Here is a 72,089-nt window from a genome sequence, read left to right as displayed (position 1 = left end):
GCGAAGAAGAAGGACTCAACGCGACCCGCGGCCCCAGTGGGCGGCCGCGCTGCCACCCCGCAGTGGGCGAGACAGGCGGGACCGCGTGGCATGCGGGGCATTACGGCGTGGCATTCGGGATGGCAGCGCCGGAGGAATACGTGCCCCTCATGATGGACCAAGGACACCCCCACGAGAACGGACAAGGCTCGCTCCTCAGCCCAAGCTGGGGGGACGAGGCCCTAGAAGTCGAGCCTTTCCAGGAGCCCCGGAACAGTCCCACTGGCCACGGTGGAGGCAACGATTACCGGGCACCGCTAATTCTTCAGGAGCAGGTATACGCTAACCATGGATCGCAGGAGGTGTAGGTCGCCGCAGCAAGCAGCTGCCCCGCTCCCATGGTCTCCTACCCCTCGGGAGGAGGGCGCAGGGGGCTGCAGGAGAGGGGCCGAGATCCGACATCACCACCGCGGTGTTCGGAGCAAGGTGTTCTCAGGAGGTAGGCCCTCTGCTTGGGAGGTGCCTCAGGGCCTGCCCCTGGCGGAGGACCCGTGGTCATCGGGGGAACCGCTGGCGACCGCTCTACCCCATCGGGCGGCGTCTTGGGTTCCGGTCATTGCTGATGGCACTAGAGTGTGGCGCAAGGCGGGGCCCTCATCTGGCGATATGAAGCAAGGCCAGTACCTGTGAAGAAGGCCCGGTGCCTATGAAGCTCGCCGCCCCGTGACACTCTCACGTAATAATGAGTGGGGCTGTACACGCCCCGAAGTCTCAGGGGTACCGGCCTCAGGCCTTGGGGCTCCCTCCCACGCCCAGTGGACAGCACTTAGCTCCGCGCTGGTGAGAAAACGTCCAAGACTAGATTAGGTGCCGGACGCGGCCTTTTGTCTGCTTTCATTGCCTTTCCCTTTGGCTGTATCTTTTCCCCCACTGGATTTAAGTTGGATTCGAATTTGAGATTTGCGTGTGTTCGGGGAAGGGGTGATTATTCTCGTTCGAGCCATTTCTCGCGTTCTGGTTACTGCTTCGCCACAGCTGCCTCCCCTCGTGAGCCCCTCGCGAGTCGGGTCAGGCCTGGCTCGTGCGCAACCCAAACTGCCGCTGTTGCTCCCCCTCGGGAGGATTTTCGGGTGCCTGCGGAGGTTGTCCTGTTGGGAAAAGGCCCAGAGCCTGTGAAGCAAGGCGAGTGCCTGTGAAGCTATCGCGTTTGGAAAAGGCCCAGAGCCTGTGAAGCAAGGCGAGTGCCTGTGAAGCTATCGCGTTTGGAAAAGGCCCAGAGCCTGTGAAGCAAGGCGACTGCTTGTGAAGCTATCGCGTTTGGAAAAGGCCCAGAGCCTGTGAAGCAAGGCGAGTGCCTGTGAAGCTATCGTGTTTGGAAAAGGCCAGAGCCTGTGAAGCAAGGCGAGTGCCTGTGAAGCTATTGCGTTTTGGAAAAGGCCCAGAGCCTGTGAAGCAAGGCGAGTGCCTATGAAGCTATTCCGTTTTGGAAAAGGCCTAGAGCCTGTGAAGCAAGGCGAGTGCCTGTGAAGCTATTGCGTTTTGGAAAAGGCCCAGAGCCTGTGAAGCAAGGCGAGTGCCTGTGAAGCTATTACGTTTTGGAAAAGGCCCAGAGCCTGTGAAGAAGGCAAATGCCTGTGAAGCTGTCGCGTTCAGGAAAAGGCCAAGAGCCTGTGAAGAAGGCAAATGCCTGTGAAGCCGTTGCATTTGGGAAAAGGCCCGGAGCCTGTGAAAAAGGCCAACGCCTGTGAAGCTCCCCGCCGGCAACACTCTCATATCCTACGGATTCAAGTAAAGAACACCCAAGACGTCACGCCCTTCCACAGGCTGCTTCGGGGCTTGCGCGAAACAAAGGTAAACCAGCCAACCACCAGGCGCGGGCGCTCGTGCAATATGACAACTACCAATACGATGAACACAGGTTTTACATGAGGGGATTCCCCTCCCAAAATGCTCTCATGGCCATCAGGTCAAAAACCTGAGTTCTATTCATGCAGGGTAAAAAAGACAGGAGCGAAACACACTCAGTCGGACCAATCCCCCAATGCGTCCTCGGAAGCACCTCCCGAGCCGTCGCTGGCGCCGCCGAACTCGCCATCGTTGTCTGCGTCGCCACCAGCGGCGTCAGGGCCGTTCACCGCACCGCCCTCATCAGCAGCCACGATCACGTCGTCATCGTCCGAAGCGAAGGCCCTAACAAGGGCGTCCACGTTGTCTTCCACCCAGTGCACCAGATCGCCTCGGACGGCCTAGGGAACTGGGGCGATGACGGCGTCAAAATCAAAGTGGGAATCCATGTTCAGGAGATGACTGAAGGCACGGGAAAAGGCGCGCCCGAGCAGGGCGCGGCTCCTCTCTTCCACCAACCTGTCGGCCCTGGCTGACCGCGCCTCCAGCTGCGTCACCACGGCGGTGAAGAACTGAAGGTTTCCAGCATAGTTGGCTGTCTGCGGCTCGCCAACCACCGCCTCACAGATGTTGCCCAAGGCTGCGCTAGCTCTCTCCCGGAGCGCGGCGAGCATGGGGCCATGCACGTGCTCCAGGACCTGCCGCTGACATATCTCATCCGCGTTCTGGCACGCGACGCCCTCAGCCTCCTCCACCCGCTGGCGAAGACGGAGCATCTCGGCCTGGGAGGCGGCTAACTCCCCTTGCGCTACCTCAAGGGCGGCCCGGGAGGCGTCGGCCAGCCGCGTCGCCTCCTCCCGCTTGACCGTCAAGGCTGCGGTCCTCCCTTCAACTTCGACCCGGATCAACTCCAGCCTCCCCTCGAACTCGCGCTCGAGGTCTTGGCGCGCCATCGCCACCCGACGGCCGACCTCTTCCAGGACACGAGCTTCCCGTGAGGCGACATCGTCCTCCGCCTGCGTCACCAAGCGCTCTCTCGTCTCCAGCCGCTCGTACTCGCGGGTGCGTTCGGCAGCTTCCAGTGCCAACGCTTCTTCACGCTTCTGGAGCTCAGCTGGGTCGCCAGAGGCCACCCGCATCGACGCAAGGGCCGACTCGCGCAGCTCCACTTGCTCCTCCAGTGAGTGGCACCAGGCCAGGAGCTCCCGAGCCCGCTCCTCCGCCGCCTCTCACCGTCGGTCAGCTCTCCGGGCCTCCTCGGCAGCCTGGGATCGGGCCACCCGAGAGGCCTCTAGCGACGCCTTCGCCTCTTCATCATCAAGATCACGCTGACGGCGCGCGAGGGCAATGGCGGCCTCCAGCTCGCGTCTCCCTGCAGCCAGGCGCAGGCCCTCGGCCTCCAGGCGCGCGTCTTCGTCAGCAAGTTCCTCCCCAAGCAGGTTCACCGCGTCAGTCGCCCTTCAAAGGAACCCTTGGCGGCGAGCGCGGCGCTCCTGGGCGCGCTTGAGCACATCTTCCACACCATCATCTTCCCCAAGCACGTGCCGGGGGCCACGAATCATCGTTCCACCTCCGGGAAGGGGGCTGGGGGCAGCCACCCTCGCGACGGTCGGGCGCGCCGCACCAGAAGCCCAGCCTGGAGCCAGCCCGTCTCCAGATGAAGGGCGCAGGGCGCCTCAACCAGTCGCAGCCCACGACCAGACGAGAAGCCCACGGCAGGCTGGCTATGCCCCGAGAGGGCCCGTGAAGGAAAATCGGGGGGAATGAAGGGCCGCGGTGCACCTCGGGATGGTCCACCCCTTCAATCGCCATCACCACAAGGGCAGAGCTGCTAGGAGCACTTGAGGACGGTAGAGGGGGCGAAGCCAAAGGAGGTGGCACCTCGGCTACTTCCGCGAGCTCGGCCAGAAGGGGCCTGCGAAGCAAGGATCAGTGAAAGCAACAAGAGGATCAGGAGCCAGAAAGGGAGAAGACTCACTCATTAGTGGCGAAGTACTTCCTGCGCTTCAGCACGCGACAAGGGAAGTCATCACCCAGGGCCTCCCTTTTCCTCCGGAGGGCCTCAAAGTCCACGCGGAAGTGGCCCAAGAGAAGAGCGCAAGGATCAACCTACGACGAAGATGGAGCATCGGAGCGATCCGCGTCAGGGGCGCCTGCCTGGCGCGTGCCGCCCATCACCTCGCCAGAAGACGCGGCTGGGGCCTGGCCTCAGCCCCGGGCGCTGGGAGCGGCTACTTGCCACCCTCAGCCTCAGCGGCACGGGTCCCAGGAGCTGTCCCCTCGAGAGCATCACCCGGCGCTATCACCTCATCGGCAGCCCCCTCAGCCTCCGGCGCCTCCTGCCTCCCTGCTCCGCCACTTGAGGAGGAGTCGCCTTGGCCGATTGGAAGGGCAGTCACCACCACTGGATTCTCACGAGGTCCCTGGAAGCCGGCGGGGCGCAGCCCCCACTCGTCAAAGACGGGCATCTGCTTCACGAAGTCGACCCTGCTCTGGCAGAGATACAGCAAGGCCCCTCCCTGCCGGACGCTGCCGGGGTTGGGGTCCCTGGCCAAGGTCAAGAGCACCGACTTCAGCACCTCAGGAGCCAGGTCCTCTTCCTGGAGCCTCATGCTATCCTCGCACCCATGGAAGGCCCACATCCGGCGAGAGTGGCGTTGAAGGGGAGCAACACGGCATAACAGAAACTCCTTCACCACCTTGGGCGCTGTCACGCCGAGCTTCCTCAAGAGCGCGAAGTGGCTCCAGACGAAGACGAGCCGGGGGCTCTCAAGCGTCTCCTGGCCCCAACCCAAATTGGGGACAACAGGCGAGGTCGGCTCCGACAGCAGGGGGCTGGGCACCCCTACGTCCACATACAGCCACCGCTCGCGGAACCCAACTGCGGGCAGGGGGAGCTTGAAGTCAATCCCAGAGGCCGCAGTCTCAGGCTCACGCCCAGCATTGGATAGGGTCGACGAGATGCAGCGAGAATAAGTGGCGCAGCAAGGCAACCGAAGGAGGGATGCCCACCATGGCTTCAAAAACGAAGGTGAAGACCGAAAGGAGGGTGATGGACTCAGGACATAGGTGCATCATGTGGATCTGATAATGGGAGAGCACGACATTGAAGAAATCGGAAAAGGGGGGAACCAGACCCGCCCACAGGGCGTCGTTAAAGCATGGGACCTCGGTAGCTATCCTGTCGATGGAGAAGTGGTGCGCGGGCCAGGCCGTCGTCCTCCCGCACTCATTGAAGATGGTGGCCAGAGCCAAGCTGACCTTACCCAGGCACTCTCGATCGAGTATGGTCGACCGGCCGGCGGCGGGGGCCATCGAAGGTGGCACACAAGACGAAGGCATGGGTTTCTTCCCTCTCTCCCTCTTCGTCGGAGCCATGGCGATGGGAAGGAGGGGGAAGATTCGAGATTGGATTGGAAGCAGGAGCTAGCGTTCGAAGGGAGGAAGAACAGGGGACGCTCGAGCATCACGAAGGGGAGCGGCTGTGTACAACTACAAGTCCGCCTAGCAGGGCGCAGAATAAGGGGGCGTGGGGGAACAGTGCTGCCCACGTCCAATCAACCGCCACACGGCGCCCAAGGCCGCAGGCTGTTAGGGCCCGCGGCGCTTCGCCCTTACCCTTTCGCCTCTCGGCACGGCCAAGTCCGGGCGCGCCTTGGGCCCAGGGGCTACTGTCGGCGTTCTGGGAACGGGGGTCCCTAGACTTGCCTGCCTGCGGCCTGCGGCGTGGCTCAAAAGGGGGCCCAGCACGGCCCATCTTCATCAACACAAGACTCAAGACCCTCGCGAGGGGCCAAGCCTCGCGGGGCGCACGACGCGGACCATCCTCCGGCACAGCCTCGTCAGGCTGGCTCACGAGGAGGCGGAGAGATCAAGGCGGGGTACCTCGTGAGGTGCCCATGACGCGAGCCATGACGACTCAGGGCGCCAGGCGGGTGCCAGCCCGCGCAGCGTCCTCCTTTCCTCTTTGGTGCAAAGGGGGCAAGCGCAGCCGCGGAGTACCGAGGCATCAGGAAAAGGTTGCCATTTCGGTGCAACGAGACCAAGACCAGGAGGACTACGAGACGGAGGTCACCGTGGAGCCCAAGACGACGTCTTCACCAGAGCTTTGCGCAGGCGAAGACTGCTTTTGTCAGGATAGTTGATACTTGCTGTCCCCCTTCAAATTAGCCCGCCATTGTTGGCTCCCTTCCCGCTCGATATTTGGGAAGAGGACCAGGGCCTCTATAAATAGAACCAGCCACCCACATAGCAAGGGCGGGCGAGTAAGAGTAAGGCAGTGAGAGAGAGAGAGAGAGAGAGAAAGAGAAAGGAGGCTGAACTCCTCCCAGCAGTTCATCGCCCCATCCAAGAACAGACCCTCGCGAGGCTGTTCTTCTTTGTATTGCTCATCATCATCAGCCCCAAGAGGCAATCCACCCACCACACACTGGAGTAGGTTATTACACCACAACGGTGGCCCGAACCCGTATAAACCTTGTGTCTCTTGTGCAGTTCTTTCAGTAGTCTAGATCTTTGCGAGATGGAGAGGTAGAAGGCGTAATCTCCGCGCGCACCCCAGTGTTCGAACCTTAAGGGTCTTCCGAAACCTGAAATCCGACAGAGCTGCTTCGGGGTCCCCAACTGCATCATCACAGATAACGGTTCGCAGTTTACTAGCAACCTCTTCAAAACCTATTGTGCTACCCTTGGAAAGCAGATCTGCTATGCTTCGGTGGCCCACCCCAGGAGTAACGGTCAGGCCGAGCCTGCTAACGCGGAGGTCCTGACGGGCCTCAAGGCCAGGATCTTCAAGAAGAAGCCGGAGGCCTGCGGCAGGGGCTGGCACGACGAGCTCTAGTCCGGGCTATGGTCCATTTGAACCACCGCCACCAAGCCAACGGGCGAGACTCCATTCTTCCTCGTCTATGGAGCTGAAGCAGTCCTTCCTCACGAGGTCAAGCATCGCTCCGTATGGGTCCTAGTGTTCGATGAAACACAGCAGGACGCCATGAGGGGGATGGATCTTGTGCTGGGGGAGGAACGCCGTCGCAAAGCCGCGTTGAGGGCGACAAGGTACCAACAAGCGCTGCAGAGATACCACTGCCGCAACATCCGCTCCAGGACGCTCGAGGTGGGCGACCTCGTCCTGAGGCGGGTCCTCTCTAGAGAAGGGCTGCACAAGCTTTCGCCCATGTGGGAGGGCCTGTTCAGGGTCGTCCATGTCTCCAGGCCGGGTGCATTGGCCTGGAGATGCAGGACGGGATACCCATCCAGAATGCCTGGAACATCCAGCACCTCCGGAAGTTCTATCCATGAAGAAAGGCCTAGAGCCTGAGAAGAAAGGCCCAGAGCCTGTGAAGAAGGCCCGGTGCCTGTGAAGAATCGCCGCCCGTGACACTCTCACATAATAATGAGTGGGGCTGTACACGCCCCGGAGTCTCAGGAGCGCCGGCCTCAGGCCCTGGGGCTCCCTCCCACGCCTAGTGGATAGCACTTAGCTCCACACTGGTGAGAAGACTTGAAGACTAGATTAGGTACCGGACGCGGCTTTTCATTTTCTTTCCGTAGTTGACTCGCTTTTCCTTAATCAAAGTTTGCCTTTGGCGTTCCTTGCCGATTTGATTCCCTCGCCTCTCACTACATTTTTTCCGGCTCGAATTGCTCGTGTTCTCTCTCTCGCATGCCTCAAGAGGGGGCTAGGCAGGTGCCCTCGCGAGCATTTTTTTCTCCTTTCTGCCTTCTCGCGAGCCACCCTCGTTCGAGCCCAAAAGCTGGCGCACCTCTCGTAGTCCGTGCCCCTCGGGCACCGCGATACAAAGCGCCAGGTCAGGGCCAGGATGAATGGCAAATCTTTTAATGCACTTGCTAACAAGTTTTTCGCAGTACCTGAGTGAATGCGGGCGACCAAGGCAAGATGGATGCGAGGAAATAAACTCTTCGCGAGGAAGAGGGCATCCTGAAGATACTAGGTTAAGTTATCTTCGCTCAAAATAATGACACAGCACGAGAACAACACACATACTGATATAACCAGGGAACCAGAGTTCGATACACGCCCCCCTGGGTCCATGCTGGTTTCATTCTTGATGCAGGAAAAGAGCAAACCAACAGTAGCGTTGCAGCGGTCTGCGAGGACAGGCACCTAGCACTGCCCCGAGCCTAGCCAGATCCTTCCTCACGCTTCACGGAGGAAGACGAGATGACCCACTGCTGCCTTCAAAACAAGCGCGGCGGCTTGTCATAGCCACCACTGCTAGAGCTGTTGCCGGAGGAAGAGCCGCCGTAGCTGGACGAGACACGATCGCCGCCGAGGGCGGGCTCACCCTCGTCCTCGTCGCGACCGTCCCCAAGGCCGAGTACCTCCTCACCATTGTTCGCCTCGGGGCAGCACCCAGCGCGACGACCATCTTCCCCAAACACCCTCACATAAAGGGTCGATCCACCATCATACCTGAAGTGGAGGGTGCACTGCCTGCCTAGGCCGTGCGTGCGGGCGAATGTCTGCCAGCCGCGGGCCAGGGCTTTGTTTCCCGCGGCGGAAGTCTCGACCGCAACCCAAGAGGCCTTGCTGCATTAGCCATCCGCCTGCAGCTAGAGTCCGCCTGGACCAGAGGCCGACAGTTCGCCGGTGGAGAAGCGCGGAAGTTGGAGCAAGTTGCCGGCCGGGTTCTCCGACCAAACGACAAATTCCGGCGACACCTCCGCTGTGTGGAAGCGCGGACGAGGAGGACGCGCCACCATGGCATGCCTACCCTCATCAACTGGACCGCCATGGCTGGGTTGACCCACTCCGCGTGGCGTGGCGCCGTCTCAACAATGGGCCACAGCGGGAGTCGCGGCATGCTTACGCGGGCGGCCGCGGCCGCGCTTGGGTGCCGGGGAGCCGGGTCCCTTGTGAGGGCATGTCACTGCAAGTGATGGAGCAAGGAGAAAGGAGCAAGCAAGGAAGGAAGAGATGGGCAACGGGGGCTCCGCCCCCTCCCCATTTATAGCAAGAGAAGGCCAACCGGTGTCTCCTAGGATTGCAGGTAATGATGGTTTCCTTGCATGTCGCAGGGACTTGTCAAGTCGTGCAGTTGCCGAGGCAACATGGGGAAGCGGAGGCGCCGACGTCCAATCAACCGCCACACGTCAACCGAGGCCGCAGGCTTTTGGGGCCCGCAGTGCTCCGAACTTTACCCTTGGCTTCACCGTGAAGCCAAGCCCGAGCGCACCTTGGGCCCGAGAGCTACTGTCGGTGTTCTGGGAACGGGGGTCCCCAGACTTGCCTGCCTGTGGCCCGCGGCATGGCTGAGCCAGCAGGCCGTACGTCCCATCTTCATCAACAAGGCATCCAACACCCTCGCGAGGGTCCAAGCCTCACGAGGCGGACGACGCAAGACCTTCTTTGGAGTAGCCTAGCCAGGCAGGCTCACGAGGAGTGGAGATATCAAGGCGGGGCAAACCTCACGAAGCCCTCGTGACGTGAGCGATGACGCACAATACCAGGCGGGCGCCAGGCGGGCGCCAGCACGCACAACGTCCTTATTTCCTCTTTGGTGCTAAGGAGGCCAGCGCAGACGAAGAGTACCGAGGCATCAGGAAAAGGTTGCTATATTGGCGAAACAAGACCAAGACCAGGAGGACGGCAAGATGGGGGTCATCATGGAGCCCAAGACTGCGTCACCGCCAGAGCCTTTCATAGGCGAAGACTGCTTTTGTCAGGATAACTTGTACTAGTTGTCCACCTTCAAATTTGCCCGCCGTTGTTGGCTCCCTCCCCGCTCGATATTTGGGAAGAGGACCAGGGCCTATATAAGTAGAGCTAGCTACCATAGTAGGGGCATCTCATCTTAGCTTGATCCAACCCGATCGAGAGCCTACTCACAAGAACACCTCAACCTCAGGAGGCCGTTCTTCCCTTGTACTGTTCATCATCAGCCGTATAGGCAATCCACCACGACCACACTGGAGTAGGGTATTACACCACAACGGTGTGTCTTTCAATGTTGCGAGTTCGTCGAGTTTGTCGGTGAGATCTTAGCGAGCTAGGGCGTAGATCGGTAGGAAGAAAAGACTTCGCGCACACCCCAGTGTTCGAACCTTAAGGCTTTGCCGGAACCCCACATCTGACAGAGATCTATTCGATGTAATACTCTTTGGCGGCGTGTTTGCCGAGATCCGTTGAATTTTGGATTTATGATCAGCTTATCTATGAATATTATTTGAATCTCGTCTGAATTCTTATATGCATGATTTGATATCTTTGCAAGTCTCTTCGAACTATCGATTTGGTTTGGCCTACTAGATTGGTCTTTCTTGCAATGGGAGAAGTTCTGAGCTTTGGGTTCAATCATGCGGTGCTCAATACTAGTGATAGAAGGGGAACCGACACGTATTGTATTATTGCCATCGAGGATAATAAGATGGGGTTTTCATCATATTGCTTGAGTTAAATCCGCTACATCATGTCATCTTACTTAATGCATTACTCTATTTTTATGAACTTAATACTCTAGATGCAGGCAGGAGTCGGTCGATGTGTGGAGTAATAGTAGTAGATGCAGAATTGTTTCGGTCTACTTGACATGGACGTGATGCTGTCGCAGGATATCCGTGGCCACCTATGCGACCGGGCGGCCCCTTGCTGGTTCGGCAGGGGACGTCGCATTGCACGAAGAGCAGACCAGTGCGTGGCAGCACGACAGAGAGCACACAAGCAATTTACCCAGGTTCGGGCCGTCGTGAGGCGTAAGACCCTACTCCTACTTTGGTGGATTGATGGTGGAAATGAACGTGGTGGTGTGTGGTACACTTGCCCGGCAAGGCATGCCTCAAGGCTACGGTGACCACAAGCGTATGGTGGTTTGGGTTTTGTCAAGTTTTCATCCCTCTAACCCCCTCTCACGACTACCATGGGCCTCGTTTTATAGATTAAGGGGTCACCACAGTGGCAAAACAGTCATTACCCACTGATATGATAACAAATAGTGCTATCATACCTAACTCTGTAGGCTGGCAGGGTGCATTAAATGCACCGCTCAGTGTCACATCACTAGCTGCCCAGCAAGGTCGGCTGGGCTTATCTCGCCGGCTCCGCGCCTGTTCTCTTGACACGTCGCTAGACGGGTGTCACCTGTGGGTTTCTTCCGTAGGAGATGGCTGCCATTGGCGAATGCTGCCACATAATCACCTTGCGGACTGACACCGCACTGATTGAAGACATGTGTCATACTTGCATGGTTGATGGGGTGGTTCAGGCCCCGCAAGCCCCGGCAGGTGCTGCCGGGGAATCTTGGCTGCTTGCTTTTGGTGGTGGCCTGGCCCCTTGCCGGGCTCGCCTGCCCGGCGAGGGAGGCCCTTCTCTTGCCGATATTCTGTTCCTTCGGCTCGATCTCGATCCCTTTGAGCTGCATGTTGGTTCTTCAAGCCTCTAGGTTCTTCAACCTCTGACTTAAGCTGGTGCCTCAATCTTCGTCTTGTGCCTGTGCACAGTTGGGCAACATACCCGGGGTCTGTTGCACTGACAGAAGCCCCCGGGCCTGCGCCGATCGTGCTGCTGAGCATCGGCGGGGTACGGCCTAATAAGTGCACAGGCAGGGCTGCCGAAGGGGTTGGCCCTTTTGAAGTTTTCCGTTGCTGCTTCATTAGTTTTGATCTTGGGGGTGGTTTCCGATTTCTCTGCAGGTGGTGTAAAGCCAGCAATGGTGGGGCCGCGGCAGTGATGGCCCGTGAATGACTTCAATGCACGGGGTAGAAACCGCCAAATTACTCTTCCCACAGCGTGCTCTTATCCTCAACCACGTATGCTGCATGCATAGCGCGAAGTAGGTAACGGAGGCGCGTGGTGCGGAAGAGCATCTTGCAGTGGGTCCATCCGTCTTGAATTGGCGGGTGAGGGTGGTGGTCGCTTATTGACGGAGCAACTGCCCTTCCCAGCCCGACCTATAAAAGGAGGAGTGGAGGAGGACGAAGTCACTTATCCCTGCATTCTTCCTCATCTTCTCTTGGTTCTCTGCTACTTCTGGTAATGCTGAAGGGAAGGGCTCGGGGCCAGCCCCCGGGCTTTTGCTCAGGGCAATTGATGCCTCATGTTGGCGCTGACGCTCAGGGAGTGAGCTTGGTCCTTCGCATGGTGAATCTTTTGATCTCCTCGACGCTCGTCCGGGAGGAGGAGCTCGAGATCATTGGTAATCCCAGCATTGCCCCTCTTGGAGACTGTGGAGTCGATGTTGACGGGAGGTGCGCCTTCCTGCCCGCCAAGGTGGGGTGCGGCACACCTCGAGCTTCCTGGTCGTCCTGACGGCTTGCTCTTTCTCCGTTGGAGGCGTCGGACCGGAGTCTTGGCGCCTCCCAGGAGCAGTGGTGGCGAGGAGAAAATGAGGGAAGACGGAGAAGGCGGGTGGCAGGGGGTCAGGTCAGAGTACGATGGCGTGGATGCCTTTGCCTCCGACCGTCAACCTGTCGCCTCGTCTTTCCGCTCTTCCCATCCCTCCCCGGAATCGTTATCTCCAGCCTCTTCGGGTGATAGTCGGGGAGGGATGTTCTCTTGGCGCCTTCTCCTCGCCTCCAGCTGTCTTCCGGTTCCTAAGCCGGTGCTTCTTGTCGGCTCTGGAGGTGGCGACCAGAAGGCGCCGTCCTGTCCCCTGTGCTCCTCCTTCGCAACATTGCCACTCCCGGTTTTGTCAAGCCGTACCCGACGGGCCCTGACGAGACCGGGGTGGGCTCCTGCTTGGGTTCTCCTTTTCTCATCTTTTCCTCCTTCCCCGCAGTGCCTAAAGGAGGGGAAACGAAAAGAGGGGATCACGGGGCACTTATCTTTTCTCGATCTTAAATCTGTAGGCACTTGCCAAATTTTAATTCAAATAATGTAATCTCTCAAGTCCATCTTTCTATTCTGTAATGCTTGTACTTGTAACTGCATATGAATGAAAAGGATGAACCTTGACGGGAACTCGTGCATGTGTATGTCCATGCAGAGGCAAAGTGCCTCTTGAATATAATAAACGAGTTCTCCGTGACAAGATATCCTGTCGGCACCCTCTTTGTCTGCTGGAGAACTTCGTCTGCAGAGGAACAGACAGAGGGGCCAGCCCCCCGCCAACTACTTTTTCCCAAAGGCCACTGCGACCACCCTGACAGAAGCAACGTTCGAGTCATGGATGGGAGCACCTAAGTTTCAAAGAGGGAGATGAGGTTTTCTTATGCAAAGTAGCTTTACAGAATACTAATGGACAAGAGGTGAACTTATTTGTTTGGCTTGCCGGGGATCGTCGTGCCGTGCAATCTTCTCGTCTCTTGTCGAAGCCAAGTTCACGGGAAGAACCTGCAACTCCAGGTAGATGAGAATGAATGTAGGATGCAATCCTATCTATATGCATATGCAAATGCTCATGAAATGCTTATGTAATGATCTGGGTGTGCTCGTGCATGCATGCAATCTTAGTTGGGCCCCCTACAGCGATTCTTTATTTTCTCTTGCACGGAATCATCGCCCCGGCTTGTACAAAGGGTTACATGCAACTTCGGCAATGCCATGTACAATGGGTGGTTGCCGGGCAGGGCCCGACAGCCTTTGCGCCTTACGGGTAGAAGTTACGGATATGCTCAATGTTCCATGAGTTTTGCAATGGTGTGCCATCTCCGGTCTCCAGACGGACTGCAACGGGCCTGGAGACTCGTACTACCCGTTAAGGGCCTTCCCACTTTGGTGATAACTTGAGTATACCCTTGGAGGACTGAACGTGCCTAAGGACAAGGTCACCTTCCTCAAAACACCGGGCACGGACCCTGCGACTGTAATAGCAACGCAGGGCTTGCTGATAGCGTGCAGCACGCGTAGTGGCCCAAAGACGGTTCTCCTCAAGTAGCACAGTGTCGTCACGCCGGTGCTGATCTTGCGCTACTTCATCATAGGCAAGCACCCAAGGAGACCCGTAAACGAGTTCCGTGGGGATAACTGCTTCTGCCCCGTAGACCAGGGAGAAGGGAGTCTGCCCGGTAGCTCAATTAGGTGTCGTTCTAAGGGACTAGAGAACTACCGGCAGCTCCTCGATCCACCGCATGCCGTGCTTCTGAAGCGTATCGAAAGTTCTTGTCTTGAGTCTACGAAGCACTTCAGTGTTCGCCCTCTTAGCTTGTCCATTGCTCCGGGGGTGTGCCACAGAGGCAAACGAGATCTTGCATCCGAGGGTTTGAACATATTGCATGAAGGTGTGGCTCGTGAATTGGGTGCCATTGTTAGTGATGATCCTTGCCGGAACTCCGAAACGACACACCAATTCTTTCAAGAACTTGATAGGTGACTGAGCAGTCACCTTCCGCACGGTAGTCACTTCCGACCACTTTGTAAACTTGTCAATGGCAACTAACAAGAATTCAAATCCCCCGATTGCTCGGGGGAAGGGGCCGAGGATATCGAGCCCCCAAACCGAAAACAGCCATGACAGAGGGATTGTCTGAAGAGCTTGGGCAGACAGGTGTGTTTTCTTGGAATGGAACTGACAGGCTTCACATGTCGTGACGAGCTCAACTGCATCTTGGAGGGCTGTGGGCCAATAGAATCCTTGCCCAAATGCTTTCCCAACTAATACCCTTGATCCAATGTGTGAGTCACACATTCCTCTGTGAATCTCAGCCAACAATTCCTTTCCGTCCTCCTGGCAGACACACTTTAATTTCACAGCGTTGGTCCTCCTTCTATATAGAGTGTCATCGACAAACTGATACATACTTGCCTCTAGGCTAGTTTAACAGCTTCATCTGGGTCACCGGGGAGTTCTTCGGTTTGGAGGAAGAGGACGATATGCCTTGCCCAAGTTGGGGCCTAAGGCTCGACAACGAGGACTAGCGGCACCTCCTCGGCTGTGGGAGCACTAGCCTCGTTCGCGGGGTCCATAGGCCCGGCTGGAGGGGGTGGTCCGGTAGGCTATGAGGAGTTGTTTCCGGCAAGGTCTCTACCAGGAGCGGATGGCTTGATTGGGAGAGGCTTACCGTAGTCCAAATTTCTCCTTTTCCGGGCCATTGTGGTTGGTGATACGGAGGGTTGAGAGAGGTGCAGAACAAAATTTCCTGGTTCCGCAGGAAACTTCTATGCAGCACACTTTGACAAGTGATCAGCTATGCTGTTTTCCGCACGTGGTACGTGCTTGGTTTGCAACCCGTCAAAGCGCTCCTCCAACCTCCCTACTTCCTCAACGTATGCTTCCATCAATGGGCTTTGATAATCCTTATTGATTTATCTCACCACCAACTATGAATCTCCTCAAATGATCAACTTCTTGATTCCCAATTCTGCTGCAATCCTGAGCCCGGCAAGGAGCCCTTCATACTCAGATGTATTGTTGGTGGCTTCTTCCCGGGCAAAGTGCATTTGGATGACATACTTCAAGTGCTCCCGGACGGGGCAAAAAGTAGCACACCAGCTCCTGCTCCTTGTAGGGAAAAAGCACCATCAAAATACATAGTCCATTCTTGGGGTGATTCCTTACCGAGGAGAGTGTTTCCATTGCTTCCTCATTAGGGGTTAGCATCCATTCTTCAATAAACTCTGTTAGCGCCCTGCTTTGAATGGTTGAAGTGCTCCCAAACTTCAAACCAAACCTGGATAACTCCAATGCCCACTCCACTATTCTGCCAGTAGCCTCAGGGTTTTGGAGTATCCTCTGCAATGGAAAAGGAGTAACAACCGTGATCTCATGGGCTTGGAAGTAGTGGCACAGTTTCCTTGAGGCGATGATGAGGCCAAGATCAACTTTTGCATACCAGAGAACCTCGATCTGGTCCCTTGCAACAATGAGCTGACGAAGTACACTGGGCGCTGCACCACTTTCTTTCTTGTCGCGTCCTTGTGGTTGCACTTGTTGCCGTGCTTATTGCTGTTATGTTCCTCTTCTGACTCTGTCGCGGTCTGGCCGCTCTATGCTTCATCCACTTCTCGCTTTGATACCAAGGCTGCACTGACCACTTGGTTGGTTGCTGCCAAGTAAAGCAGTAACGACTCTTGAGGTTTGGGTGCAACCAAGGTAGGTACGGATGACAGGTAAGTCTTCAACTCTTGCAAGGTTGTATCTTCTTCCGGGGTCCACTTCATAGGCCTTGCCTTCTTCCAAATTTTGAAGAACGGCAGGGCATGCTCGGCAGACTTGGAAATGAATCTGCTTAGCGCGGCAACGCATCCCGTCAAGCGCCTCACATCTTTAACTTTCCTTAGTGCTTGGATCTGGTCAATGGCCTTGATCTTGTCGGGGTTGGCTTCAATCCCCCGATGGGACACGAAGAATCGAAGTAGCGTTTCAGAGGGACCACCAAACACACACTTCTTCGGGTTAAGCTTCAAGTTGATCTTACGCAAATTAGCAAAAGTCTCCTCCAAATCCTGGATAAGGGTGGCCTTATCCTTGGTCATGACCACAATGTCATCCATATAGGCTTCTATGTTTCTATGTAGCTGTGGCTGAAAACGAATCTGGATTGCTCTTGCAAAAGTAGACCCGACACTCTTCAATCCGAAAGGCATGCGGAGAAAACAGTATGTACCACATGGAGTGATGAATGATGTTTTCTCCTCATCTTCTTTGGAGATGAAGATCTGGTGATATCCTGAGTATGCATCCAAAAAGGAGAGCAGATCGCACCCTGAAGTAGAATCCACAATCTGATCGATGCGCGGCAAGGGGAATGGGTCCTTCGGCAAGCCTTATTGAGATCTGTGAAATCAATGCAAAGCCCCCATTTCCCATTCGCCTTCCGAACTACCACTGGGTTTGCTAACCATGTAGGGTGTAGTACTCCTCTAACCAATTCAGTTGCCTCTAACTTCTTGATTTCCTCGACAATGAATTGCTGCCGCTCCAAGGCTTGCTTCCTAACTCTCTGCTTGACGGGTCCGGCATGTGGGAAGATAGCAACGTGATGCTCGACTACCTCCCTGGGAACATCGGGGATATCAAATGGTTGCCAGGAAAACACATCGATATTCACCTGCAGGAAGGCAACGACCGCGCTTTACTATTTGTCATCAAGGGTGGCGCTGATGGTGAAAGTACCATCAACACTAGCCAGCCCTGCCAGGACCTTCTTCACTTGGGGCACTGCAACCTCAGATCTCTTGGTGTTGGAAAACTCCGGCACATTGTCAACGGGTGCCGTTCACTCAGAGGGGGCACGCTTCCCAAACTCCTTGCCGGAGATCCTACAATCCCTATTCTTTCCTTTGCTTTCCTTGGCGGGGAGCGTTGCTGCCGCAGCCTCTGCTGTGATGGCATCCTGATACAACCTATCCACTCAGATGATTGCACCCTTCTCATCTGATGGGATGGTGATGACTCCAAACGGCCCAGGCATCTTCAAGGTGTTGTAAGCATAATAGGATGCTGCCATGAACTTGCCCAAAGCTAGACATCCCAGAACCCCATTATACGGAGGGGGAGCTCAACCACATCAAACACAATCTTCTCAGTTGTAGTTCAGCTCTCCTCCAAACGTCACCGGCAACATAATCTTTCCCTTGGGACGGCCCCTGCAGGGATTGACTCCTTGAAACATGCCGGTAACCTCCTACTCTTCCTCTCCTATCTGAAGCTTGTTAATAACTGCAGGGGAAATCAGATTCAACCCGGCCCCGCCATCCACCAACATCTTTGTGACCTTGAGGTCGCGAATTGTTGGGGAGACCAACAACGACAAACACCCTACCGCGGTGGTGCGGCAAGGGTGGTCCTCCTCGTCAAAGATGATGGGCGTGCAGGATCATTTGAGCGGCTTCCAGGCCTCTGGCGCTGGCTCCACAACATTGACCTCTCATGCCCATCGATTGAGCTGGCGATGGGAGGAGTTCAAGGACACACCCCATCAATGCATAGGGCATTAGTGGCCCACTGAAATTCCTGCTCATTGGTTTCCTCTTCATTCCCCCCATCTTTAAAATCCTCACATGCTTCCTTCTCTTGGCCCCTGGTGGGTTTTCCCTGGTTCCAAAAGGGTTTACCGGGGCGGTTTGCTTCACCGCCTCGGCCCTTTCCGCCAGCAGCATTCTGACCTTTCTCCTTATCACGCTTATCATATTCTTCTCTATATCTCTTGACAAGCTGCTCAACTTGATAACATTCATGGAGGTGGTGTCCCTTGGTCCACTGGATATTGTAGTACGACCCTTCACCTTTGCCGTCTTTCTCTGCGGTAGGGGCTTCCCGGCAGGCAGTGCACACGGCAACTTCCTTGCCGGGGGCCTCAGCCTTGGCCTTCTTGCCGGTACTAGGTGTGCCAGAACCTTCCACAGTCATCACTGTCTTATCTCTTGGCTTCTTGTTGCACTTCTTGACCTTTCTTTGACTAGTTGATTCATCTTCTTCTTCCTCTGAATCAACGTTGAGGCAATCCTCCTCTCTGGGCAACTTCCTTCCTTCCTCCATCCGAGCACACTTATCCACTAGTGTGTACAACTCCTTCATAGTCTTGGGCAACCGCACATTCATCTTAGAACAAATGCGACGGTTGCGCACATTGGACTGGAAGGCTGCTATAATAGCTACATGATGGATATTCGAAATATTCCTATGGACTTCACCAAATGTTTGTAAATACTTACGGAGAGTTTCCCCTTCTTTCTTCTAGAGAAGTTGTAGGTCGCTGGGCGTGCGAGGCTCCTGGTGGCCACCGGTGAAGGCACCGATGAACTCGTGGCACAGGTCTGCCCAGGATGAAATGGAGTCCTCCGGCAGGTGCATGAGCCAAGATCTCACGTTGGACTTGAGAGCCAATGGGAAGTAGTTGGCGAACACCTTCTTGTCTCTTCCCCCAGTAGCCTGAACAACAAAGGTGTTTATGCTCAGGAACTCTGTCGGGTTCAGTCTCACGTCGTACTTCTTGGGTATCTTCGGCTTGAACGTTGGGACGGACGACCAACGGACTTGCCACAACTCGCGTGTATAGGCAGGACAGCCGACCTCAAAAGGTAGGCACTCGCCAACACCGAGCGCAGTCTCGTCGACGTTGAGGCCGCCACACCCGTCGGTCTGGCGGGGGTCGTCGAGAGGTCGTCCCATGACGACGCGCGCGTCTCCCCGCCACCTATCCTCCGGAGTTCGCCGTTGGCCCGGACATGCTCGTGTTGGGGAACGTAGTATTTTCAAAAGTTTTCCTACGCACACGCAAGATCATGTGCTGCATAGCAACAAGAGGGGAGAGTGTTGTCTACGTACCCACGCAGATCGACTGCGGAAGCGTTGACGCAACGTAGAGGAAGTAGTCGTACGTCTTCCCGATCCGACCGATCCAAGCACCGTTACTCCGGAACCTCCGAGTTCTTAGCACACGTACAGCTCAATGACGATCCCCGGGCTCCAATCCAGCAAAGCGTCGGGGAGGAGTTCCGTCAGCACGACGGCGTGGTGACGATCTTGATGTTCTACCGTCGCAGGGCTTCGCCTAAGCACCGCTACAATATGATCGAGGTGGAATATGGTGGCAGGGGGCACCGCACACGGCTAAGGAACGATCTCAAGGATCAACTTGTGTATCTAGGGGTTTCCCCTGCCTCCGTATATAAAGGATCCAAGGGGAGGGGCTGGCCGGCCAAGGGGGGCGCGCCAGGAGAGTCCTACTCCCTCTGGGAGTAGGATTCCCCCCCAATCCTAGTTGGAATAGGACTCCTTGAGGGGGGGAAAGAGAGAGAGGGGGGCCGGCCACCTCTCCTAGTCCTAATAGGACTAGGGGAGGGGGAGGCGCGCGGCCACCTTGGGCTGCCCCTTTCTCCTTTCCACTAAAGCCCACTAAGGCCCATATAGCTCCCGGGGGGTTCCGGTAACCTCCCGGTACTCCGGTAAAATCCCGATTTCACCCGGAACACTTCCGATATCCAAACATAGGCTTCCAATATATCAATCTTTATGTCTCAACCATTTCGAGACTCCTCGTCATGTCCGTGATCACATCCGGGAGTCCGAACTAACTTCGGTACATCAAAATGCATAAACTCATAATAACTGTCATCGTAACGTTAAGCGTGCGGACCCTACGGTTCGAGAACAATGTAGACATGACCGAGACACGTCTCCGGTCAATAACCAATAGCGGGACCTGGATGCCCATATTGGCTCCTACATATTCTACGAAGATCTTTATCGGTCAGACCGCATAACAACATACGTTGTTCCCTTTGTCATCGGTATGTTACTTGCCCGAGATTCGATCGTCGGTATCCAATACCTAGTTCAATCTCGTTACCGGCAAGTCTCTTTACTCATTCTGTAATACATCATCTCGCAACTAACTCATTAGTTGCAATGCTTGCAAGGCTTATGTGATGTGCATTACCGAGATGGCCCAGAGATACCTCTCCGACAATCGGAGTGACAAATCCTAATCTCGAAATACGCCAACCCAACATGTACCTTTGGAGACACCTATAGTACTCCTTTATAATCACCCAGTTATGTTGTGACTTTCGGTAGCACCCAAAGTTTTCCTCCGGTAAACGGGAGTTGCATAATCTCATAGTTATAGGAACATGTATAAGTCATGAAGAAAGAAATAGCAACATACTAAACGATCGGGTGCTAAGCTAATGGAATGGGTCATGTAAATCACATCATTCTCCTAATGATGTGATCCCGTTAATCAAATAACAACTCTTTTGTTTTTGTTTAGGAAACATAACCATCTTCGATTAACGAGCTAGTCAAGTAGAGGCATACTAGTGACACTCTGTTTGTCTATGTATTCACACATGTATTATGTTTCCGGTTAATACAATTCTAGCATGAATAATAAACATTTATCATGATATAAGGAAATAAATAATAACTTTAGTATTGCCTCTAGGGCATATTTCCTTCAGTCTCCCACTTGCACTAGAGTCAATAATCTAGATCACATCACCATGTGATTAACATCGATAGTTCACATCATCATGTGATTAACACCCATAGTTCACATCGTCATGTGACCAACACCCAAAGGGTTTACTAGATACGGTAATCTAGTTCACATCGCTATGTGATTAACATCCAAAGAGTACTAAGGTGTGATCATGTTTTGCTTGTGAGAGAATCTTAGTCAACGGGCCTGCCAAATTCAGACCCGTATGTATTTTGCAAAATTCTATGTCTACAATGCTCTGCACGGAGCTACTCTAGCTAATTGCTCCCACTTTCAATATGTATCCAGATTGAGACTTAGAATCATCTGCATCAATGTTAAAAACTTGCATCGACGTAACCGTTTACGACGAACCCTTTTGTCACGTCCATAATCGAGAAACATATCTTATTTTACTAAGGATAATTCTGACCGCTGTCCAGTGATCTACTCCTAGATCACTATTTTACTCCCTTGCCAAATCAGTGCAGGGTATACAATAGATCTGGTACACAGCATGACATACTTTATAGAACCTATGGCCAAGGCATAGGGAATGACTTTCATTCTCTTTCTATCTTCTGCCGTGGTCGGGCTTTGAGTCTTACTCAATTTCATACCTTGTAACACAGCCAAGAACTCTTTCTTTGACTGTTCCATTTTTGAACTACTTCAAAATATTGTCAAGGTATGTACTCATTGAAAAACCTTATCAAGCGTCTTGATCTATCTCTATAGATCTTGATGCTCAATATGTAAGCAGCTTTACCGAGGTCTTTCTTTGAAAAATTCCTTTCAAACACTCCTTTATGCTTTGCAGAATAATTCTACATTATTTCCGATCAACAATATGTCATTCACATATACTTATTAGAAATGTTGTAGTGCTCCCACTCACTTTCTTGTAAATACAGGCTTCATCGCAAGTCTGTATAAAACTATATGCTTTGATCAACTTATCAAAGCGTATATTCCAACTCTGAGATGCTTGCACCAGTCCATAGATGGATCGCTGGAGCTTGCATATTTTGTTAGCACCTTTAGGATTGACAAAACCTTCTGGTTGTATCATATACAACTCTTCTTTAATAAATCTATTAAGGAATGCAGTTTTGTTTATCCATTTGCCAGATTTCATAAAATGCGGGACATGATTCGGACAGACTTAAGCATAGATACGAGTGAGAAACTCTCATCGTAGTCAACACCTTGAACTTGTCGAAAACCTTTTGCGACAATTCTAGCTTTGTAGATAGTAACACTACTATCAGCATCCGTCTTCCTCTTGAAGATCCATTTATTCTCAATTGCTTGCTGATCATCGGGCAAGTCAACCAAATTCCATACTTTGTTCTCATACATGGATCCCATCTCAGATTTCATGGCCTCAAGCCATTTTGTGGAATCTGGGCTCACCATCACTTCTTCATAGTTCGCAAGTTCGTCATGATCTAGTACCATGACTTCCAGAACAGGATTACCGTACCACTCTGGTGCGGATCTCACTCTGGTTTACCTACGAGATTCGGTAGTAACTTGATCTGAAGTTACATGATCATCATCATTAGCTTCCTCACTAATTGGTGTAGTAGTCACAAGAATAGATTTCTGTGATGAACTACTTTCCAATAAGGGAGCAGGTACAGTTACCTCATCAAGTTCTACTTTCCTCCCACTCACTTCTTTCGAGAGAAACTCCTTCTCTAGAAAAACTCCGAATTTAGAAACAAAAGTCTTGCCTTCGGATTTGTGATAGAAGGTGTACCCAATAGTCTCCTTTGGGTATCCTATGAAGACATATTTCTCCAATTTGGGTTGGAGCTTATCAGGATGAAACTTTTTCATATAAGCATCACTATCCCAAACTTTAAGAAACGACAACTTTGGTTTCTTGCCAAACCACAGTTCAGATTGTGTCGTCTCAACGGACTTGGATGGTGCCCTTTTAAACGTGAATGCAGCTGTCTTTAATGCATAACCCCAAAACGATAGTGGTAGATCGGTAGGAGACATCATAGATCGCACCATATCTAATAAAGTACGGTTATGATGTTCGGACACACCATTATGCTATGGTGTTCCAGGTGGCGTGAGTAGTAAAACTATTTCACATTGTTTTAACTGAAGGCCAAACTCGTAACTCAAATATTTTACCTCTGCGATCATATTGTAGAAACTTTTATTTTCTTGTTACGATGATTCTCCACTTCACTCTGAAATTCTTTGAACTTTTCAAATATTTCAGACTTGTGTTTCATTAAGTAGACATACCCATATCTGCTCAAATCATCTGTGAAGGTCAGAAAATAATGATACCCGCCGCGAGCCTTAACACTCATCGGATCTCATACATCAGTATGTATTATTTCCAATAAGTCAGTTGCTCGCTCCATAGTTCCGGAGAACAGCGTTTTAGTCATCTTGCCCATGAGGCATGGTTCACAAGCATCAACTGATTCATAATCAAGTGATTCCAAAAACCCATTAGCATGGAGTTTCTTCATGCGCTTTACACCAATATGACCTAAACGGCAGTGCCACAAATAAGTTGCACTATCATTATTAACTTTGCATCTTTTGGTTTCAATATTATGATTATGTGTATCACTACGATCGAGATCCAACGAACTATTTTCATTGGGTGTGTAACCATATAAGGTTTTATTCATGTAAACAGAACAAAAATTTATTCTCTTACTTAAATGAATAACCGTATTACAATAAACATGATCAAATCATATTCATGCTCAACGCAAACACCAAATAACACTTATTCAGGTTCAACACTAATCCCGAAAGTATAGGGAGTGTGCGATGATGATCATATCAATCTTGGAACCACTTCCAACACACATCGTCACTTCACCCTTAACTAGTCTCTGTTTATTCTGCAACTCCCGTTTCGAGTTACTAATCTTAGCAACTGAACTAGCATCAAATACTGAGGGGTTGCTATAAACACTAGTAAAGTACACATCAATAACATGTATATCAAATATACTTATGTTCACTTTACCATCCTTCTTATCTGCCAATCACTTGGGGTAGTTCCGCTTCCAGTGACCAGTCCCTTTGCAGTAGAAACACTTAGTCTCAGGCTTAGGACCAGACTTGGGCTTCTTCACTTGAGCAGCAACTTGCTTGTTGTTCTTCTTGAAGTTCCCCTTCTTCCCTCTGCCCTTTTCTTGAAACTAGTGGTCTTGTCTATCATCAACACTTGATGTTTTTTCTCGATTTCTACCTTCGTCAATTTCCGCATTACGAAGAGCTTGGGAATCGTTTCCGTTATCCCTTGCATATCATAGTTCATCACGAAGTTCTACTAACTTGGTGATGGTGACTAGAGAATTCTGTCAATCACTTTCTTATCTGGAAAATTAACTCCCACTTGATTCAAGCGATTGTAGTACTCAGACAATCTGGGCACATGCTCACTAGTTGAGCGATTCTCCTCCATCTTTTAGCTATAGAACTTGTTGGAGACTTCATATCTCTCAACTCGGGTATTTGCTTGAAATATTAACTTCAACTCCAGGAACATCTCATATGGTCCATGACGTTCAAAACGTCTTTGAAGTCCCGATTCTAAGCCGTTAAGCATGGTGCACTAAACTATCAAGTAGTCATCATATTGAGCCAGCCAAACGTTCATAATGTCTGCATCTGCTCCTGCAATAGGTCTGTCACCTAGCGGTGCATCAAGGACATAATTCTTCTGTGCAGCAATGAGGATAAACCTCAGATCACGGATCCAATCCGCATCATTGCTACTAACATCTTTCAACACAGTTTTTCTCTAGGAAGATATCAAAATAAACACAGGGAAGCAACAACGTGAGCTATTGATCTACAACATAATTTGCAAAATACTATCAGGACTAAGTTCATGATAAATTAAAGTTCAATCAATCATATTACTTAAAGAACTCCCACTTAGATAGACATCCCTCTAATCCTCTAAGTGATTACGTGATCCAAATCAACTAAACCATGTCCGATCATCACGTGAGATGGAGCAGTTTCATTGGTGAACATCACTATGTTGATCATATCTACTATATGATTCACGCTCGACCTTTCGGTCTCCGTGTTCCGAGGCCATATCTGTATATGCTTGGCTCGTCAAGTATAACCTGAGTATTCCGCATGTGCAACTGTTTTGCACCCGTTGTATTTGAACGTAGAGCCTATCACACCCGATCATCACGTGGTGTCTCAGCACGAAGAACTTTCGCAACGGTGCATACTCAGGGAGAACACTTCTTGATAATTAGTGAGAGATCATCTTAAAATGCTACCGTCAAACTAAGAAAAATAAGATGTATAAAAGATAAACATCATATGCAATCAAAATATGTGACATGATATGGCCATCATCATCTTGCGCCTTTGATCTCCATCTCCAAAGTACTGTCATAATCTCTATTGTCACCGGCATGACACCATGATCTCCATCATCTTGATCTATATCAATGTGTCATCACACGGTCGTCTCGCCAACTATTGCTCTTGCAACTATTGCTATCGCATAGCGATAAAGTAAAGCAATTATTTGGCGCTTGCATCTTATGTAATAGAGAGACAACCATAAGGCTTTTGCCAGTTGCCGATAACTTTAAAAAAACATGATCATCTCATACAACAACTTATATCTCATCACGTTTTGACCATATCACATCACAACATGCCCTGCAAAAACAAGTTAGACGTCCTCTACTTTGTTGTTGCAAGTTTTACGTGGCTGCTACGGGCTTAAGCAAGAACCAATCTTACCTACGCATCAAAAACACAACGATAGTTTGTCAAGTTGGTGCTGTTTTAACCTTCGCAAGGACCGGGCGTAGCCACACTTGGTTCAACTAAAGTTGGAGAAACTGTCACCCGCAAGCCACCTATGTGCAAAGCACGTCGGGAGAACCGGTCTCGCGTAAGCGTACGCGTAATGTCGGTCCGGGCTGCTTCATCCAACAATACCGCCGAACCAAAGTATGACATGCTGGTAAGCAGTATGACTTATATCGCCCACAACTCACTTGTGTTCTACTCGTGCATATAACATCAACATATAAAAGCTAGGCTCGGATGCCACTGTTGGGGAACATAGTATTTTCAAAAAATTTCCTATGCACACACAAGATCATGTGATGCATAGCAACGAGAGGGGAGAGTGTTGTCTATGTACCCACGCAGACCGACTGCGGAAGCATTGACGCAACGTAGAGGAAGTAGTTGTACGTCTTCTCGATCCGACCGATCCAAGCACCGTTACTCCGGCACCTCCGAGTTGTTAGCACACGTACAGCTCGATGACGATCCCCGGGCTCCGATCCAGCAAAGCGTCGAGGAGGAGTTCCGTCAGCACGACGGCGTGGTGACGATCTTGATGTTCTACCGTCGCAGGGCTTCGCCTAAGCACCGCTACAATATGATCGAGGTGGAATATGGTGGCAGGGGGCACCGCACACGGCTAAGGAACGATCTCAAGGATCAACTTGTGTATCTAGGGGTGTCCCCTGCCTCCGTATATAAAGGATCCAAGGGAGGGGCTGGCTGGCCAAGGGGGGCGCGCCAGGAGAGTCCTACTCCCTCTGGTAGTAGGATCCCCCCCCAATAGGACTCCTTGAGGGGGGGAAAGAGAGAGAGGGGGGCCGACCACCTCTCCTAGTCCTAATAGGACTAGGGGAGGGGGGAGGCATGCGGCCACCTTGGGCTGCCCCTTTCTCCTTTCCACTAAAGCCCACTAAGGCCCATATAGCTCCCGGGGGGTTCCGGTAACCTCCCGGTACTCCGGTAAAATCCCGATTTCACCCGGAACACTTCCGATATCCAAACATAGGCTTCCAATATATCAATATTTATGTCTCGACCATTTCGAGACTCCTCGTCATGTCCATGATCACATCCGGGACTCCGAACTAACTTCGGTACATCAAAATGCATAAACTCATAATAACTGTCATCATAACGTTAAGCGTGCGGACCCTACGGTTCGAGAACAATGTAGACATGACCGAGACACGTCTCCGGTCAATAACCAATAGCGGGACCTGGATGCCCATATTGGCTCCTACATATTCTACGAAGATCTTTATCGGTCAGACCGCATAACAACATACGTTGTTCCCTTTGTCATCGGTATGTTACTTGCCCGAGATTCGATCGTTGGTATCCAATACCTAGTTCAATCTCATTACCGGCAAGTCTCTTTACTTGTTCCGTAATACATCATCTCGCAACTAACTCATTAGTTGCAATGCTTGCAAGGCTTATGTGATGTGCATTACCGAGAGGGCCCAGAGATACCTCTCCGACAATCGGAGTGACAAATCCTAATCTCGAAATACGCCAACCCAACATGTACCTTTGGAGACACCTGTCGTACTCCTTTATAATCACCCAGTTACGTTGTGACGTTTGGTAGCACCCAAAGTGTTCCTCCGATAAATGGGAGTTGCATAATCAAATAGTTATAGGAACATGTATAAGTCATGAAGAAAGAAATAGCAACATACTAAACGATCGGGTGCTAAGCTAATGGAATGGGTCATGTCAATCACATCATTCTCCTAATGATGTGATCCCGTTAATCAAATAACAACTCTTTTGTTTATGGTTAGGAAACATAACCATCTTCGATTAACGAGCTAGTGAAGTAGAGGCATACTAGTGACACTCTGTTTGTCTATGTATTCACACATGTATTATGTTTCCGGTTAATACAATTCTAGCATGAATAATAAAATTTATCATGATATAAGGAAATAAATAATAACTTTAGTATTGCCTCTAGGGCATATTTCCTTCAGCTCGAGGGTCGGAAGAGGCCATCGAGATGTCATCGGGGTCTTGTTCTTGCTGCGCCCACGTCTGTTGCTGTGGTGGGGACTGCACGATAGGGACAACCCCCTCCGTTCGGCCAGCTGTACGAGTAGTAGTCGTCACTTGGGGAGGTCGTAGCGGGCCAGTGCGCCGCGAGCCCCCAGCCTCAGTGAAACCGAGCAGACTCTGGATGGTGGCACGCCATTCATCCATTTGCTCAGCAGCTGGCTGGAACCTTAGTAGCAGCTGGGACCGCGACATAGCCTTCGTGGCTATGCTTGGCATGGAAGTTGATGACCTTGACCACACTGTCGCCTGGCTCCTAAAGGTGCCTGCGGCGGCGGCGGCAGTGGCACACCAGCGCTGCGGTGGGGCGGCCACCAGGGCAGCGGGGTCGCGCGGTGATGGCGCTCGAGGGTCTGCGGCTCCGTCGGTGGGAGGAGGGGATGTAAGCAGAGTAGACCTCCCATCCATACCTTGCGGAGCTTTACCATCGACACGCTGCTGAAGCTATTCTCCACCGACGCCTTCAGCCCCCGTGACTGCCGCAGGGGGAGTGGCGACGGCGCCACCTGCTCCTACCACGCCCCCAGCAGTGCTCACGTCCTCACTTGTCCCCGCATCTCCCGCGGCATTTGAGGCCACGGGCGGCGGAGCCTTCGAGGTAGATGGCTAGGCCGAAAGGCCGGACTTCTTCTTGGGTGCCATGGTCGATGGCGTCGTCGAAGACAAAGATGGCGATGAAGATAACGCACTATGCACGCTTTCAGGTTTGCACAAGCGATCCCCCTACCGGGCGCACCAAAGATGTCGCGGGATATCCGCGGCCACCTATGGGACCGGGCGGGCCCTTGCTAGTTCAGTGGGGGACGTCGCGTTGCACAAAGAGCAGACCAACGCGTGGCAGTGATATGTCCATTTTGCATCATGCTTTTATATCAATATTTATTGCATTATGGGTTATTATTACACATTGTGTAACAATACTTATGCCTATTCTCTCTTATTTTACAAGGTTTACATGAAGAGGGAGAATGCCGGCAGCTGGAATTCTAGGCTAGAAAAGGAGCAAATATTATAGACCTATTATGCAGTACTCCAAAAGTCCTGAAACTTCACGGGAGCACGTTTTGGAATATATAAAAAATACTGGCAAAAGAATTTACTAGAGGGTGCCCACACCCAGGCCACGAGGGTGGGGGCGCGCCCCCCTGTCTCGTGGGCCCCCTGGCAGGCCCCCGGTGCCCATCTTCTGCTATATGAAGTCTTTCGTCCGAGAAAAAATCATAAGCAAGCTCACGGGACGAAACTCCGCCGCCACGAGGCAGAACCTTGGTGGAACCAACCTAGGGCTACGGCCGAGCTGTTCTGCCAGGGAAACATCACTCCGCGAGGGGGAAATCATCACTATTGTCATCACCATCAATCCTCTCATCGGGAGGGGGTAAATCTTCATCAACGTCTTCACAAGCACCATCTCATCTCAAACCCTAGTTCATCTCTTCTATCCAATCTTTGTCTCAAAACCTCAAATTGGTACCTGTGGGTTACTAGTAGTGTTGATTACTCCATGTAGTTGATGCTAGTTGGTTTATTCGGTGGAAGATCATATGTCCAGATCCTTTATGCATATCAATACCCCTCTGATTATGAACATGAATATGATTTTTGAGTAGTTACGTTTGTTCCTGAGGACATGAGAGAAGTATTGCTATAAGTAGTCATGTTTTAACGCCTCAAGACCGGAGCTTCAGATGCCTTCCATGTTTTCCGAGTCTCGTTGGGTGATTTCTTTTGTCTGTTGCATTCATCTTTGCATCTTGAGCATTGCATCATGTCATCATGCCATCGTGCTATTTCTTTTTTTAAATAAACTCAACCAAATAAATGCATAGATATTTGATCTATTTAAATTGAGGGAACTCACATGGTGATTTCTCTTGATAACAAGTCCTCCCAATATTTTTAGGGAGCTATAAAAATATATTCCATTAATTCGGAATTTACCGCAACACACATGCATGTTAATCCCTTCCTTTCCTTCTTCAAGTTTTGACTGTCTAACTTTGCCTAATTCTTTTCCCATCTATCGTGGCTCTCTCTTTAATCTCAACATTTTTTAGCACTTCTAAAACCTAGCCCCAATTCAAACCCATTTGAATGATATTCAAATGAGTTTGAATTTAAATCTTGCATTCGCGTCAACTTCTTTCTTATTGGATCAAGCTTAGTTTTGTGGGTCCGGAAATTTATCCGCGTGTCCTACTTCTTCCCCATTACCTCCTTTCTTCTCCTTTTCCTTCTTTGTTTTTTTATGTTTTAGAAATTAAGAGAGGGAGAGAAGGGAGCCCAGCAGGCCATTTAGGACCATCTGCACCTAAACCTAGCCGGCTCCAAGGCCCACTCCCCTGGCCCACCTAACCCTCTAACCTAGCTAGCTCATTCCCCTGCGCCCCTCCTCCTCGTTCCCTCGCGCCGCCAGAGACACCCATCGCCCGATGCCCTCTGCCCCCATCCCATCTCCCTCTCCTCGATCTCCCTCGAACCCCTCCTTCTCCACTCGTTCCTCCTACAGCGCCGCCACTTACGCACGCATCGAGCCAGGAGAGCCCTGCGCAAGATCCTTCTCTCGCTCGCTGCCCACCTCCTTCTCGATCTCCCTCACTCCCTCGTCTCCTTCCCCTGCTCGTGCACCAGAGAGGAGCGACAGCCTCTCGCTCGATCCCGCACGCAGGAGCCGTGCGCCCGATCCCCACCATCGCCAGCGCGCCCGGTCGCTGGACCTCACCTGGCCTTCCTCCACCACCACCGCTGGACTGCTTCCCCTCCTGCAACCTCGTCCCCGATGCCAGCCGGAGCCCCCGCCACCACCTTGCTTCGTCGCCCGTGACCTCCTCCTCCTGGCTCTGCTCCGGCCCGCCTAGACCCATCACCTCCAGTGCCTCAAGTCCCGCGCCCGAGCCCTCTGCTTGAGCAGGAGCTCCGCCTTCCTTGTTCCGCGCCTAGGCCGATGCCATCTGCTTCGTCCTGCTACTGATCTTCCAGTTTACCGCATCGACCTCCCCTGCTCCATTTGGTGGACCACCAGGCTGCCCTCTCCTTCCCCTGCGCAGGAGCTCGCAACCACCAACATGCGCCGCCATGTACCTCGACCGCTGCTGGTTTCGGTGACCCGCCAAGGCCAGATACAACCCGTGTACCACTACTAACACCAAGACTTACGAGAACGTCTTCATGGAACGACGAGTACCAAGACGATCATTGTTCACCAAGCACACCTTCGGATACACCAAGACTCGGACCATCATGTACCCCGACATCGATGACCCTCAAGTCCGTCTACGTGGTGATGCGCCAAGTACCTTTACCGCCATCTTCGGAATCCCAAGAATGCCAAGTACCTCGACGCCCGATGCCTAGAATGACTATCGTCGCCGAGACCCTTGAACCAAAAACTTCAATTTCAACTATGTCACAAGGACGAGACCGGCGGGTCCGAAGACACCAAGTACCATGACAACCCTGAAGGTATTCGAATTCGTCAAGTTCACCTTCGAAATGTGTACCCCTACACCGCAACGAAACGCCGAGTTCCTCTCCGAACGTGTGTGCCCCTAGCGTCGACCCCGTGGATGTTAACTTCCTCGCTGTAACTCCGATCCTCTACGGGGTGTGTACGACTACGACCCGTGTATCACTACTTCCTCTTCGACTTGTGAACCTCTACTTCCACTATGATCCGCGAGTACCACTACTTTCACTACGAACTCGAACCGCCGCAAAACTTCGTGCTTCAAAGGTATAACGCCGAGACAACACCCGTGAAAGAATGCATGTGTGGTGTATGAGATGCACCCTTTGTCTGCACCATGTCCGTAGTGTCTCTCGTGGAACCCGGTTACCGGGATCACCCCATCATCCTTGCCTGACACGCTCCCGTCACTTTTCCTTTTGCATCCGTATCTCCATGAGCTACCGGAACCGAGATGTTGCCGTGGCATCATTTTCGGATTCGTTGCCGTGGCACCCTTCCGTTTCCGCCACTTTGACAAATGCTTCATAATATGCTCATGCCAACATTTTCATAAAGTTGCATAAACTTGTAATGTCATCCGCATCATGATAACAACATCAAGAATGTTTAAATTGTTGTTTGCATTAATTTGCTAAAAGCATATGGGGTTTTACCAGAATTGTTGTTTGGTGTTCCGGCCTCATTAAACTTGGTTAAATAGATAATTTCTGTATGCTTCACCTCTTGCCATGCTAACCAACATTTAATATTGTTGGGTACCTAAATGAGAGAGAACTAAATAAGTCATGTGGTGTTCCGTCAATATGGAACTCGTTGCATATTGAGCTCCACTTAATTTGTAGGATTGCTTGTGCACTCTTGCCATGCCATGCTTCATTAAACCGGACATGCATCATACTTGGTTGTACATCATGCCATGTTGATGTGATGGTTGTTCACTATGTTGTTTGCTTCTTTCCGGTGTTGCTTCTTCGGGATAGTTCCATTAACATCGCGTTTGTTGAGGATTCGTTCGACTATGTTTGTTTGTTTCTTCTTCAAGGACTCGTTCTTCTTCCTTGCGGGATCTCAGGCAAGATGACCATACCCTCGAAATCACTTCTATCTCTGCTTGCTAGTTGCTCGCTCTATTGCTATGCTGAGATACCTACCACTTGCTATAACATGCCTCCCATATTGCCATGTCAAGCCTCTAACCCACCATTCCTAGCAAACCGTTGTTTGGCTATGTTACCGCTTTGCTCAGCCCCTCTTATAGCGTTGCTAGTTGCAGGTGAAGATGGAGTTTGTTCCATGTTGGAACATGGATATGTTGGGATATCACAATATCTCTTATTTAATTAATGCATCTATATATTTGGTAAAGGGTGGAAGGCTCAGCCTTATGCCTGGTGTTTTGTTCCACTCTTGCCACCCTAGTTTCCGTCATACCGGTGTTATGTTCCTTGATTCTGTGTTCCTTACACGGTTGGGTGTTATGGGGACCCCTTGACAGTTCGCTTTGAATAAAACTCCTCCAGCAAGGCCCAACCTTGGTTTTACCATTTGCCTCACCACCACCTACTTTTCCCTTGGGAGTCGCGCTCCCCAGGGTCATCTTTATTTTAAGCCCCCCGGGCCAGTGCTTGTCTAAGTGTTGGTCCGAACTAGAGTCCTTTGCAGCGCCACCTCGGGGAAACTTGAGGGCTGGTTTTAGTTGTACGGAGCGCTCATCCGGTGTTGCACTGAGAATGAGATAGGTGCAGCTCCTATCAGGATGTCGGTGCATCGGGCGGTCTTGCTGGTCTTGTTTTACCATTGTCGAAAAGTCTTGTAACCGGGATTCCGAGCCTGGTCGGGTCTTCCTGGGAGAAGGAATATCCTTCGTTGATCGTGAGAGCTTGTGATGGGCTAAGTTGGGACACCCCTGTAGGGTTTTGAACTTTCGAAAGCCGTGCCCGCGGTTATGGGCAGATGGGAATTTGTTAATATCCGGTTGTAGAAAACATGACACTTAACTTAATTAAAATGCATCAACTACGCGTGTAGCCATGATGGTCCCTTCTCGGCGGAGTCTGGGAAGTGAACATGGTTTTGGAGTTATGTTTGTGCGTGAGTAGTTTCAGGATCACTTCTTGATCACTTCTAGTTCACGACCGTTGCATTGCTTCTCTTCTCGCTCTTATTTGCGTATGTTAGCCACCATATATGCTTAGTGCTTGCTGCAGATCCACCTCACTACCCTTTCCTACCCATAAGCTTAAATAGTCTTAATATCGTGGGTGTGAGATTGCTGAGTCCTCGTGACTCATAGATACTTCCAAACAGTTGCAGGTGCCGATGATACCAGTGCAGATAACGCAACTAAGCTCAAGTCGGAGCTTGATGAAGATCGTGTTCGTTGTGCGGTTTCCTTTTCTAGTTGATTAGTAGTGGAGCCCAGTTGGGACAATTGGGGATGTAGCATTTGGGGTGATCTTTCTTTATTTTGGTTCCGTAGTCAGACCTTGATTGTATTCTTGATGATGTAATTTTATATTTATGTGTTGTGTGAAGTGGCGATTGTAAGCCAACCCTTTATCCCTTCCTTATTCAGCACATGGGATGTGTAAAGATTACCCCTCTTGTGACATGCCTACTATGCGGTTATGCCTCTAGGTCATGCTCTGACATGTGGGAGATATAGCCGCATCGTGGGTGTTACAAGTTGGTATCAGACCCTTCCCCGACTTAGGAGCCGCCCGCTTGATCGAATCGCTGGCGTTGTTGAGTCTAAAAAAATGTTTTGAGTCTTTTAGGATTATATATATATCGGAGAGTAGGATTCTTTTTAATCCTCAGTCCCTTCGTCGATCTGGTGAGGCCTCCTGACGTTGAGTTTTGACTCTTCTCTTCTCAAATTTCACAAAAAAAATTTAGGATCACGCGGGTATCTTGGAATCGTTCCGATGGTTTTGTGACGAGAACATTGTTCTTGGTGCCTCCTGACATTTAGGGGTTGTGGCAGTGTCCCGGGGAGTTGAGCTCCGAGGTGTTGTCGTCACAATTTTATCGTTGCAGTTCTGGAATACCTGAGTTTCGCCGACATCGAAAATCTCTTTTATGCAGTTGTTGGTGAGATAACCTCGACGCCACCCAGTACTGGGGTGGGAGTTCGGGAGTATTGCCATAACTCGTGTAACGAATGCTTTTCAAAGGTTGAGGTAAACGATTTCTGAAGGTTTCTTGGTTATGTGTTGAAGGATGGATACAGCTGGATGTAGGATTTGCTAGTTTTGGGTGAGATATTATGCTTCCCTTGTATCCCCAACACCTGATTGCATAACTAGAAAGTTTCGGGAGTTTATAAGTGGGAATTCAAGTAGCTCTTAGGATATCTTTCCGACAGATGCATGATATGAGATTGGGGTTCGACGTCTAGTGGTCCGCCTATCCACGGTTGGTTTTACAGTGGTCTCATTGTGTCTTGAAGAGTCCTTGGCTATGCTGACTCGGGGACGCTTCGTATGTCATGTGCACTGCCTTGTACATGATGGTGTTGTACGATCGAGCCCGTGTGGGCCCCACCACAAAAACTTCGGACGAAATCTCTATCATATGTTTGTTCCGGCTTATTCTGCAAGCCAATCCTTTGTTTTGTTTTGACTTGTGGTATTCGAGTTGCTTCAAAGTCAAATGTTGATTCCATACCTTTCCTAAATGGTGTTCTCATATTTCCATGGGAATACTAGTCCTTCAGGATAATCCAGATTTTCATGTCAATCCTTTTCAACCGGCGTGTTTCTATTCAAGTGGATCCGATCATTTCAACATCCCCAAGATCACCTCTCGGCTTTCCCAACGTTGTTCATTTCATCTGTCCCCAAGTTTCCTTTGTTTTCCCGCCCACCCACCCCCTTTTTCTTCAAGGACTCAAATTTATTTTTCAAGTACCCTTTTATTCATGGGAAGTCTCTCCATTCTTTTCTTTCGATGGTCATATCCGGTGATTCTCATGAAGATGTTCTTCAAGTTTATCATTCTTTGTTATCATTTTCTTCTCCGGTGGATTCAATTCAAGCTTCGGTGTTGAGCTTATTCCTTTCATTTGTCCAATGTTTCTCCATGCCAGCGCACCTCTTAATCTTTCACTTCTCACTATTCAATTGTTCCGAAGTGCTCAAGGTATCTCAAAGATTCATGTTTCCACTCTGCATTCGTTCAAGTTCTTTCGAGGATGTTTTCTCTTCAAGCCATTTAAATTCAACCGGTGCAATATCTCTTTTCAAGCAATATTTTCAATGGTGTTTTCTTTTGAGTGGGCCCTAACCCACAGGTCTTTTCCCAGGATCTTACCTGACTCTTCTAATTCTTCCCGGAGTTGTCCTCAAATTTTCTCAAAGTTTGTTGTAAGAATGAGTTATTATCAGTCAAATGCCTTTCTCCAAGATCTTTCAATTCTTTTCATCGTTGGTTCAACCTTTCTAATTTCCATTCCGGAGTACCTCAACAATTCAAGGTGGTGGTTCTCTCAAACATTTGAAGACCGAAGAAGAGTTTTTCTCCAAATCTTATCCGTTCTCTGAAAGACTCGTGATTCTAGCCTGATGCCATCCTCTCATAATTGTTTTCGATTGTGAGTATTCTTTTCACCCATCCAGAGTAATTCAAGAGCCTTTTCAGTCTGATTCTCCGAAGACCATCATTTCAGGTTTATTCATTCTCAGCTTTCATCTCTCTTTCTCCAAATCTTACCGGTGCTCCATTCAAGTATTCTCTAATCAGCTCGTGATCTCTTTGTTCTCTTGTATCAAATTCCCTCAAGTATCATCTTTCCTTTTCCAATTCTTCCAGGTGAATTGTGCCTTTGCAACTTTCTTATTCAATTCTTACGGTGGTTCGGTTTAAGATTCTTCTACCTTCGTTTATCATATCAATTTATTCATTGTTTCAACCCTTCCAGTGGTTCGTTGAAGACCTTCCCAAGTTGGCGCTATATCTATCTTCACTGTTCAAGAATTCACCCAATTAATCAGTTAACGGGCCAGTTAATCGGTACTCACAGCATGGCCGAATCGAATAACACCTATTCATCGCGTTAACTTGTCAGGCCGATTAATTGGCCAGTTAGACCAATTAATAAGTTTTCATGCCGATTAATCCCTGTTGTCCCATTAACGAGTGGGCAAACCAAGCCTAAAACTTTGTCCCATAACCCCTTCCGGCCACATGCGGCTCCTTAATAGATAGGATTAATAATTTTACCTCCTCTCTATGATTTTCATATGTGTATGGCAGCATATTTCGGTATACTACTATAACGCCCTCGATGCGGCTATATCTCCCACGTGTCGAAGCACGACTTAGAGGCATAACCGCATTGAAAGCAATGTCGCAAGTGAGGTAATCTTCACACAACCGATGTAATACATAAGGTAAAAGAGATGCATAGTTGGCTTACAATCGCCACTTGACACAATTACATGAATAAAGCATTACATCATCCAAATTCAATCAAGGTCCGACTATGGAACCAAAATAAAAGAAGACTACCCCAAATGCTACACAGATCCTCGATCGACCCCAACTGGGCTCCACTACTGATCAACTAGAATGAAACAACACAAAGGACAAGATCTTCATCGAGCTCCTCCTTGAGCTTGGTTGCGTCATCTGCACGGTAACCTCGGCACCTGCAAGCTGGTTTTGGAAGTATCTGTGAGTCACGGGGACTCAGCAATCTCACACCCTCGCGATTAAGACTATTTAAGCTTATAGGAAGGGTAAAAGGTATGAGGTGGAGCTGCAGCAAGCGACTAGCATATATGGTGGCTAAACATACGCAAATGAGAGCGGGAAGAGAAGGCAAAGAACGGTCGAACAACTATGATCAAGAAGTGATCCTAGAACAACCTACGTCAAGCATAACTCTAACACCGTGTCCACTTCCCGGACTCCGCCGGAAAGAGACCATCACGGTTACACATGCGGTTGATGTATTTTAAATTAAGATCAACTTCGGGTTTTCTACAACCGGACATTAACAAATTCCCATCTGCCCATAACCGCGGGCACGGCTTTCGAAAGTTCAAATCCCTGCAGGGGTGTCCCAACTTAGCCCATCACAAGCTCTCATAGTCAACGAAGGATATTCCTTCTAGCGGGAAGACCCGATCAGACTCGGAATCCCAGTTACAAGACATCCTCGACAATGGTAAAACAAGTCCAGCAACACCGCCCGAATGTGCCGACAAATCCCGATAGGAGCTGCACATATCTCGTTCTCAGGGCACACTCAGATGAGACTAGCTACGAGTAAAACCAACCCTCAAGTTTCCTCGAGGTGGCCCCGCAGGCAGCTCGGTTCGGACCAACACTTAGAGAAGCACTGGCCCGAGGGGGGTTAAAATAAAGATGACCCTTGAGTCTGCAGAACCCAAGGGAAGGTGGTAGGTTGTTAGTGCAAATGGTAAAACCAAGGTTGGGCATTGCTGGAGGAGTTTTATTCAAGGCGAACTGTCAAGGGGTTCCTATTATAACCCAACCGCATAAGGAACGCAAAATTCGGGAACATAACACCGATATGACGGAAACTAGGGCGGCAAGAGTGGAACAAAACGCCAGGCATAAGGCCAAGCCTTCCACCCTTTACCAAGTATATAGATGCATTAATTAAATAAGAGATATTGTGATATCCCAACAAGTAAACATGTTCTGACAAGGAACAAACTTCAACCTTCACCTGCAACTAACAACGCTATAAGAGGGGCTGAGCAAAGTGGTAACATAGCCAAACAACGGTTTGCTAGGACAAGGTGGGTTAGAGGCTTGGTTCAACAATATGGGAGGCATGATAAGCAAGTGGTAGGTATCGTAGCATAGGCATAGCAAAAGAGCGAGCATCTAGCAAGCAAAGATAGAAATGATTTCGAGGGTATGGTCATCTTGCCTGAAATCCCGCAAGGAAGAAGAACGAGTCCATGAAGAAGGCAAACGGATGTAGTCGAACGGGTCCTCACAAACGGGACGTTCTCGGAACCAACCCAAAGAAGCAACACCGGAAAGAAGCACACAACATAGTAAACAACCACCACATAAGCATGGCGTGATGCACAAACAATTATGATGTATGTCCGGTTTAATGAAGCATGGCATGGCAAAGTGCAACAAACAAAACTACAAGTTAAGTGGATCTCAATATGCAACGAGTTGCATATTGACGAAACACCACGTGACTTATTTAGTTCTCTCCCATTTAAACTACTCAACAAAATTAAATGTTGGTTAACATGGCAAGAGGTGAAGCATAACAAAACTATACTATCTAAACAATTTAAATGGGGCCGGATATAACAAATAACGAATCCGGTAAATCCCCATATGCATTAGCAATTTGGTGCAACCACAAAGTTAATATTTAAATGTTATTATCATGATGCGGAGGACATGTGCAAGTTTTATGCAAGTTTTTATGAAAATGTTGATAAGAGCATTATGAAGCATTTGTCACCATGGTGGAAAGAAAAGGGGTGCCACGACAACGATAACGGTAACGGTGCCACGACAACATTCCGGTTCCGGTACTCGATTGAGATGCCGGTGCAAAAGGAAGTGTGACGAGAGCGTGTCATGCAAGATGATGGGGTGATCCCGGTTACCGGGTTCCCACGGGTGGACGGCATGGCAACGAGGAACTCGCAAAGAACAACTCGGACACGGAGCAACACATGGTTCAACTCATACATCGCAAGCATTCGATCCACGGGCGGTCGTCTCGGGGTTATACCATCGAAGCATGCGTTTCGGGCGGAACGAGTTCTATGCGATGTAAGGGAAGTAGACGTTCTCGGGACATTCGGTAGTGGAAGTAGGGGTACATGACGACGGTAGAGGTACTCGTGATCTTGGCGGCGGTAGTCGTTCACGTTCTTAGTTGCACAATTTTCGTAGATGCTCGGGATCACGGCGAGGGACTTGACGTCCACGGAGGCTTCAAGGGTCGACGGTAGTTGTTCTCGTATCGTCGTGGTACTTGGCGATCTCGGAGACGGCGGAAGACGAACTTGGCGGTTTTCATTGACCTAGTACTTGGCGTTATCTCTGGTTTGGTGATCGTTTTAGGCGTCGGACGTCGAGGTCTCCGGCCGTAGTGGTACTTGGTGAATCCCGAAACGGTCTTGGCGTCTTCGCGCGTAGGGGTACTTGTTCGTTTACTCCACGGTCTTGGCGGATCCACGTGATGGTAGTGGTACTCGCGAAGAGGTACTTTGTAGTCTCGACGACGGGCATACACGTTTTCATAGATGAACTTGACTGATCCGAGGGATTTGGGTGTCGCGGTACTTGGCAAAAGAACACGTCGAGGTACTTGGTGATGTTCCCTGTTCAGTGGTCGTTGGACTTGGCATCCTGGCCTGTAGTCGTTCGGGCTTCGTGGAAGAACTTGATGCTCACGGGGTCTCGGTCATGCCTCGGTCTTGCGGGCAACGAGGGAAGGAGCAAGGGCTCACTGGGACTTGGCACAGGCTGCATCCCGCAACGAAGCAGAGAGGAGACGAACGGCGCTGCGGGTCGAAGCAAAGGACGTAGTCGACGCGGCCGGGACGAGCAGCGAGGTAGAAGAAGCAGAACTCCGGCGACGAGGTGCAGCCGCGGAGCATTGAGCTCGGCCGGCAGCGTTCAGAGGAGGCTAGGCAGAGGTGCGGCGACCGTTTGCTGAGGAAGGCCAGCGAGGCATGGAGGTCAAGGTCGCCAAGGAAGGGAGGCAGCAGGGGCATGGCGATGCTGATGGCCTCACGGGCCATGCCGGGCGACGGGCGCGGCTTGGGGAGGCGCAGACGAAGCAAAGTCCAGCGGCGGCGAGGCGTGGACACGGGGAAGCGGATGAGGAGGATGGGACAGGGAGGCTGGCGGCGTTGGAGGATGGGATCGGGGAAGAGGTTCGAGGGGAGAGGGTGAGTGGGATCGAGGGAGATGGAGTGGCTGTGAGGGAGAGATGGGATCGAGGCCCCTGGTGCGACGCGTGCCTCTGGCGGCAGTGGGAACGAGCAGGAGGGATCAAGAGGGAGATGGTGAGAGACAGGCATCGAGGCTAGGGTTTAGAGCGGGGCGTGGCTGGGCCTTAGAGGCCGGCCCGGTAGTGAAGGACGTGGCCAGAGGCCTGGCTGGGCTGCTGGGCTCTCTTCTCCTTCTCTCTTATTTACCCAAATAGTAAAAAAAGGAAGAAAGGAAAGAGAGAAAGGAAAAAGGTTAGAGAAGGGACTTTGGCATGCGGATAGTGTTCCCGGGCTCTCAAAAATGAGCTTGAACCAGGAAAAAAATGGAAGTGGGCATGAACGAAAGTTTAAATTCAAACTCATTTGAATTTAATTCAAATGGGTTTGAACTAGGACTTGGTTTTTGAAGTGTCCAAAAATGTTGAAATTTTTGGAGGAACCTCGGCAAAAGGGAAGAGAGACGCGGGCAAGGTTTTGAAGTCAAACTCGAAGTAGAAAAGACATGGGGAATATTTGCAAGTGTGTTTATGGGTGATTCCAAATTATTGGAATATAATTTTATAGCTCCCTAATATTGGGGTATATGTTGTAAAGAGAATCACCACATGAATTCCCTCGGTTTAAATGGACCGAAGATCCATGCAACTTATTTAGTTGAGGTTTAGAACGGGGTGCATGATGACATGATGCAATGCACATGAAGCAATGATGAATGCAACGAACCAAACAAAACACCAACGAAACTCGGAACCCATGGAAGGTATTTGAAGCTCCGGTCTTGGGGCGTTACAACTACATAGCTGGGAGCATGAGAGTATGGTATAATACATTGAAAAATCTAGATATATATTGGCAAGTTTCTATTCAATCTATCGATTAATGGTCGACCAATTAATCCAGTTAATAGACCAATTCACCGATTAATTGCTACTCCTAAACTGACCGAGCAGCTACCATTTAACGATTTCTTGAACATTGTCTATCTTAATCCTTTCAACGAGAATAAGTAGTATGTCAAATCCGTTGCTTGTCATCAATTTAAATTGGTGAAGGATAAGCATAATGTAATTCTTATTCTTGTTTCATCGAGTAAATTCAACTCCTTATTTCGGAGGCTAATCAAATTCTCGTTTTCAATTGTTCATCTTTCTTTTCCTGAGTTCCAAGTTTTTCTCGGTTATATCGTCGCGAAGATCCATCTAAATCATTGCAAGGATTCACCTTGTGTTTTGAACTTCTCTTTCTTTTTATCATCCTTTTTTTACCGAAGCTCTACATGGTGGTTCATCAAGGATTTAATTCCTTCTCGAAGTGTTCATCGAGTTTCTTTTTAGAGGAGCTCAAGTATCTTCATCTTGCATTCCGAAGTGCAATTCTTTCTACCTTATCTTTTGAGATGGTGTTATGTCATTTTTGAGAATTTGTGTGTGTTTCATGATTCACAAGTTCAGGAATGGGATATTTAAACCCATCACCTTCTTCCTTGGAGTTATCTTGGTATAGATTTGACCTAAAGCCTTCCATTGGGAATGTTGCTATTTATGGTGTTTATCGATGATCCAAGTTTCCTCCTATTCTCGCGGTGAAAGAAGTTTTTCCATCTCTTCGTTCCTCTCACCTAATAAATCTTTTGGTAGTGGCAAAAATTCACCTCAAGTTTTGAATGTTTACATAAGCCCTCGCAAATCAATTCTTTTGGTGTTGATTTTCCAACAACTTCATTCAACCCTTCTTCGCGAGGATGTTTTTCAAACTCAATTGTGGTAGAAGTTGTCATTTTCTCCTCAGTTCTTTTCATTCCATTCTCCCATTTGTACCATAGGTATTGTGTCGTTGCTATCGTAAAGTATCATCCCATTTTGCCAAGTTCATATTCTTACCTTCCATTTGCAACCGGAGTGTTGTCGTAATTGATCCTTATCGTTCCTTATACATCTCATTTCTACCTGAGTGCTTGCATGTACTTCTTGTCCATCGCAACCCTTTTCTTATGTCTTTCAACCTACAAGGTTCTAGTAATGTTCCTTGTTCCTCTTTCCTAATGGAGTGTTTTCAACCTCGTTCATCTTCGTTGTATTCTTTTCTCGAAATTTGTTCAACCTCTCAAGGTTCCTTTGGTTTCACTAATTTGTCAAAGAAGCAACTTTGTTTTACCTCTTCCTCTTCCTTTTCCCTCCGATGCCATCCTAGATCTCGGGACGAGATCCTCTCATAGTGGTGGAGTGTTGTAACGCCCCAAGACCGGAGCTTCAGATGCCTTCCATGTTTTCCGAGTTTCGTCGGGTGATTTCTTTTGTCTGTTGCATTCATCTTTGCATCTTGGTACCTGTGGGTTACTAGTAGTGTTGATTACTCCTTGTAGTTGATGCTAGTTGGTTTATTCGGTGGAAGATCATATGTCTAGATCATTTATGCATATTAATACCCCTCTGATTATGAACATGAATATGATTTTTGAGTAGTTACGTTTGTTCCTGAGGACATGGGAGAAGTATTGCTATAAGTAGTCATGTTGTAACGCCTCAAGACTGGAGCTTCAGATGCCTTCCATGTTTTCCGAGTTTCGTCGGGTGATTTCTTTTGTCTGTTGCATTCATCTTTGCATCTTGAGCATTGCATCATGTCATCATGCCATCGTGCTATTTTTTTTTAAAAAAACTCAACCAAATAAATGCATAGATCTTTGATCTATTTAAATTGAGGGAACTCACATGGTCATTTCTCTTGATAACATATATCCTCCCAATATTTTTAGGGAGCTATAAAAATATATTCCTTTAATTTGGAATTTACCGCAACACACATGCATGTTAATCCCTTCCTTTCCTTCTTCAAGTTTTGACTGTCTAACTTTGCCTAATTCTTTCCCCATCTATCGTGGCTCTCTCTTTAATCTCAACATTTTTTTGAGCACTTCTAAAACCTAGCCCCAATTCAAACCCATTTGAATGATATTCAAATGAGTTTGAATTTAAATCTTGCATTCACGCCAACTTCTATCTTCTTGGATCAAGCTCAGTTTTGTGGGTCCGGAAATTTATTCGCGTGTCCTACTTCTTCCCCATTACCTCCTTTATTCTCCTTTCCCTTTGCTTTTTTCTGTTTTTAGAAATTAAGAGAGGGAGAGAAGGGAGCCCAGCAGGCCATTTAGGCCCAGTTGCACCTAAACCTAGCCGGCTCCAAGGCCCACTCCCCCGGCCCACCTAACCCTCTAACCTAGCTAGCTCGATCCCCTACGCCCTCCTCCTCGTTCCCTCGCGCCACCAGAGACACCCATCGCCCGATGCCCTCTGCCCGATCCCATCTCCCTCTCCTCGATCTCCCTCGAACCCCTCCTTCTCCACTCGTTACTCCTACAGCGCCGCCACTCACGCATGCATCGAGCCAGGAGAGCCCTGCGCTCAATCCTTCCCTCGCTCGCTGCCCACCTCCTGCTCGATCTCCCTCACTCCCTCGTCTCCTTCCCCTGCTCGTGCGCTCGAGAGGAGTGAGAGCCTCTCGCTCGATCCCGCACGCAAGAGCCGTGCGCCCGATCCCCGCCATCGCCAGCGCACCCGGTCGCTGGACCTCACCTGGCCTTCCTCCACCACCACCGCTAGCCTGCTTCCCCTCGTTCAACCTCGTCCCCAACGCCAGTCGGAGCCCCCGCCACCAGCTTGCTTCATCGCCTGCGACCTCCTACTCCTGGCTCTGCTCCGGCCCACCTAGTCCCATCGCCTCCAGTGCCTCAAGTCCCGCGCCCGAGCCCTCTGCTCGAGCAGGAGCTCCGCCTCCATTGTTCCGTGCCTAGGCCGATGCCATCCTCTTAGTCCTGCTGCTGCTCTTAACGTTGACCGCATCGACCTCCCCTACTCCATTTGGTGCACCACCAGGCTGCCCTCTCCTTCCCCTGCGCAGGAGCTCGCAGCCACCACCATGCGCCGCCATGTACCTCGACCGCCGCTGGTTTCGGTGACCCGCCAAGGCCGGATACAACCCGTGTACCACTACAAACTCCAAGACTTACGAGAACGTCTTCATGGAACGACGAGTACCACGACGATCGTTGTTCGCCAAGCACACCTTCGGATACGCCAAGACTTGGACCATCATGTACCCTGACATCGATGACCCTCAAGTCTGTCTATGTGGTGATGTGCCAAGTACCTTTACCGCCATCTTCGGAATCCCAAGAATGCCAAGTACCTCGACGCCCGATGCCTAGAACGACTACCGTCGCCGAGACCCTTGAACCCAAAAATTCAAGTTCAACTATGTCACAAGAACGAGACCGGCGGGTCCGAAGACACCAAGTACCACGACAACCTCGAAGGGATTCTAATCGTCAAGTTCATCTTCGAAACGTGTACCCCTACACCGCAACAAAACGCCTAGTTCCTCTCCGAACGTGTGAGCCCCTACCGTCGACCCCATGGATGTCAACTTCCTCGCCGCGACCCCGATCCTCTATGGAGTGTGTACGACTACGGCCCATGTATCACTACTTCCTCTTCGACTCGTGAACCTCTACTTCCACTATGATCCGCGAGTACCACAACTTTCACTACGAACTCGAACCGCCGCAAAACCGCACGCTTCAAAGGTATAACGCTGAGACGACGCCCGTGAACGAATGCATGTGTGGTGTATGAGATGCACCCTTTGTCTGCACCATGTCCGTAGTGTCTCTCGCTTCCATGCCATCAACTCGAGGGAACCCGGTTACCGGGATCACCCCATCATCCTTGCATGACACGCTCCCGTCACTTTTCCTTTTGCATCGGTATCTGCATGAGCTACCGGAACCGAGATGTTGTCGTGGCATCATTTTCGTATTCATTGCCGTGGCACCCTTCCGTTTCCGCCACTTTGACAAATGCTTCATAATATGCTCATGCCAACATTTCATAAAGTTGCATAAACTTGCAATGTCATCTGCATCATGATAACAACATCAAGAATGTTTAAATTGTTGTTTGCATTAATTTGCTAAAAGCATATGGGGTTTTACCGGAATTGTTGTTTGGCGTTCTGGCCTCATTAAACTTGCCTAAATAGATAATTTGTTTATGCTTCACCTCTTGCCATGCTAACCAACATTTAATATTGTTGGGTACCAAAACGAGAGAGAACTAAATAAGTCATGTGGTGTTCCGTCAATATGCAACTCGTTGCATATCGAGCTCCACTTAATCTGTAGGATTGCTTGTGCACTTTTGCCATGCCATGCTTCATTAAACCGGACATGCATCATACTTGGTTGTACATCATGCCATGTTGATGTGATGGTTGTTTACTATGTTGTTTGCTTCTTTCCGGTGTTTCTTCTTCGGGATAGTTCAGTTAACGCCGCGTTTGTTGAGGATTCGTTCGACTACGTTCGTTTGTTTCTTCTTCATGGACTTGTTCTTCTTCCTTGCGGGATCTCAGGCAAGATCACCATACCCTCAAAATCACTTCTATCTTTGCTTGCTAGTTGCTCGCTCTATTGTTATGCTTCGATACCTACCACTTGCTATAACATGCCTCCCATATTGCCATGTCAAGCCTCTAACCCACCATTCCTAGCAAACCATTGTTTGGCTATGTTACTGCTTTGCTTAGCCCCTCTTAGCGTTGCTAGTTGCAGGTGAAGATGGAGTTTGTTCCATGTTGGAACATAGATATGTTGGGATATCACAATCTCTCTTATTTAATTAATGCATCTATATATTTCGTAAAGGGCGGAAGGCTCGGCCTTATGGCTGGTGTTTTGTTCCACTCTTACCGCCCTAGTTTCCGTCATACTCGTGTTATGTTCCTTGATTTTTGGTTCCTTACACGGTTGGGTGTTATGGGGACCTGTTGACAGTTCGCTTTGAATAAAACTCCTCCAGCAAGGCCTAACCTTGGTTTTAGCATTTGCCTCACCACCACCAACTTTTCCCTTGGGAGTCGCACTCCCGAGGGTCATCTTTATTTTAAGCCCCCCCGAGCGAGTGCTTGTCTAAGTGTTGGTCCAAACTAGAGTCCTTTGCAACACCACCTCGGCGAAACTTGAGGGCTGGTTTTAGTTGTACGGAGCGCTCATCTGGTGTTGCCCTGAGAACGAGATATGTGCAGCTCCTATCAGGATGTCGGCGCATCGGGCGGTCCTGCTGGTCTTGTTTTACCATTGTCGAAATGTCTTGTAACCGGGATTTCGATCCTGATCGGGTCTTCCTGGGAGAAGGAATATCCTTCGTTGACCGTGAGAGCTTGTGATGGGCTAAGTTGGGACAGCCCTGTAGGGTTTTGAACTTTCGAAAGCCATGCCCGCGGTTATGGGCAGATGGGAATCTGTTAATATCCGGTTGTAGAAAACTTGACACTTAACTTAATTAAAATGCATCAACCGCGTGTGTAGCCGTGATGGTCCCTTCTCGGCGGAGTCTGGGAAGTGAACATGGTTTTGGAGTTATGTTTGTGCGTAAGTAGTTTCAGGATCACTTCTTGATCACTTCTAGTTCACGACCGTTGCATTTCTTCTCTTCTCGCAATTATTTGCGTATGTTATCCACCATATATGCTTAGTGCTTGCTGCAGATCCACCTCACTACCCTTTCCTACCCATAAGATTAAATAGTCTTGATCTCGCGGGTGTGAGATTGTTGAGTCCTCGTGACTCACAGATACTTCCAAAACAATTGCAGGTGCCGATGATACCAGTGCAGATGACGCAAATGAGCTCAAGTGGGAGCTCGATGAAGATTGTGTTCGTTGTGCGGTTTCGTTTTCTAGTTGATCAGTAGTGGAGCCCAGTTGGGACGATCGGGGATCTAACATTTGGGGTGATCTTTCTTCATTTTGGTTTGGTAGTCGGACCTTGATTGTATTCTGGATGATGTAATGCTATATTTATGTATTGTGTGAAGTGGCGATTGTAAGCCAACTCTTTATCCCTTCCTTATTCAGTACATGGGATGTGTAAAGATTACCCCTCTTGCGACATGCCTACTATGCGGTTATGCCTCTAAGTCGTGCTTCGACATGTGGGAGATATACCTGCATCGTGGGTGTTACACATGTGAATTCGGTATTCCTCGATATTTTTATGAGATGTATGTTGTCTCTCCTCTAGTGGTGTCATGTAAACGTCAACTACATGAAACTTCACCATTGTTTGGGCCTAAAGGAAGGCATTGGGAAGTAATAAGTAGAAGATGGGTTGCTAGAGTGATAGAAGCTTAAACCCTAGTTTATGAGTTGCTTCGTAAGGGGCTGATTTGGATCCAAATGTGTCATGCTATGGTTAGGTTTACCTTAATACTTCTTTTGTAGTTGCGGATGCTTGCAATAGGGGTTAATCATAAGTGGGATGCTTGTCCAAGGAAGGGCAGTACCCAAGCACCGGTTCACCCACATATCAAATTACCAAAGTACCGAACGTGGATCATATGAACGTGATGAAAACTAGCTTGACGATAATTCCCATGTGTCCTCAGGAGCGCTTTCCTTTATATATGAGTTTGTCCAGGCTTGTCCTTTTCTACAAAAAGGATTGGGCCATCTTGCTGCACCTTATTTACTTTTATTACTTGCTACCCGTTACAAATTACCTTATCACAAAACTATCTGTTACCGATAATTTCAGTGCTTGCAGAGAATACCTTACTGAAAACTGCTTATCATTTCTCTTCTGCTCCTCATTGGGTTTGACACTCTTACTTATCTAAAGGACTATGATAGATCCCCTATACTTGTGGGTTATCAAGACTCTTTTCTGGCGCTGTTGCCGGGGAGTTAAGCGCCTTTGGTAGGTGGAATTTGGTAAGGAAACATTTGAGGGGCTTGTTTGTGGTATCTTCACCCCGACCAGTTGAGCAAATAGTTGCTCCTCAACCTACTAAACGCACTAAAAATGTTTACTATGAAATTCCTTCAAGTATGATAGAGAAACTGCTAGCTAATCCTTTTACAGGTGATGGAACATTACATCCTGATTTGCACCTAATCTATGTGGATGAAGTTTGTGGATTATTTAAGCTTGCAGGTATGCCCAAGGATGTTATGAAGAAGAAGATCTTCCCTTTATCTTTGAAGGGAAAGGCATTGACATGGTTTAGGCTATGTGATAATATGGGACCATGGAACTACAACCGATTGAAATTGGAATTTCAACAAAACTTTTATCCTATGCATCATGTTCATCGTGATCGTAATTATATATATAATTTTTGGCCTCGCAAAGGAGAAAGCATCTCTCAAGCTTGGGGGAGGCTTAAGTCAAAGTTATATTCATGCCCCAATCATGAGCTCTCAAGAGAAATTATTATTCAAAAAATTTATGCTCGGCTTTCTCTCAATAATCGCTCCATGCTCGATACTTCTTGTACTTGTTCTTTTATGATGAATACTATTGAATTCAAATGGGATTTATTGGAGAGAATTAAATGCAACTCTGAAGATTGGGATCTCGACAAAGCTAAGGAGTCAGGTATAACCCCAAAGTTTGATTGTGTTAAATCTTTTATGGATACTGATGCCTTTCGTGAATTTAGCACAAAATATGGACTTGACTCTGAGTTAGCTTCTTTTTATGAATCCTTTGCTACTCATGTTGATCTCCCTAAGGAGAAGTGGTTTAAATATAATCCTCACATTGAAGTAAAAGTAGTTGCACCTATTAAAGTTGAAGAAAAGACTATCACTTATAATGTTGATCCTGTTGTTCCTACTGCTTATATTGAGAAACCACCTTTCCGTGTTAGAATAAAGGATCATGCTAAAGCTTCAACTGTGGTTCGTAAGAGTAATACTAGAATACATACACCCCCTGAGAAAAATTAAAGTTGAGCCTAGTATTGCTATGGTTAAAGATCTCTTGGTCGATAATATTGATGGGCATGTTATTTACTTCTGTGATGAAGCTGCTAGAATAGCTATACCTGATACTAAAAATAAACATAGACCTATTGTAGGCACGCCTGTTATTTCTGTTAAAATAGGAGATCATTGCTATCATGGCTTATGTGATATGGGTGCTAGTGCAAGTGTAATACCTCATTCCTTATACAATGAAATTATGCATGATATTGCACCTGCTGAGATAGAAGAGATAGATGTTACAATTAAGCTTGCCAATAGAGATACTATTTCACTAGTTGGGATTGTTAGAAATGTCGAAGTCTTATGTGGGAAAGATAAATATCCTGCTGATTTTCTTGTTCTTGGTTCCCCACAAGATGACTTTTGTCCCTTTATATTTGGTAGACCCTTCTTGAATATTGTTAATGCTAAGATAGACTGCAAAAAGGATATTGTTTCTGTTGGTTTAGGGAATATGTCTCATGAATTTAACTTTGCTAAATTTCGTAGACAACCCCATGATAAAGAATTGCCTAGTAAAGATGAAATTGTTGGTCTTGCTTCTATTGCCGTGCCTCCAAATGATCCTTTAGAACAATATTTTTTAGACCATGAAAATGGTATGTTTATGAATGAAAGAAGGGAAATAGATGAAGTATTCTTTAAATAGGGATCTATTTTAAAACAGAACTTGCATATTGAAATTCTAGGGGATCCTCCTCCACCCAAGGGTGATCCCGTGTTTGAGCTTAAACCATTACCTGATACTCTTAAATATGCTTATCTTGATGAGAAAAAGATATATCCTGTTATTATTAGTGCTAACCTTTTAGAGAATGAAGAAAAGAAATTATTGAAAACATTGAAGAAGCACCGTGCTGCTATTGGATATACTCTTGATGATCTTAATGGCATTTGTCCCACTCTATGCCAGCACAAAATAAAATCGGAGAAAGATGTGAAACCGGTTGTTGATCACCAACGACGGTTAAATCCTAAGATGAAAGAAGTGGTAAGAAAAGAAATACTAAAGCTTCTGGAGGCAGGTATAATTTATCCCGTTGTTGATAATCAGTTGGTAAGTCATGTCCATTGTGTCCCTAAGAAGGGAGGTATTACTGTTGTTCCTAATGATAAAGATGAATTGATCCCATAAAGAATTGTCATAGGCTATAGAATGGTAATTGATTTTCGCAAATTAAATAAAGCTACTAAAAAGGACATTACCCTTTACCTTTTATTGATAAAATGCTAGAAAGATTATCCAAACATATACATTTTTGCTTTCTAGATGGTTATTTTGGTTTCTCTCAAATTCCTGTGTCAAAAGAAGATCAAGAAAAGACAACTTTTACTTGCCCTTTCCGTACCTTTGCCTATAGACGTATGCCTTTTGGTTTATGCAATGCACTTGCTACCTTTCAAAGATGTATGACTGCTATATTCTTTGACTTTTGTGAAAAGATTGTTGATTTTTTTATGGATGATTTCTCCATATATGGAACTTCTTTTGATGATTTCTTAAGCAACCTTGATCGAGTTTTGCAGAGATGTGAATAAACTAATCTTGTCTTGAATTGGGAGAAGTGCCACTTTATGGTTAATGAAGGTATTGTCTTGGGGCATAAAATTTCTGGAAGAGGTATTGAAGTTCATAAAGCTAAAGTTGATGCTATTGAAAAGATGTCGTGTCCTAAGGACATTAAAGGTATAAGAAGTTTCCTTGGTCATGTCGGTTTTTATAGGAGGTTCATTAAGGACTTCTCTAATATTTCCAGGCCTCTGACTAATCTCTTACAAAAAGATGTTCCTTTTGTCTTTGATGATGATTGTGTAGAAGCATTTGAAATACTTAAGAAAGCTTTGATTTCTGTACCTATTGTTCATCCTCCTGATTGGAATTTACCCTTTGAAATTATGTGTGATGCTAGTGATTATGCCGTAGGTGTTGTGTCAGGATAAAGAGTTGATAAGAAATTAAATGTTATCCAATATGCTAGTAAAACTCTAGAGAGTGCCCAAAGAAATTATGCTACTAATGAAAAAGAATTTTTAGCAGTTGTATTTGCTTGTGATAAGTTCAGACCTTACATTGTTGATTCTAAAGTAACTGTTCACACAGATCATGCTGGTATTAAATATCTTATGGAAAAGAAAGATGCTAAACCTAGACTTATTAGATGGGTTCTCTTATTACAAGAATTTGATTTGCATATTATTGATAGAAAAGGAGCTGAGAACCCCGTTGCAGACAACTTGTCTAGGTTAGAGAATCTTCTTGATGACCCACTACCTATTGATGATAGCTTCCCTGATGAACAATTATCTATCATAAATACTTCTCGTACTGCTCCATGGTATGCTGATTATGCTAATTATATTGTCGCCAAATTTATACCACCTAGTTTCACATACCAGCAAAAGAAAAAGTTTTTCTATGATTTAAGACATTACTTCTAGGATGACCCACATCTTTATAAAGAAGGAGTAGATGGTGTTATTAGACGTTGTGTACCTAAGCATGAATAGGAACATATCCTACGCAAGTGTCACTCTGAGGCCTATGGAGGACACCACGTTGGAGACAGAACTACGCATAAGGTATTGCAATCCGGTTTTTATTGGCCTACTCTCTTCAAAGATGGCCGTAAGTTTGTCTTGTCTTGTGATGAATGTCAAAGAATTGGTAATATTAGTAGACATCAAGAAATGCCTATGAACTATTCACTTGTTATTGAACCATTTGATGTTTGGGGCTTTGATTATATGGGACCGTTTCCTTCCTCTAATGGGTATACACATATTTTAGTTGTTGTTGATTACGTTACTAAGTGGGTAGAAGCTATTCCAACTAGTAGTGTACATCATAAAACCTCTATCAATATGCTTAAAGAAGTTATTTTTTCGAGGTTTGGAGTCCCTAGATAATTAATGACTTATGGTGGTTCACATTTTATTCATGGTGCTTTTCGTAAAATGCTTGCTAAGTATGATGTTAATCATAGAATTGCATCTCCGTATCATCCACAGTCTAGTGGTCAAGTAGAACTGAGCAATAGGGAGCTTAAATTAATTTTTCACAAGACTGTTAATAGACTAGAAAGAATTGGTCCAAGAAACTTGATGATGCATTATGGTCTTATAGAACTGCATATAAAAATCCTATGGGTATGTCACCGTATAAAATGGTTTATGGAAAAGCATGTCACTTACCTCTCAAAGTAGAACATAAGGCATATTGGGCCATTAAAGAGATCAACTATGACTTCAAACTTGCCGGTGAGAAGAGACTATTTGACATTAGCTCACTTGATGAATGGAGAACCCAGGCCTATGAGAATAGCAAACTGTTTAAAGAAAAAGTTAAAAGATGGCATGACAAAATGATACAAAAACGTGAATTTAACGTAGGTGATTATGTATTGTTATACAATTCTCGTTTAAGATTTTTTGCAGGAAAACTCCTCTCTAAATGGGAAGGTCCTTACGTCATCGAGGAGGTCTATCGTTCCGGCGCCATAAAAATCAACAACTTCGAAGGCACAAATCCGAGGGTGGTGAACGGTCAAAGAATCAAACATTATATCTCAGGTAATCCCATAAATGTTGAAACTAATGTTATAGAAACTGTAACCCTGGAGGAATACATAAGGGACACTTTATAGAACGTTCCAGACTCCGAAAAGGAAGAGGTATGTGGTACGATAAGTAAACCGACTCCAAAACAGTTCTAATAGCAATTTTTCTCCGTTTTGGAATATTTAAGAAAATAGGAAAATAAGAAGCGGTCCGGGAAGGACACGAGGCCCCCAAGGACAAGTTCTTCGAGAAGGTCATCAACCCCTACCTCGCGGAAGTGCTGCAACATCCTCAAACTATTGAGATGCGTGAGGGGTTGCTGCACATCCGCGATGTTGAGGGACCAAGGAGGACGAGAAGCATGGAGACAAGGCTCGAGGAAATGGAGCAACAAGTTTTCAAGTGCCAGGAGATGGTGGAACATGGACTCGACACCAATCATATAATGATCACGGAGTTCACCAACAACCACAAGCTGGATGCATGGCAAGAACATTGGGGAGGCCATCTTCAAGCTTCATGAGAGAATGGAGCACCTCCAAGCCCAGATCTATGAATTGCAAAACCAAAACTGTGTGTATGAATATAGATTCAAGAGGATGAGTTTGGCTGTAGATTTGAGGATCCCGGAGACTTGATCATCCTTTTACGATGGTGAGCCTATGCCTTGGAAGATGGATGACAAGCCTTCATCATCAACAACTCCACCATCACCACCCACGAGGAAAGATATATAAACACATGGGTATGGGCACTCCCCTTGGCAACTGCCAAGCTTGGGGGAGGTGCCCTAGTATCATATCACCATCACACTCCTATCTTTACCATTTTTCTTAGTTCCATCCTTTTGGTTATGTCTTTATCTAGTAGAATAAAGTTAGTATGATTTAGTTTTGAGTTTTGCTTTATGATCTTTCTATGAAATCGAGTCTGTGAGCTATATATAATAAAGATTAGTTATGAGTCAAGGGTCGGATTATTTTGCCATGATCTGGAGGGAATAAAAATAAAAGAGAAGAGAAAGAATAAAAAGAAGTAAAGAGATCATATGGATCTTATGGAGAGTAATGACTTCAATATGAAGAGTATGATGAATAAAAGTTGTTGAAAGTTGACAAACATAGTTTTGGTCATCGTTGCAATTAATAGGAAGTAATAAAGAAAGAGAGATTTTCACATATAAATATACTATCTTGGACATCTTTTATGATTGTGAGCACTCATTAAAATATGACATGCTAAAGAGTTGATGTTGGACAAGGAAGACACCGTAATGGGTTATGTTTTCTTACATCCAAAGTAAATCATATTGTCTTGGATCATCCAACATTTCGAGCTTGCCCTTCCCCCTCCCGCTAGCCAAATTCTTTGCACCAAGTAGAGATACTACTTGTGCTTCCAAATATCCTTAAACCCAGTTTTGCCATGAGAGTCCACCATATCTACCTATGGATTGAGTAAGATCCTTCAAGTAACTTGTCATTGTTGCAAGTAATAAAAATTGCTCTCTAAATATGTATGATTTATTAGTGTGGAGAAAATAAGCTTTATACGATCTTGTGATGTGGAAGAAGTAAAAGCGACGGAATGCATAATAAAGGTCCATATCACAAGTGGCAATATAAAGTGACGTTCTTTCGCATTAAGATTTTGTGCATCCAACAATGAAAGCACATGACAACCTCTCCTTCCCTCTGAGAAGGGCCTATCTTTTATTCTTGTCTTAAACTTCATACAAGAGTCATGGTGATCTTCGCCTTTCCTTTTTACATTTTATCCTTTGGCAAGCACAATGTGTTGGAAATATCTTGATATATATAGCTAATTGGATGTGGGTTTTCATGAACTATTATTGTTGACATTACCCTTGAGGTAAAAGGATGGGAGGCAAAACTATAAGCCCCTATCTTTCTCTGGGTCTGATTAAAACTTCACACCCATAAATATTGCGTGAGTGTTAGCAATTGTGAAAGCCTGAATGATAGTTGAGTATGTGGACTTGCTGAAAAGCTCTTATATTGACTCTTTCCGATGTTATGATAAATTGCAATTGCTTCAATGACTGAGATTATAGTTTGTTAGTTTTCAATGAGGTTTCTTATTCATACTTGAAATTGTGAATGAATTGTTACTTTATCATAAGAAATCACATGAGAGTATATATATGTTGCTGTTATAAGAATGATCATGATGCCCTCATGTCCGTATTCTATTTTATCGACACCTCTATCTCTAAACATGTGGACATATTTTTTGATATGGGCTTCAGCTTGAGGACAAGCGAGGTCTAAGATTGGGGGAGTTGATACGTCCATTTTGCATCATGCTTTTGTATCGATATTTATTGCATTATGGGCTGTTATTACACATTATGTCACAATACTTATGCCTATTCTCTCTTATTTTACAAGGTTTACATGAAGAGGGAGAATGCCGGCAGCTGGAATTCTGGGCTGGAAAAGGAGCAAATATTAGAGACCTATTCTGCACAACTCCAAAAGTCTTGAAACTTCACGGGAGCATGTTTTGGAATATATAAAAAATACTAGCGAAAGAATTTACCAGAGGGGCCCACACCCAGGCCACGAGGCTGGGGGGCGTGCCCTACCCCCTCGGCGCGCCCCCTGTCTCGTGGCCCCCTTGGCAGGCCCCTGTGCCCATCTTCTGCTATATGAAGTATTTCGTCCGAGAAAAAAATCATAAGCAAGCTCACGGGACAAAACTCCGCCGCCACGAGGCAGAACCTTGGCGGAACCAGTCTAGGGCTCCGGCGGAGCTGTTGTGCGGGGGAAGCATCCCTCCGGGAGGGGTAAATCATCACCATCGTCATCACCATCGATCGTCTCATCGGGAGGGGGTCAATCTTCATCAACATCTTCACCAGCACCATCTCATCTCAAACCCTAGTTCATCTCTTGTATCCTATCTTTGTCTCAAAACCTCAGATTGGAACCTGTGGGTTACTACTAGTGTTGATTACTCCTTGTAGTTGATGCTAATTGGTTGATTCGGTGGAAGATCGTATGTTCAGATCCTTTATGCATATTAATACCCCTTTGATTATGAACATGAATATGATTTGTGAGTAGTTACGTTTGTTCCTGAGGACATGTGTAACGCCCCGAGACCGATGTGCCAGGTGTCTTCCAGTTATTCGTTGTTGTTTGCCTTGTCTTTGCTTGCGTGTCATGCATTGCATATGATGTCATCATGTGCATTTCATTTGCATACATGTTCGTCTCATGCATCCGAGCATTTTCCCCGTTGTCTGTTTTGCAATCCGGCGCTCCTATGTCATCCGGTGTCCCTTTCTATCTCTTTTCGTGTGCGGGTGTTAAAAGTTTCCGGATTGGACCGAGACTTGTCACGCGGCCTTGGTTTACTACCGGTAGACCGCCTGTCAAGTTTCGTGCCATTTGGACTTCGTTTGATACTCCAACGGTTAACCGAGGGACCGAAAAGGCCTCGTGTGTGTTGCAGCCCAACACCCCTCCAAAGTGTCCCAAAACCCACTTAAACCTCCTCCATCCTCTCGGTCGTTCGATCACGATCGCGTGGCTGCAAACCACACCTCATTTGGAGCTTCCTAGCTCCCTCTACCTATAAATATGTGATTCCCTCCCCAAAATTCGCGGTACAAACCCTAGTCCTCTATCACCTCGTGCTCGGACATTTCTTCCACCGACGGACATGTCCGCCCTCCACCTCGCTCCGGCCAGTGGCGTCGCGCCACGTCACCCAGCCGCCGCCGTCAACCAACCGGATGCCGCCACCTCACCTCCCGCCGCCCTCTCTCTCTCCTCTCGCGCGGCCGGGCCCGCGGAGCCCGCGGCCTGCCCGCCCGAGCCGCCCCGGGCCAGATCCGCCGCCTCCTGGATCGGTCTCCACCGCCCGCGCGCCAGGCGCCTCTGCTCGCCGGAACCTCGTCGGCCGCATCGCCCGAACGCCTGCGCCGCGCCGCCGCCATCTCTGCCGCCGTCGCCTGCTCACATGCCGGCGCGCCCCCGCCGCCCCAAGCTGCTCTTGCCGGCGCCGCCACCTTCGGCCGCCGACCCCGCCGGACTCCGCGCTGCCGACCCGAGCACGTCGGCCCTCTCCTCCTTTCCCGACACCGTTCCTCACCCTCGCCGAAGACGCGAGCTCGCCAGAGCTCGAGCCGCCCCTCGCCGGCATCTTCCTCCACTCCGGTCGGATCTAGTCGGGTGGACCAGATCCACCAATCCCCGGAACCAAATGGCTCCTTCCCCACGTCCCGGATATCCTCATCCCGTGTTGACTTTTCGCGGAGGTAAAATTCCACCAAGTCCCCGAAGTTTCCAGATTCATATGCCTCTATTCATCATGTCGTAACTTTGCGTCCGTAGCTCCGTTTTGCGCGTGTAGCATATCAAAATGTTCGTCTCAACGAGTACATCATTTCATATCATTGCATCATTTTCATTTGGGCTCATCTTGACGCCCGAAATGTCGTTGGAAGAGGGCTATGTGAGTAATTTCCCAGATCTGTTTCATCAAATAGTTATTTGTCATTTTTGCCATGTTTAATGTGTGCATGATATGATCCTGAGATCTACATGTGTTTTGTCATATGCCATGCCATCTTTACAGAGGTGCTTGCCATGTATTTTTGTGGTGTTTGTGGTGACTATCACAAGCTTGCAAAGTAGCGTAATCGGTAATGTTGATTTCAGGGACTTAGAATTTCACTAAGTCCTTGTCCTGATTTTATTATTATGCCATATGTGCATGTTGTTTCCTAGTGATCCATGCCTATTTTGAGGATGATCAGTAAGGATGTTTTGTTAACATTGTGGTGCTCTATCCATCCATGTCTTTGTTTTCATTTATGGAGCACCCTAGCTTGAGTCAATCGAGCTCTACTTTTTCTATATCGTGAATCCTGGCAGATTGTTGACTTGTTAGCGATTTTGCCGAGGATGTTGCTATTGATCCGTGCATGCTATGTTGTTGTTCTTGCCATGTATAGCTTCTATGCCATGTATTCTTGATGGGTGTATGCTTAGTTTGTCATTCCTTGCTCTATAGTGAGTGCATCAAGCTCATAAACATGCCTACTCGTTAACTATTTTGCATGCTCCAGTTTTTCTCTAAGTCTGAATCTGTTTATGTTTTTGCCATGTTCACATGCTTGCAATTGTATTTTCTGAACCCTTTTGGCTCAAGGTCATTAAGGGACTTTTGTTAAGTGCTTTGAGTAGCTTCATTCCATGCCTTGCTTTGCCATGATATGTTCCTATAGCATGTAGTTTTCATGCTCTAAAGTGTGCTTCCTGATGATAAACCCCAGACTTGTGTTAATTTCACCAAGTCTGAAACCTGTTATCATTTGCACTTTTTCCATGCTTGTTTGAGCCTGTTAATGGATGAATTAGCTGTAGCTCAATGTTCATCTTTTGTCAAGCATCATGAGTGGATCCCTGCCATGTATTTTGTTGTCATGTTTGAGTGCTGTAGCATATTTATCTTGATGCATTTAGATGACTATTTGTTGATTATCGCAGACCGGTGCCATATATGTTTTGCTTGCCATTTCCAAACCGTGCATCCGATTCCGGTGATCTTTATATCGATTTCAACTGAAATCACCTCATCTTTCCAGTGGCACTCTTGGATTTCCATGTTGAGGCAAGGTCCAATCATTCCTTTGCAAATCATGCATATGCATATGCATCGCATACCGCATCCCGCATATCATACCATGTTCATGTGTGGTTTGTTTACTATGTTGTGTGCTTCTTTCCGGTGTTGCTTCTTCGGGTTGGTTCCGTATTGTCGCGTTTGTGAGGACCCGTTCTTCTACGTCCGTGTGTCTTCTTCGTGGGCTCGTTCTTCTTCCTTGCGGGATTTCAGGCAAGATGACCATACCCTCAAAATCACTTCTATCTTTTCTTGCTAGTTGCTCGCTCTTTTGCTATGCCTATGCTGCGATACCTACCACTTGCTTATCATGCCTCCCATATTGTGAACCAAGCCTCTAACCCACCTTGTCCTAGCAAACCGTTGTTTGGCTATGTTACCGCTTCGCTCAGCCCCTCTTATAGCATTGTTAGTTGCAGGTGAAGATTGAAGTTTGTTCCTTGTTGGAACATGGAGAGGTTGTTCCTTGTTGGAACATGTTTACTTGTTGGGATATCACAATATATCTTATTTAATTAATGCATCTATACACTTGGTAAAGGGTGGAAGGCTCGGCCTTATGCCTGGTGTTTTGTTCCACTCTTGCCGCCCTAGTTTCCGTCATATCGGTGTTATGTTCCCGGATTTTGCATTCCTTACGCGGTTGGGTTATAATGGGAACCCCTTGACAGTTCGCCTTGAATAAAACTCCTCCAGCAATGCCCAACATTGGTTTTACCATTCGCCACCTTGCCTTTTCTTTTCCCTTGGGAGTCGCGCTCCTGAGGGTCATCATTATTTTACCCCCCCGGGCCAGTGCTCCTCTGAGTGTTGGTCCAAACTAGAGCCCTGTGCAGCGCCCATCTGAGTGTTGGTCCAAACTCGAGGTTTGGTTTTAGTTGTTTGGAGCTCTCATCTGAGTGTGCCCTGACAACGAGATATGTGCAGCTTCTATCGGGATTTGTCGGCACATTCGGGCGGTGTTGCTGGTCTTGTTTTACCATTGTCGAAATGTCTTGTAACCAGGATTCCGAGTCTGATCGGGTCTTCCCGCTAGAAGGAATATCCTTCGTTGACCATGAGAGCTTGTGATGGGCTAAGTTGGGACACCCCTGCAGGGATTTGAACTTTCAAAAACCATGCTCGCGGTTATGGGCAGATGGGAATTTGTTAATGTCCGGTTGTAGAAAACCTGAAGTTGACCTTAATTAAAATACATCAACCGCGTGTGTAACCGTGATGGTCTCTTTCCGACGGAGTCCGGGAAGTGAACACAGTGTTGGAGTTACACTTGACGTAGGTTGTTCTAGGATCACTTCTTGATCATAGTTGTGCGAACGTGCTTTGCCTTCTCTTCTCGCTCTCATTTGCGTATGTTAGCCACCATATATGCTAGTCGCTTGCTGCAGCTCCACATCATACCTTTACCTTACCCATAATCTTACATAGTCTTGATCGCGAGGGTTTGAGATTGCTGAGTCCCCGTGACTCACAGATACTTCCAAAACCAGTCTGCAGGTGCCGATGATACCGTGCAGATGATTCAACCAAGCTCAATGAGGAGCTCGATGAAGACCTTGTCCTTTGTGTTTGTTTCATTCTAGTTGATCAGTAGTGGAGCCCAGTTGGGGTCGATCGGGGATCTGTCTAGCATTGAGGTAGTCTTCTTTTATTTTTGTTCCGTGGTCGGACCTTGATTGTATCTGGTTGATGTAATGCTTTATTCATGTAATTGTGTGAAGTGGCGATTGTAAGCCAACTATGTATCTCTTTCCCTTATGTATTACATGGGTTGTGTGAAGATTACCTCACTTGCGACATTGCTTTCAATGCGGTTATGCCTCTAAGTCGTAGTTCGACACATGGGAGATATAGCCGCATCGAGGGCGTTACAACATGGGAGAAGTCTTGCTATAAGTAGTCATGTGAATTTTGTATTCGTTCGATATTTTGATGAGATATATGTTGTCTCTCCTCTAGTGGTGTCATGTGAACGTCGACTACATGATACTTCACCATTGTTTGGGCTTAGAGCAAAGCATTGGGAAGTAATAAGTAGATGATGGGTTGCTAGAGTGATAGAAGCTTAAACCCTAGTTTATGAGTTGCTTTGTAAGGGGCTGATTTGGATCCAAATGTTTCATGATATGTTTAGGTTTACCTTAATACTTCTTTTGTAGTTGCGGATGCTTGCAATAGGGGTTAATCATAAGTGGGATGATTGTCCGAGGAAGGGTAGTACCCAAGCACTGGTTCACCCACATATCAAATTATCAAAGTACCAAACGCGAATCATATGAACGTGATCAAAACTAGCTTGACGATAATTCCCATGTGTCCTCGGGAGCGTTTTCCTTTAAATAAGAGTTTGTCCAGGCTTGTCCTTTGCTAGAAAAAGGATTGGGCCATCTTGCTGCACCTTATTTACTTTTATTACTTGCTACCCGTTACAAATTACCTTATTACAAAACTATCTGTTACCGATAATTTCAGTGCTTGCAGAGAATACCTTACTGAAAACTACTTATCATTTCCTTCTGCTCCTTGTTGGGTTCGACACTCTTACTTATCAAAAGGACTATGATAGACCCTATACTTGTGGGTCATCAGGCAGCACGGCAGAGAGCACACAAGCAATTTACCCAGGTTCGGGCTGCCGCGAGGCATAAGACCCTACTCCAACTTTGGTGGATTGATGGTGGAAATGAACGTGGTGGTGTGTGGTACACTTGCCCGGCAAAGCATGACTCAAGGCTACGGTGACCACAACCGTATGGTGGCTTGGGTTTTGTAAAGTTTTCAACCTCTAACCCTCTCCTACGACTGCCAAGGGCCTCCTTTTATAGATTAATGGGTCACCACAGTGGAAAAACACTCATTACCAACTGATATGATAGCAAATAGTGCTATCATACCTAACTCTGCGGGCTGGCAGGGTGCATTAAATGCACCGCTCAGTGTCACATCACTAGCTGCCCGGCAAGGCCGGTCGGGCTTATCTCTCCAGCTCCGCGCCTATTCTATTGACACGTCACTAGACGGGTGTCACCTGTGGGTTTCTTCCATAGGAGATGGCTGCCATTTGGTGAATGCTGCCACTTAATCACCTTGCGGCTTGACACTGCACTGATTGACGACGTGGGTCATACTTGCGTAGGTGCTGCCGGGGAGTCTTGGCTGCTTGCTTCTGGTGGTGGCCTGGCCCCTTGCCGGGCTCGCCTGCCCGGTGAGGGAGGCCCTTCTCTTGCCGATATCATGTTCCTTCGGCTCGACCTCGATCCGTCTGAGCTGCATGTTTGTTCTTCAAGCCTCTATGTTCTTCAACCTATGACTTAAGTTGGTGCTTCAATCTTGATCTTGTGCATGTGCACAGTTGGGCAACATATCCGGGGTCTGTTGCACCGACAGATGCCTATATTCATGATCATTGCCTTAGATATCATCATAATTATGCGGTTTTCTATCAATTGCACGACAGTAATTTGTTCACCCACCGTAATATTTTCTATCTTGAGAGAAGCCTCTAGTGAAACCTATGGCTCTCGGGTCTATTTTCCATCATATAAGTTTCCGATCTATAATTTTAGTTTCCAATTTACTTTCTTTTCAATCTTTTACTTTCCGTTCCATAAACCAAAAATATTACTTTATCGTTTATCCATCTATATCAAATCTCACTTTGCAAATAATCGTGAAGGGATTGACAACCTCTTTATCATGTTGGGTGCAGGTTGGTGTTTGTTTGTGCATGTATTCAGTGGCTTGTCACGTTGTCTCCTACTGGATTGATACCTTGGTTCTCGAAACTGAGGGAAATACTTACTCTACTTTGTTGCATCACCCATTCCTCTTCAAGGGAAAAACCAACACAAGCTAAAGAGGTAGCAGGAAGAGTTTCTGGCGCCGTTGCCGGGGAGATCTACGCCAAGCCGAGACATACCAAGTACCCATCATAAATTCTCATCCCTCGCATTACATTATTCTCCATTCACCTCTCGTTTTCCTCTCCCCAATTCTAAAATGATTTCCAAAAATATTCTCCTTTTCCTCGGCCTTCTTTCATTCGTCTTCTTCGCTTGCTTTTTATGTGGTCATGTGTTGGATTGCTTGCTTTGTCATGATGGCTCAAGATAATACCAAATTGTGTGTTTTTTCCAACACCAACAACAATGATTTTATTAGTACTCCGATTGCTCCCGATGCTAATGCAAAATCTTGTGAAATTAATACCGCTTTGCTGAATCTTGTTATGAAAGATCAATTTTCTGGCCTTCCCAATGAAGTTGCCGCATCCCATCTTAATAATTTTGTTAATTTGTGTTATAAAAGATGTGGATAATGATATTGTCAAACTGAAGCTATTTCCGTTCTCACTTAGGGATCGCGCTAAAACTTGGTTTTCATCTTTACCTAAAAATAGTATTGATTCATGGAACAAGTGTAAACATGCTTTTATTTCCAAGTATTTTCCACCCGCTAAGATCATCTCCCTTAGGAACGATATTATGAATTTTAAGCAACTTGATCATGAACATGTTGCACAATTTTGGGAGAGGATGAAATTGATGATTATAAATTACCCTACGCATGGGTTGAATTTGTGGATGATTATACAAAATTTCTATGTTGGGTTGAATTTTTTCTTCTAGAAATCTTTTAGATTCGGCCGCGGGAGGCACTTTTATGGAAATTACTTTAGGATAAGCTACTAAACTCCAAGATAATATTATGGTAAATTATTCTCAATGACATACCGAAAGATCTTCCACTAGTAAAAAGGTGCATGCTATAGAAGAGATTAAAGTTTTGAGTGGAAAGATGGATGAGCTTATGAAACTATTTACTAGAAAGAGTGTTCCTATTGATCCTAATGATATGCCTTTGTCTACTTTGATTGAAAACAATAATGAATCTATGGATGTGAATTTTGATGGTAGGAACATTTTTGGTAATAACGCGTATAGAGGTAATTTTAATCCTAGGCCATTTCCTAGTAATTCCTCTAATAATTTTCGTAATTCCTACAAAAATTCTTATGGAAATTATAATAAGACGCCCTCTGATTTTGAGAATAGTGTTAAATGATTTATTAGTTCACAAAAGAATTTCAATGCTTTGATTGAAGAAAAATTGCTTAAGATTGATGATTTGGCTAGGAACGTGGTAGAATTTCTCTTGATGTTGATTCTTTGAAACTTAGATCTATTAGTCTCTCAAGGCCATGAGAATTTCCATTGATGAGTGCAAAGGAAGAACCGCTAACATGCATGCAAAAAAAGATTGGTTTATAAAAGCATGTTCTTCTAGTTTCTGTGAAATTATTGATGAAGATCTTAAAGTGATTGATGTGACTCCAATTAAATCTTTGTTTTCCAATGTATATCTTGATAAAGATGGGACTGGAGATGAGTCAACTTTAGTTAGAGGGTGTCCCAATGATTCGGAGTTTCTAGATCTTGATGCAAAAATCGATAAAACTGGATTGGAGAGGTCAAAACTTTAGGTAGCAATGAACCCACTCTTTTGGATTTCAAGGACTTTAATTATGATAATTGTTCATTAATAGATTGTATTTCCTTGTTTCAATCCTTGTTGAATTCTCCTCGTGCTTATAATCAAAACAAAGCTCTTACTAAACATATCGTTGATGCGATGATGCAATCTGTTGAAGGAAAGCTTGAATTGGAAGTTTCTATCCCTAGAAAAGTTTATGATTAGTGGGAACCTACTATTAAGATTAAAATTAAAGATGGTGTGTTATGCTTTGTGTGATTTTGGTGCTAGTGTTTCTACAATTGCGGAAACTTTATGTGATATGTTAGGTTTCCGTGAATTGGATGATTGTTCATTAAATTTGCATCTTGCGGATTCCACTATTAAGAAACCTATGGGAAGAATTAATGATGTTCTTATTGTTGCTAATAGGAATTATGTGCCTGTAGATTTCATTGTTCTTGATATAGATTCAGGGCCGGCCCTGAGGGGGGCAGGGGGCGGCCGCCCCGGGCCGTCCAAAGCCAGGGGCCCCTCCCAGGTACTCACGTTGCCCATGACTTCCTCTAGAAAAATAGCCCAGAAAAGAATTGCTGAGGGATGGAATTAGCAGGAACACAACGCAGGTATGGATGTATCCCAGAGACATGCCCTATTTTCTTCCAATCACGAGTCAATGGCGGCAAGTCTGCAGCGCTAGCGCCTCTGATCTCCACGCCCAAGGGTCCTGATCATGTGATGCGAGTCAGCCAGTTGGTCTTAGCGCTGGACACACGGAATCACACCGGCGCACGCGGCATGAGCATCATCGAGAGCCTCCGCGATAATACAGATTTGAGGTAATACCATATTGCCCTTCCTCTTCCCCATAGATATGTTACTGATTAAGTTTCCAGCATCAAGCAGATGCATAGCTTGCATCGTAAAACTTTCATGCATTTTTACTTAATTTCAGCGCTGCATTTTATGGTGTCCTCCAAACTGTAGGAATAGCCTATTTTTATAATGTTTATTTATATAGGGGTAACCTTGTGTACAATTGCCTAAAAATGAAGTTTGAGTCTATTTCCTCCCCCTTTAGCCGAGCACCACATCTTCCTCCATTGGAGTCTTTTTCCAAAGAACTATGGAACGCCCGAGTGGTTGCAGTTTTAACTGTACCACTTGAATAAGAAAACTTGATATCCATTCAAGTTATTTTCCCACCCCGCCCTGCCTCTCCATTGATAGAGATGCTGCAATGATCCATCCCCTCCCTACCTCTGGAAAGGTTCCCACGAGCATTTCAAAAATAAAAATGGTTCCCACGAACCCTCACCATCCATGACATCCTTGTCTTGAGCTCAACCGTGGTCTAATCTAAGTTGTGGTAAAAAAACCACCCGCCCACCCACATGTGAACCATTCGTTCTCTCTTGCATCAGTGATGTCGCGATTGCCACGGTTTCCCCGATGGGCCTAGTGAGGAGATGTGTCGTCTCGTCTAGGCCACACAGTGTCACTATCTTCTTCCTACTCTCCTAAACTGACCGACGTGATTTCTATTGCTAGTCAATTGAGAACTAGGAAACCACAAAAAGTCTAAGAAATAGCAACCCACAAAAAACTGAGAAATAGAAAATGTGTGTTCATATTGAGGGGCCCCACATTTGTTTCTCCCCGAGCCCCAAAATTCTCAGGACCGGCCCTCTATAGATTGCAATCCTACATGTCCTACTATTCTTGGTAGACCTTTCCTTAGAACGATTGGAGCAATTATTGATATGAAAGAAGGAAACATTAGATTTCAATTTCCGTTAAGGAAAGGCATGGAACACTTCCCTAGAAAAAAATTAAATTGCCTTATGAATCTATTATGAGAGGCACTTATGGATTGCATGCCAAAGATGACAATACTTAGATCTATTCGTGTTTTATGCCTAGGTAGGGGCGTTAAACAATAGCGCTTGTTGGGAGGCAACCAAATTTTTGTTTTTGTTTTTGCTTTTTAGGTTCTATTTTGCAATAAATAATTCTTCTAGCCTCTAGTTAGATGTGGATTTATGTTTTAATTAGTGTTCGTGCCAAGTAAGACCTTTGGGATAGCTTACGGTGTTAGTTGATCTGATCCTGCTAAAAAACAGAAACTTTTGCGCCCATAAGATTAGTTTTCATTTTTCTACGGAAGCGCGATGAAGTACTGATTATTTTTGCGGAGGATTAATAAACAGATTTCCAAGGACTTCCTAATTTCTCAGGATTTTTGGAGTTATAGAAGTATTCAAAATCTCCAGATTGCTATAGATTGTTCTGTTTTTGACAGATTCTGTTTTTCGTGTGTTGTTTGCTTATTTTGATGAATCTATGGCTAGTATCGGGGGGGTATGAACCATGTAAAAGTTGGAATACAGTAGATATTACACCAATACAAATAAATAATGAGTTCAAAATAGTACCAAAAGTGGTGATTTATTTTCTTATACTAACGGAGCTTACGAGATTTTCTGTTGAAGTTTTGTGTTGTGAACTTTTCATGTTTTGGGTAAGGATTTGATGGACTATGGAATAAGGAGTGCCAAGAGCCTAAGCTTTGGGATTCCCTAGGCACCCCAAGGTTATATTCAAGGAGGCCAAAGGGCCTAAGCTTGGGGATGCCCTAGGAAGGCATCCCCTCTTTCGTCTTCGTCTATCGGTAACTTTACTTGAGGCTATATTTTTATTCACCACATGATATGTGTTTTGCTTGGAGCGTCTTGTATGATTTGATTCTTTGCTTTTTATTTTGCCACAATCATCCTTGTTGTACACACCTATTGGTACAGACACGCATGAATTGTGATTTATTAGAATACTCTATGTGCTTCACTTATATCTTTCGAGCTAGGCAATTTTGCTCTAGTGCTTGACTTATATATTTTTAGAGCATGGCGGTGGTTTTATTTTTGAGAAATTTATGAACTCTCTTACTTCATTTATATTATTTTGAGAGTATTTAGAACATCATGGTAATTTGCTTTGGTTATAAAATTAGTCCTAATATGATAGGCATCCAAAATGGATATAATAAAAACTTTCATATAGAGTGCATTGAATACTATGAGAAGTTTGATTCCTTATGATTGTTTTGAGATATGAAGAAGGTGATATTAGAGTCATGCTAGTAAGTAGTTGTGAATTTGAAAAATACTTGTGTTAATCTTTGTGAGTCCCGTAGCATGCACGTATGGTGAACTGTTATGTAACGAAGTTGGAGCAGGAGATGTTTTTGATTGTCTTCCTTATGAGTGGTGGTCGGGGATGAGCGAAGGTCTTTTCCAACCAATCTATCCCCCTAGGAGCATGTGCATAGTACTTTGTTTCAATGACGAATAGATTTTTGCAATAAGTATGTGACTTCTTTATGGCTAATGTTGAGACCATGGATTATACGCACTCTCGCCTTTCCGCCATTGCTAGCCTCTCTAGTACCATGCAACTTTCGCTGTTACCATAAACCCACCACATATCATTCCTCAAAACAGCCACCATACCTACCTATAATGGAATTTCCATAGCCATTCCGAGATATATTGCCATGCAACTTCCCACCGTTCCGTTTATTATGACACGTTCCATCATTGTCATATTGCTTTGCATGATCATGTAGTTGACATCATATTTATGGCAAAGCCACCGTTCATCATTTTTTACACATGTATCTCTTGATTCAATGCACATCCCGGTACAATGCCAGAGGCATTCACATAGAGTCATATTTTTGTTCTAGTATTGAGTTGTAATTTTCGAGTTGTAAGTAAATAGAAGTGTGATGATCTTCATTATTAGAGCATTGTCCCATGTGAGGAAATAAAAAGGGATAAAGGCCAAAAAAGAGAAAAGAAAAAAAAAGAAAAAAGAGAGAAAAAGAGAGAAGGGACAATGTTACTATCCTTTTTGCCACACTTGTGCTTCAAAGTAGCACCATGATCTTCATGATAGAGAGTCTCCTATGATATCACTTTCATATACTAGTGTGAATTTTTCATTATAGAACTTGGCTTGTATATTCCAACAATGGGCTTCCTCAAAACGCCCTAGGTCTTCATCAGCAAGCAAATTGGATGCACACCCACTTAGTTTTATTTTTGAGCGTTCATAAGCTTATAGCTCTAGTGCATCTGTTGCATGGCAATCCCTACTCACTCACATTGATATCTATTAATGGGAATCTCCATAGCCCATTGATATGCCTAGTTGATGTGAGACTATCTCCTTCTTTTTGTCTTCTCCACAAGCACCGTCTATTCCACCCATAGTGCTATGTCCATGGCTCACGCTCATGGATTGCGTGAAAGTTGAAAAGGTTTGAGAACATCAAAAGTATGAAACAATTTCTTGGCTTGTCATCGGGGTTGTGCATGATTTGAATATTTTATGTGATGAAGATGGAGCATAGCCAGACTATATGATTTTGTAGGGATAAGCTTTCTTTGGCCATGTTATTTTGAGAAGACATATTATTTTGTTAGTATGCTTGAAGTATTATTGTTTCTATGTCAATATTAAACTTTTGTTTTGAACCTTACGGATCCGAACATTCATGCCACAATAAATAGAATTACATGGATAAATATGTTAGGTAGCATTCCACATCAAAAATTTTGTTTTTATCATTTACCTACTCAAGGACGAGCAGGAATTAAGCTTGCATGCCTGCAGGTCGACTCTAGAGGATCCCCGGGTACCGAGCTCGAATTCGCCCTATAGTGAGTCGTATTACAATTCACATGCTATTTTATATGATTTTTAGGACTAACCTATTAACCTAGAGCCCAGTCTTAGTTTTTGTTTTTTCCTTGTTTTAGAGTTTTGCAGAAAAGGAATACCAAATGGAATAAAACTTTCGCGACGATTTTTCTTGTACCAGAAGACACCCAAGAGACTTGGAGTGCAAGTCAGAAGAGCCACGAGGCGGCCACAAGGTTGGAGGGCACATCCAGGGGGTAGGGCGCGCCCCCGACCTTGTGAGCCCCTCGGTGGCCCCCTGACCTAGATCTTCCTCCTATATATTCTCATATACCCCGAAAACTTCCGGGGGAGCCACCAAACCACTTTTCCACCGGCGCAACCTTCTGTACCCGTGAGAGCCCATCTTGGGGCCTTTTCCGGCGTCCTACCAGAGGGGGATTTGATCATGGAGGGCTTATACATCAACACCATTGCCTCTCCGATGAAGGATGAGTAGTTTAGCACAGACCTACGGGTCCATATCTAGTAGCTAGATGGCTTCTTCTCTCTCTTTGATTCTTAATACCATGTTCTCCTCGATGTTCTTGGAGATCTATTTGATTTAATACTCTTTTGCGGTGTGTTTGCCGAGATCTGATGAATTGTGGACTTATGATCAGCTTATCTATGAATATTATTTGAATCTCCTCTGAATTCTTATATGCATGATTTGATATCTTTGCAAGTCTCTTCGAACTATCGATGTGGTTTGGCCAACTAGATTAGTTTTTCTTGCAATGGGAGAAGGGCTTATCTTTGGGTTCAATCTTGTGGTGCTCGATCCTAGTGACAGAAGGGGAACCGACACGTATTTTATTATTGCCATTGAGGATAACAAGATGGGGTTTTTGTTGGCGTTCTAGGAACGGGGGTCCCCAGACTTGCCTGCCTACGGCCCGCGGTGTGGCTCCACCAGCGGCCCTGTACGGCCCATCTTCACCAGCAAACACTCAAGACCCTCGCGAGGGGCCAAGCCTCGCGAGGCGGACGGCACAAGACCTCCTTGGGGGATGCTTCACCAGGCTGGCTCGCGAGGGGCGGAGATATCAAGGCAAGGGACACCTCGCGAGGTTTCTGTGACGCAAGCCATGACGACTGGACCCAGGCGGGTGCCAGCGCAGTGTCCTCGTTTCCTCTTTGGTGCTAAAGAGGCAAGTGAAGGCGAGGAGTCCCGAGGTATTAGGCAAAGGTTTCCATATCCATGCAACAAGACCAAGACCAGCAGGACGGTAGGACGGAGGTCACCGTGGAGCCCAAGACGGCGTCACCACCAGAGCCTTTGGCAGGCGAAGACTGCTTTTGTCAGGATCACTTGTACTAGTTGTGAAAGTGCAACTATCCCGTGGTTTTGGTAATTCATAACAACATATAGCTCATTGAGCTAATGCTATTCCAAGATGACTATTTCAGGAAAGCTCAATGATTGGCATGGCATGGATGTGAAAGTGGAACCCTCAAAATGCTAAGGACAAAGGATTGGCTCAAGCTCAAAAGCTCAAGACTCTTCATTTTATATTTTAGTGATCCAAGATCACATTGAGTCTTTAGGAAAAGCCAATACTATCAAGGAGGGATGAGGTCTTGCTTAATGAGCCTCTTGCTTCATGTGCTTAGTGATATGCTCCAAAACCCTCAACTACTTTCCCATATCCACATATGACCTAAACCCTAAGCCAAACTCGGTCCTACCGATTCTTTCTATCCGGCGCCACCGAGTTTCACTTGTCATAAGCCACTGCCAAACCCTAGCAATTCGGTTCTACCGATAGGGATCTCGGTCTCACCGAGATGGGATTGCAAACTCTCTGTTTCCCTTTCGTAACTTTTCGGTCTCACCGAAAGAGCGAATCGGTCCCACCGAGATTGCAATGTAAACTCTTTGTTTCCCTTTGGTAACTTTTCGGTCTCACCGAAATAGCAAATTGGTCCCACCGAGTTTGCCTGACCAACTCTCTGGTTAGCTTATTACCAAACTCGGTCTCACCGAGTTTGTGTAATCGGTCTCACCGAGATTACGTTATGCCCAAACCCTAACCATATCGGTCCTACCGAGTTGCATGTCAGTCCCACCGAAAATCTCTAACGGTCACTAGGTTTACCTTTTCGGTCCGACCGAATTTGTTGATTCGGTCCCACCGAGATTGGAAAACTGTGTGTAACGGTTGGATTTTGTGTGGAGGCTATATATACCCCTCCACCTCCTCTTCATTCGTGGAGAGAGCCATCAGAACACATACACAATTCCAACTCATATGTTCTGAGAGAGAACCACCTACTCATTTGTTGAGACCAAGATATTCCATTCCTACCATATGAATCTTGATCTCTAGCCTTCCCCAAGTTGCTTTCCACTCAAATCTTCTTTCCGCAAAATCCAAATCCTATGAGAGAGAGTTGAGTGTTGGGGAGACTATCATTTGAAGCACAAGAGCAAGGAGTTCATTACCTACACACCATTTGTTACTTCTTGGAGAGTGGTGTCTCCTAGATTGGCTAGGTGTCACTTGGGAGCCTCCGACAAGATTGTGGAGTTGAACCAAGGAGTTTGTAAGGGAAAGGAGATCGCCTACTTCGTGAAGATCTACCGCTAGTGAGGCAAGTCCTTCGTGGGCGATGGCCATGGTGGGATAGACAAGGTTGCTTCTTCGTGGACCCTTCGTGGGTGGTTGCTTCTTCGTGGACTCTTCGTGGGTGGAGCCCTTCGTGGGTGGAGCCGCAACCGTTACCCTTCGTGGGTTGAAGTCTCCATCAACGTGGATGTAGGATAGCACCACCGATCCGAACCACGGGAAAAACATCCGTGTCTCCAATTGCGTTTGAATTCTCCAAACCCTTCCCTTTACATTCTTGCAAGTTGCATGCTTTACTTTCCGCTGCCAATATACTCTTTGCATGCTTGCTTGAATTGTGTGATGATTGCTTGACTTGTCCTACAATAGCTAAAATCTGCCAAGAACTAAAATTGGGAAAAGGTTAAGTTTTTATTTGGTCAAGTAGTCTAATCACCCCCCGTCTAGACATACTTTCGATCCTATAAGTTGTCTCCCTTTGAATTTGGCCATTTTGGGATCCCTTCCCGCTCAATATTTGGTAAGAGGACTGGGTACTCTATAAATAGGACTAGCCACCACCGTAGAGGGAGAGATGGGATCGGAGCCATTCCATCCATAGCCTCACACAAGTTGCCAAGCACAAGAACACATCACCTCAGGAGGTTGTTCTTCCCTTGTAACTGTTCATCCTCAGCCCAAGAGGCAATCCACCACACCACACTGGAGTACGGTATTACACCACACCGGTGGCCCGAACTAGTATAAACTCTTGTGTCTCTTGTTCTTTGGGTTCGTCGAGCTAGGCCATGAGATCATGATGTGTGCGAGCTAGATGGGGGAGAGATCTTCATGCGCACCCCAGTGTTCGAACCTCAAGGGTTTTGCTGGAACCCAAAATTCGACATTTGGCTAGCCAGGTAGGGGTGCGCCGAAGCTTTCTCCTCATCGATCCGCGCTTCGCCACTCCACCAAGTTCATGGCTGACACATGCCGGGCCCGCGCTGAGCGCCGGGCCGCCCTCGCCACCCGTGTCGCTCAGACAACCCTTGTCGGCGGGCCTCCCCGTCGTTCTCCGTCACCGGCCGCCAATGCCGCCATCGGTCCGGCAGCAAATGAGCAGCAAGCCTCCTCACTGCACCCCTCCGTGCGGCGAGACGGCCGCACCGCCACCCCGTCGCTGACTCTGGCCGATTCATGGTATCACGCTCGCCGCACACCCACAGACGTGTAGGCCGCGCTGCTCATGGCACGTGAGCTCCTGCGTTACCGCCCGGTCAACGACCTCTACGAGGACTGGTTGGACCGCATCGCCGTGCTCGTCAGCAC

This window comes from Triticum urartu, chromosome 5 (genome assembly GCF_003073215.2).
Source record: "Triticum urartu cultivar G1812 chromosome 5, Tu2.1, whole genome shotgun sequence".
Taxonomy (NCBI): Eukaryota; Viridiplantae; Streptophyta; class Magnoliopsida; order Poales; family Poaceae; genus Triticum; species Triticum urartu.
This window is presented reverse-complemented; position numbering follows the sequence as displayed.